Source organism: Propithecus coquereli, unplaced genomic scaffold, assembly GCF_000956105.1.
Source record: "Propithecus coquereli isolate 6110/MARCELLA unplaced genomic scaffold, Pcoq_1.0 Scaffold104, whole genome shotgun sequence".
In the NCBI taxonomy this organism is placed as follows: Eukaryota; Metazoa; Chordata; class Mammalia; order Primates; family Indriidae; genus Propithecus; species Propithecus coquereli.
In genome coordinates this window covers 7,884,894-7,956,982 of record NW_012134303.1, presented here as the reverse complement: position 1 = coordinate 7,956,982, position 72,089 = coordinate 7,884,894, and the positions used below count along the sequence as shown (strand labels likewise).

Sequence of the window (72,089 nt, the reverse complement as noted above, 5' to 3'; positions counted from 1 at the left end):
GCCATTCCAGAGCTCAAGATGTCAAGAAAAGGAAAGTTAACTTTGTCTTTCTCGTCTCACAGGACCTGTACCTGCCTCTGTCCTTGGATGACTCAGACTCACTTGGCGATTCCATGTGAAGGAGGAGAGAGTGTTCAGAGTCCAGAGTACAAATCCAAGCTTACCATTACAGTAGGGTACTTCTGCTCAAGTGTCCAACAGGGCTATTGGTGCTTTCAAATTTTTATTTTGTTGTTGTTGTTGTTTTGAAAAACACACTGTAATATGTTGGGTTTATTTTCCTGTGATTTCTCCTCTGGGCCACTGATCCACAGTTACCAATTCTGAGAGATAGATTGATAACCATCCTTTGGGGTAACCTTCCAGGGATGCAAAATGTGCTAGTCCATGACCTTTCTATGGAAAGCTTAGGCACCTGCATTATTTTTGCCCCGTCTCACTTTGCTCATATGCTCTAGTCTTTCTTCTGTGGAGTGCTGTTTACATACATAGCACTTAAAATGTTTATGTGGGGAAAAAAGCTCATTGGCAGATCCAAGAATGACCAACACAAGTGCCCCATGTCTCCCGATCTCAAGGATGCTGGAGGATCCCAGGAGGACAGCAAGGCAGCTCCCCAGCTTTGCTTTTCCCTCCTGATTGAGCCCTGGTTTGTTGTCCAGCACTAGTTCTGGCTGTCAAGGGGGAGAATCACCAGCAACTTGTAATTGTGACACCAGATGCTTAGGACACCGGTGCAGGGCTAGCTAAAAGAGACTAGGCAGAATTGGTAATTACAGCAGACATTTCAGTAGAGTTTATAAAGCACAGATTCCTGGTCAACCTCTCCACTGGGGCAATTTGGAATCAAGAAGCAATTGATAAGAGTTGGGAGTAAGAGACTTATATGCCTGATTCCTCTAGGAGGCTTTCTAACATACCAAGTTGTTACATGAACTGTATGGTATCCATCTATCTCTGTTCTATTGAATGCCTTGTAAACAGCCAACACTGAAAACACTGTGAGAATTTGTTTTCAGGTCTGACACCTTTCAGTCGCTTTTTATAGCAAGAAACCAATATCGTTTTTATAAAAACTCGTGTCTGTATTCAGGAGCAAACTCTTCAGGCTCCTTTTTTATAAACTGGTGATTTTTCTTTTGTCTAAAAAACACATGCAGAAAATTTACCAAAAAAATGCAGAAGACTAATGTAGTTTAGAAAACATGCTGTCACTGCCAAACAGAAACCTCCAGGAGAAAACAAAATGAATAGCAGAGGCCAATTCAATAGAATCAGTTTTTGATAGCTTTTTAACAGTTATACTTGCATTAATAATTTCAATGTGGACCAGACATTCTAATTATATTTTAAATGAAATGTTATGGCATATTTTAAGCAACTCTTTTTTATCTATAATCCTAATATTTCATACTGAAGACACAGAAACCTTTCACTTGTTTTTAACATTTGAAAGTTCTCTTTACTAAGGACTGATCATTTGAAATAGTTCTCAGTCTTTGAGGTACAGGTTCATAACACGGCTTTTTGTCTGTAATCATAGCCCATAATGGTAGAGACAACTAAATTTAAGCGAAAGCCATGCATGCCAATTCTGTGTTTGCTTTTAGCAGATATGAAGATTTCTTCATTTCCTTATAATTGTTCAGATATTTTGAAAGGCGCAGCATTCAAAGCCAACCTGCCGTTTGGCTACTGAATGACTTGCAGTTGTTTCTCCACTCTAAATGGAATGAGCTTGCTCTGTGTGTGTGTGTGTGCACGCGCGTGCGCGCGTGTGTGTGTATGCATTTGCAGTTGCTTCATAACTAGAAAATACTACAGGACACCCTGACATGGATTGGTGGCAACTTGAGGGCATTGCTGATGTGCACTGTGTAGGGGGAAACCCAACGGTGAAAGGGGTACCTCAGATGCCCCTAGATAAGTTTAAGATGTCCTCAGCTACCAGAAACAGTTTTGGTTCAGGAGAAGTGAGATGATAGTAGCACTGGTTTCTGGTTAAATTGGTCATCGAATAACCCAAATCATGAGAATCTCTTTCTGCCCTCCTCCTTTAATTGTAGACCCATTCGAAACTATTAAGAAGCCCATTTTACTCGGCCCCTATTTCTTTCTGGAAGCTCAGGGTTTTCTTAGTGCCTCTCAGAACAATTTTTAGTTTAGAGGGAAAAGGTGGTACTTGGGATTAGGGGGTGGGACTAGAGATTGGTGAGACACCTGTTTTTAAACTTTAGACGAGACCCCCAAAGACTCCACCCATAAACTCTCTCTAGATCTCATTTAGTCCAATACCTTCATTTAAAGATGAGGAAACAAAGCCTGGTAAAATGTATGACCAGAGGAAGAATCTGGATTTCCTCATGTCAAGGCCCCACATTAGCTCTCTGAGCATTTCCTTGATTGTGGCATATGTACCACTAGAGAATACTAAATGGACATATTTTTTTAGAATGAACTTTGAACAATCTTCTATAATAATAAGTACCCTTTCCATATTTCTTGTAATCAATTATAAGGAAATGTTTCTGTACTGCCACTTCAAGGGGGTTTGGTATAGTTCAAAATTCAAGTCTCCAATAATCACATTTTAAATTGGCCCGTTTTCAAGGCAAAAAATATTTTGTGTATAACTGAGCTCCTTCGCCCTGTCATTCATTTCCAATTTTACCCAATCCAATTCCACCACTCAAGTCCCATTGTGTTAACTTCTGCACAGTCAGCAAACATCAAGTCAGCAAGCACTTGCCACCACTCCCTATGCTTCTCCCTCCCTCTTAAACACACACACACACACACACACACACACACACACACACACACACACACTCCATCTGTTGCTTGTTCCTACCTCCTGATTTTTCTTCCCTACGGAAATAGAAATAGGGACAAAGAAGGGGAAAATGTATATATGGGGGCTGGGCTGAACAACTAACTTCATAAGTAGTGTTAACTAGGGGTAAATTGAGAGAAAAGCTCCTTTTCTCTTCACTGTTTTGGAAAGGATAGCCATTAGCATGACTGCTTTGTGTCCTTATGGACTTTAGTATTAGCCTAGATTGAATCATAGAGTTTTCTAGCTGGAAGGAACCTTAATATCACATCATCTACTCCAAATTCCTCATTTTTCAGGCCAGGAAACGAAGACGCAGAGGTAAAGTAATTTCCGCGAGGTCACACAGCTGGCTAGGGGCAGGGCTGGGATTAGAACCCACATCTCCTGGCTCTTATTCCAGGGCTTTTTCCCACTAAATAGTGTTGCCTTCCACTAGGCTCCTGAGAATTCTTTCCCAGGATCATGTTGCATCTTGGAGCCATATGCTGTTGCCCTGATCTCAGCGGGAAATCCACCCAGCAACCTAAAACAGGCCTTTCTCCCTGCATTCACATGGTTCCCATCCACGTGGGTTGCAGATGTCCCTGAAGAGAGGGAGGCATTGAGGACCAATAGGAATAATTGGGTCCCTAGCCCTGTTCATCCATCTGACTCAGGGGATCACTGCCCCATCTCGAGGAGCCTTCTGAATAGACCCCCAAGCTCCTGCCCTGTCCAAACGGAATGGAGGAAGCTCACCTCATGTCATCTCCATGTCGGCCTGGTTAGTCTTTCCAGGCTGAGGGAAATGTTTCTTCTTTCTAGAGCAGGGAAAAGAATAAAGGAAGAATGGAACAATAACTTTGTTCAGCCTGACTTTTTGAGGTGGCTTTTCAGCATTTTTAAAAAATGAATGTGGCTACTGTTCATTGGCAATGATTTCCTTTAAAATATGAGAGTGAGACAAGCCAGAGGAAACAACCTGGTCTTGCTGTGGTTGCCCTCATCCACAATGTCCCCAAAGCCATCCTACCCTGATGGGGAAAATTTCCAGGTCTAAGCAAGGGGCTTTGAGACTAAAATGTACCCTGGCTGATGTTAAACATTAGATCCTTGTGCTTGCACCAAAATAGCAAGCTATGTGCTCTACACACCACACTCATCTTCTTGTGTACATTGCTTCTGTGGCCTTCCATGGCAGAAACCAGGGAAATAAGTTCTGAACACATAGTTTTCCTTGCAACAAGGCTCTTCCTGGGAACTAAAGGGTATTTATTAATTCAATTCTAAGAGACCTCCTTTTGGGCTTACCCCACTCCTCAGGTACTTCTCTCTCCTTCCTGCTTCCCCTCTCCGATCAGAAGTAACAAAGGAAACTTAAAGTGGATGTGTAGCTATCTGAAGAAGGCGAGAAGAGGGTCTGAGCTCTTAGATTCTTTTTAGAATAACCTAGCTGAAGTCTTAGACCAGCAATCCAGTGCTTGCCTCAGACAATATTGTGTCTGTGTGTTCCTAGTCCCTCCCCTCAAATTTAATTCAAATGGCTCTTATTTTTTAGAAAACACGTATCTCTAGGACAGGAGAATAGTCATGCCCGTGTCCCCAAAATGTGCTCCAGCACACTGGTGGGAATGTTCCCAAAGATCAGCCCACCTCAGAAACATCTGCGCCAAGACAAAAGTACTGGGACAGTGTGGTTTGAATGACCTCCTTCATGGTGGTCCAGTTTGCTATGGAAATAAAAGACACTGGATTTTTCTTTTCTTTCTTCCTTTTTTTTTTTTTTTTTTTTGTAAAGGCGATTGGAACCTGTCCTTGACCACATGGGGCCACTTGGACTCATGGCCAGCCCTTGCTCATATATTGCTGTCACTGAATTAAGGGATTTGGCTTTTAGGCTCAGACTGGTTTCGCAAGTAAACTGTCAGTGTTTTGGAGCTCATCTGGGCTTGGGGAGGGGCTGAAGGCCTGTGTTTTGGGATATGGAACCCAGAGAGGGCAAAGGCTGAGGCCTGGCCCAGCCACTGATAATCAGAAGTGATCTAGGACCCCTTTTATAGCAATGAAGCTTTGCAAATGCTAAGCCTCCTGGGTCTCCTAGTATGGAATTTAAAAGCTGTCACTTCTGCCTCTGCTCTAAGAAGAGGACCTCATATGTAGCGCCATCCACTGTTCTGAGTCCATGAAGGTTTTCCTCTTCCTTGCAGGCATGACTACCAGGAGCAAGGATAGTGCATCTTCATCAGGTTTTCTGGCTGTTGGTGGCCCAGATCCAGTCTAGTGCTATTAACACTCAGTGGATTGCCCTTAGTCAGCCCCTAAAAGCTGTGATTATGGACCAAGACAACACAGGTCATTTCTTAAAAATGAATTCCCAATTTTATTCTTCCTCTGGCTAGCAGACCTCACTTCTCTAGGAGACAAAAGGCTGGAGGTTCTCGTTAAATAGCAGCCAAAACACATATGCAGGGAGGAAAATGCATTTCTAACCCTACAGAACACTGACTCCAGCGGGTGACCTACTGTGGGCTGGGGCTGTTAGCAGTTCTCCTAGCTCCTTCCCTGTTCTCTCCTTGAGACTGGAAAACTCCCTCTTCATCAGCCTGTCTTTCAGTATGCCTGGCTGAAGAATATTGTCCCCCAATCCCTTCATGAAAAGGTGCCTTCCCTCTCTGTCTCCCAAACCCTGGTCCCCAGAGTTTGCTTCCATCCCCAAAGGTCTAGTGTGATCTTTACACCCAGCCTCTTGGTGTTGCTTCCTGCTTGTTTCCTCATTAAGGATCTATGCAGCCCTCCCACTTTGGCCTAGCTAGTGTGATGTTGGTTACCACTTGACAAGGCTAACTTTTTATCCCTTAGTTTGTTCGCTTCAACATCCTCTTAAATCAGAAGCATTTTTTTCTTAACTTGAATGCCTGAGATTAGGGGAGTATAGAATTCCCATTGGGAATTAAGGCATCTTCCTGCTCCTGGTTAGAAGGGCCGATTAGTTGGGAGAAGTCAGATGACACAACAGAAATCACCTTGTAAACTAAGGCAAAGTCTTGAAGAAATTGGAATTTCTCATTTCTGGGTTAATGACCTGAGGGAATCAGTGGCTTTTGGCCACTCTACCTCCTGTGTATCTTTTTTCTTTCTCTCTCTAGTTACCTAGATTCTCAGTTTATACTCTGTGTTATCACTCCCTCTTTCCACAGTGCAAACATCCATCCTTTGTCCTGTGTAATTTTCTCTCTCTCTCTCTCTCTCTTATTCTTCTTTTATTTTTTCCTGCCTCCTGTCTAGGTGTTGGGCATATGCCTCCTCTTAGCCTGTGATTTTGCCTTAGGACTGATGAGAAATTATTTCCTGATTCAACCAGACCTGGTCCTACTCCAGTCCAGTCAGAAGTGTGTTGGTGGGACCCAACCTGATCCTGGCCCTTTCTTCTTCTCCATTTTCAGTCTTAATTCCCCTCAGCAGATCCCCACACGCAGTTTCCTTATAGCTCATGTATCTTTAGGTCTTTGCCTTCCAAGCTCTGTACAGAATGCTTTGTGGTTCTTTTTTTAGTCTGCCATTTTGTGGAGCAGTGAGGCATGCTCAGAGAAATAATCAGCTGAACAGAAAAATCCACCCATGGATTCATATCAGCTAAATACTATTAATTGATTTTGTTTAATTTTCTCATAGTTTTAAAAGCTGCAATATAATATAATGAGAGACCACAGGTAATTTCTGCTGTCATTTGGTTTGTCTGGGTGGGGGTGGGGCAGTAATTGTTTAAAGTTTTACCATCGCACATTAAGCTCTCTGTAATAACCTTGTTTGGGGCTTGCTAACTGTTGAGTTGTTTTAGCTAAACTGGTAGGCAATTGGGGTTGATTTAAATGAAAAGGGTATCTTACAAATCAATACTATGAAAAGAAACATTTACTAAATTGAAATGTATTTTTCCTTCTGTTACTTGATTCACCTAAACATTTACTTTTGACACCAACTGTTCATGATCCTGAAAAGGCAGTTCGTATAAGAGTAATTAGTGGACCTAAAGAACCCAGCTTGTAGGTGCTAATTTATTCAACAGAGTGCACAGCCCTTGGGAATGTCACTGTTCGGCAGTACCACATGAAATGCCAAAATTTCCAATGACTTTCCTTTTCAAGTTCTCTTAAAGGGGTTTGAGCAAGTAAGAGATTATGCCAAAATGTCTCCAATATATGGTCCTATAATATATTGCAGCTTGAAGCCAATGATTTCTTATAACTTGTACACAACTAATGCATGTTTTGATTGAATTTTGCATTTCCCATGTGTGGTAAGTTCTTTAAAATGTTTTAAAGGTCACTTTTTTGTGCCATGAAACTTGTACAGAAAATGCTTTTATAGCCATTTTCAAAGGGAGAAAGTTTAAAATGGAAACAGCCCACCCTTTCTGCCCTATAGCTGTAGTTAGAATTGAGTAACTGTAGCAAAACAGCTGTTAATTGGTGGTCGTAGTGTTAGAGGCGTTAGCTTGCTAGTGACTAGCTTTGGAGAGTAAATGCATGGTATTGTACATCACGTTTCTTAAATAACTCATTTTAACCTCTGAAAAGAATATATTCTTCATTGTGCTCCCTTTTCCCCTGCCCCTGCCTTCTCCTCTCCCTGCTCCCAGGTGTCTTATAGTTGTAAATAACTGATTTGGGGGCCAATAATTCTTGCCAAGTAAAGTCAGCAAAGAACAAACAAACCAAAAAGTGGGAAAAAGGCATTTCTCAACAGTGTCTCAATAGTTATTGACCATTTCTCAAGAAATGGCATTGTGATCACAGATTCAACTCCCCTTTGCATAAAAATCAGTGGCAAATTGGGAGTATCTTTGGCCATTTGATTACATTACACAATTGAATAGTTTTCAGAATCATACATAACCCAAAGAAAATAGACAATGATGTCCCTTGTTCCTGCAGCGGTTTTGAGGTATTTAGAGACCTCAGAAGGCTCTGCTTGACCAATGACCGACCAATAATTATTTGAAAAAAAAGAAAAGAAGAAAACAGAGGAATACAACAGATATTTAGGGAGTTTAGCCACCCTTTTAGAATAGTTATAGCCAAAATAAAAATAAAAAGGACATATATTTATATGCATTGATGTCAGCATCCCAGGCAATGCCTAGCCCACTCTTAGACTGTGATTCAAAAGCGTATTGCAAGAAGGCATTCTCATTTTTGTCTTGCAGTTCCCACTTGAACTGGTAGGTTTGGTGAGGCCCATGTAAACCAGATGGAGCAGACCCTTTTCTTCTCCTGTGCCTGGTAACATCCCTCTCCCCATCCCTCCACAATTTGATGAGGGCTTTCTTGGGTCAGAGGACTTGAAGGCTGTCTAGAGAAGTTCCCTGTGTGTGTAAGGTGTTGTGAACTGTGAATGCTGCAGATTCTCAGCATTCAATACTGGGCAGCCAAAGAGCTGCTCTTGAAATCATTTTGGCTCTCAAGCTCTGTTCTTCATTGCATTCTCATTTCTGTGTACATTTGCAAGATGTGTGTAATGTCATTTTCCAAAAATAAAATTTGATTTCAATATTTCTGGCTGACATTCTTTTTTTTTTTTTAAAAAAAAAAAAAAGCACTGAACCAATAATGATATAACCACAAAATGTCCAAGCTGGCAGGAAACTTAGACATTATTTTGTCCAACTCCTTCATTTTATAGATGAGGAAGCTGAGGATCAATGTATAATGGAACCACCATAATTAACAGCACAGCACATTTGCAACATGTAAGATCTTGGATCTCCCTCCAGAGTTGAACAGGAATAAAATGACCTCTTTTTGTGTATAAGATGCTTTGGCCAAGGTCAGCCTGTGTCATGAGAACAAGTGGTCACTTCTAGTACTGTGTTTTCAGAGACTCCATATTCCTCAAAAATATATCTACCTGCTGCCTGAAATTCCTTTAACAGTGTGGCTGTTCTTCCTCAATAGGCTGATGGTGCAGTTACTCTCTGGGAGAGGGAGTACATAGATAACTTATTCACCCTCAGGCATAAATGACTAATTAAATATTTTTATCAGATCAGGTTTCAGTGGGATTGAGAACATAAAACACTGGGCTTGGGAAGAGGTTGATGGAAAGGGAGGGAGGAAAGGGTACAGAAAGAGGAGGCTAAGATCTCAGGAAACAGTTTGATCAACCTCGCAATTATATGAGGGCCAACCCTGCAGCTCCCACCTGACCTGTGTTTGGAGAAGCAAAGATGCCAGCATCCCTAGGCACTCCCAAGGACTGAGATGATTAGGAATTCTTCTTCTATACAGTATTTTATCAACTGGCCCTGTGACCATCACTCTGGTGGGACAAAGAAAGAAGATGGAAATGGGACTTTTTGGTGTTTCTAATCCAAAGAGAAGTTGGATACAACAATTAGACTGGCTAGGCTTCTGGCTGACAGTCTTCATCCCCACTACCATCAGGTCCTCCTTGTCCCTGATTTCTCATGATGTCACTTTCATCCACCTTGGTCTATCCCGGTCTACTCTGCAAGTAAAATCTTTCTAAAATATCGTTTTGGTCACAACAGGACAAATACAGTATGGTTCCACTCACACGACGTATCTAAAGTAGTCAACATCATAGAAACACAAAGCAGGACGGTGGTTACCAAGGGCCTGGGAAGGGGAGTGGGAGAAATTAGTGTTTAGTGGATACAGAGTTTCTATGTTATGGTATGAAAAATTTCAGAGATCTGTTGCACAACTGAACTGTGTACTTAAAAATGATTAAGGTAGTAAATTTAATGTTATGTGTGTTTTTTGTTTTTTTTTTTTTTGAAACAGAGTCTCACTGTGTTGCCTGGGCTAGAGTGCCGTGTCATCAGCCTAGCTCACAGCAACCTCAAACTCCTGGGCTCAAGCGATACTCCTGCCTCAGCCTCCCGAGTAGCTGGGACTACAGGCATGCACCACCATGCCCGGCTAATTTTTTTCTACATATTTTTAGTTGTTTGGCTAATTTCTTTCTATTTTTTTTAGTAGAGACGGGGTTTCACTCTTGCTCAGGCTGGTGTTGAACTCCTGAGCTCAAACGATCCACCCGCCTTGGCCTCCCAGAGAGCTAGGATTACAGGCGTGAGCCACCGCGCCCAGCCATATGTGGATTTTTTAACCACAATATAAAATCATTTTGATTGTCTTATTTCTCTGACCAAGAACTTATGATAGTCATATACTGCCCATTAGATCAAGTCCAACTCCTTTTCATGGTTTTCATTAAGACATCTCTGGAGCACTAACTACATTCTGGGTACCATGCCAATTGCTAAGTCTGGGACCTAGATGTCTAGAAGTTCCAGCCTAGTGAAGACAGACTTATAAATAAATGAGTCCAGTGTAAAGGAACAAGAGCTGTGGGAACACCAGTGATGGGACAGTTAACGATCCAGGATGATGAAGGTCAGGAAAACTTCATGGAACTGGCAGTATTTGAAAACAGATTCAGAGCTTTCCAGGTGGGCAGGGAGCATTCTAAACAGAGGGAATAGCATGGGAAATGGCAGAAAAAGCAAGACTCTCTCTGAGAACTGATAATTGCCTGAGGTGGCAAGGTTATAGACCCAGAACACAGGGTTCTGGGAGAAAACTACAAGTGATACAAGTGCAGTAGTCTGGAAATTATAGTTTGGATGGTTCCCAAATGCTGGTACAGCAACCAGTGGTGGTTTGTAATAAAATTTTCACCAGACTCTGGTGGAAAGAGAAATCTAAGGACAACACTGTATGTTTTTTTTAAATAGAAGTAAAAGTACTTCATCTAAAGAACTCTTTAGTTTTGAGATGATATCTTTTTTACCTTTTCATTACTTAAAATGTCCTTTCTTTTATGAAAATGTGGTCATGGTAGAAGATATTTAATAGGTATGTATATGTTTTTGAATGTCCTAACAAGGCAAAACTAAAAGTGAATAATCCTAGTGGGGGGGCTCAAATCAAAAAAAATTTTTTTTTGAGACAGAGTTACACTGTGTTGCCCAGGCTAGAGTGCAGTGGTGTCATCATAGCTCACTGCAATCTCAGTTCCTGGGCTCAAGCGATCCTTCTGTCTCAGCCTCCCAAAGTGCTGGGACTACAGGCATGAGCCACTGAGTTGTGGACTCCTTTTTTTTAAATTCTAATGATCTGTGAAGTCTAGAAGTTTAGTAACCACTGGTTTAGACTAAAAGAAATGGGGAAATGGAGAAACCAGTATGGGTTGAGTTGTAACAAAGAAGGTGTTTGGTATTTGAAGGAAGTTCTTACTAAGAGCATTCAATTCTATTGCTTCTCCCTCTCTTCTCTCCCCTCAGCTTCTCGCTCTTCCTTCCTCAGCCTCACTTCCTCTGTCTTCCCCTCCTCCATACTCTGTGAGCAGTGTGTCAGCACCACCTAGGAACTTGCCGGAAATGCATATCCTCAGGCTCACCCCCACATATACTGGATAAGAAACTCTGGCAGGGGCAGGGGTGGGCAGCGATTCCTGTGTTAACAAGCCCTACAAGAGGCTTCTGAGGCCCTCTCTAGTCTGAGAACCCCATGCATCTTGTGAACTCCACTTCCTTTTCCCCAGTACTCAGTGAGAACTTCAGCAGCATATATGATCTCGTGGGCCATCCAGGTTAGAGTTTGCATCTCTTCCAGAAGGACAAAGACTCAAGAGACTGTTAATTCTAGTAAGATCTCTATATATTTCATTGCCTGAGAGAAAGACAGCCTTTTCAAGCTTGAGAAAAAACTTGGATAGATAAAGACACACTGGAATGGGTCTTCACAACTGTTAGAAGAGTCCAGATGGGGACAGGAGGAGATTCTGAATTAAGGCCAGAGCAGTGGTGGTGGAGACGAGGTGTGGAGGTAAGGATCTAGAGGTGTCAGGATTTGGTGGACAGATTGGATGTAGGGAGGAAATGGAAATGAGGGAAAGCTTGAGAGATTCAGCCCGAGCTTCCCCTGTTCCCAGACCTGATCCTCTGTTCCGGACAGCTCGGTAGCCTCTGATACACCTCCTCCCCTGACTTCAGCCCTGTCTATGCAATGTTCATTCACACTTCACTCTTGCTGACAGAGCCTACCCTTCTTTCCCTGCCTAGAAAAATACCCTCTGAATGCCCTTCCACATTCTCTCCACCTGTCTAAATCTCAGATGCAGCCAAAACCTACCAGCAACGGAACTTAAGGCATATTTATAAGAAAAACAAACCCAAACATGGAGAAAAACTGGCAACTTTCTACCCTGAACTTTCCAGGGCAGTCCTGATCTTATGTAGCTTATGTAATTTTTTTTCTTTTTCCAAATAAAGGTGATTTGCTAAGCATATAAGTATATATGTGATTTAGTTTTTATGCCTTTCTAAAAAAGAATTTATATAAATACACTCACAAATTGGAAAACATCCCTTGTCAGGCCACACATCCGTACTGAGGGCTTGGAAAATAGGATTCCTTTCTGGGACAGGCTTTCCCTAGGTTTCTTTGTCAAGTTGTCTGGACCCCTGTCCTGGATAACCATGCCAGCGTGGGAGAGGTGCTATACTCTCCATTTCTAATCCTCCCTTTTCAATACTCTAAGAGGGTTTTTCAAATCATCTGATTATATCAAGCCTGATTGCTTCAAGGAGACAACCTTGAGTAAGCAGGTAATTTCACTTTGAACCCTGGAAGCTGCTGATTTTCTCCAATTAAGAAGACTTGGCTTGAGCCCTCTTCCTTTTCCCCCTGCCTGCACAACCCTCAATAATTCTAAAAATACTTCTCCCAACTAAGAGAGGGATATGTCCTGGAGTTCTGAATTAGGTACCGCTGTTTGCTATCCCCAGTAATGAACCACTGCATATAGAATTGAAGAATGTCAAAGGGGGAAGAGCCTTTATAAACCATTTGTCCAATGTTTCCCAAACTTCTCCAGGGATGTGAGTCACTTGGGGTACTTGTTACAAATACAAGTTCTGGGACTCCATTCCAGTCCCACTTCATTAGTGTGTCCAGGACAGTGGCCTGGGAAGCTGTATGTTTAGCAATAGCTTCGGTGATTCTTCCATCTGGGAAGTTTACACAGCTTCCCAAACTTTGTCGTGGATAGAATCACCTGGGGATCTTGTTAAAGTGTAGAGTCTGATTTTGGAGATTTGTTGTGGGGCCCAGACTCTGTGTTTTTAACAAGCCACCTACGGATGCTCCATGCTTCTGGTCTGTGGGCCACACTTTAAATAGCAAAACACTAAGCTCGAGCCCTTCATTGTTCAGAAAGGGAGGAAACTGAGACCCAGGGAAGGAAAGGAAGTTACCCACATTTGGAGTAGAGGCAGAGATGGACTTGCCCTGGGGACTCCTGACACGTAGGCCAGTGCTCTTTCCATGTGACCAGGCTGCCCATCACCAGCAGGCACTATTAATAAAAGCAATCCAGCTGCAATGGTACTGTTTCCACTCAAAGGCTAATTGGAAAAATGATGCTTCCTGAGAGGGAAGCAGCCCTGGCTTGTCTCAGTAATGAGTGGGCACACTGGCAGGGAAAAGACAAAGGGTGGGGGAGGGGACAGAATTTATGTCTCATTTTAATTGAAGAAATGAGCCTGAGGTCCCCTTACAAGGAGCGGGAGTGGGGGGCACCGGGGGTGGGTGTTAAGGTCATGCATGCAATGTCCTTCTACCTCATCTAGGAAAAAAAAAGCCTAAACTAAACAAACGAAAAACCATCCCTCAAAGCCTTGAGGAAGGGCTGTGATGGAGGTGCTGTAAGGTGCTGAGAGAGCCCAGAGGAGGGGCAGTCGACCCGCTGGGGTGCGGTGATGAAGGCTGCTAGATATTGGAGTTAGTATAATAAAGCATTAATGATGAAGAATGAGCTAAGAATTACCTTGCCTAGAATAAATCTTTATTTTAATGGTCTCCTTCAAGCACAGGCTTCACTGAGGAGGTGAAACTTGAGCTGAGGCTTAAACAACAAGTTGGAGTTTGTTACATGAAGAGAGGAGGGGGAGGAGGGCAAGAGAGGACTACAAGGACATTCCAGCCAGAAAGACCGTAGGAACAAAGACAAAGAGGTATGATCCATGTCCAGTGTGTCTGGAGATCAGAAAAGCCTCCCGTGAGGTAGAGGAGAATAAGGTGTGGAGTGCAGGGGAGTGAGTGGATGAAGATGATGTTGGAAAGGTAAACTAGGATTTATTCGTTCGACAGACATGCAACATGCTATGTGCCAGGTGCTATACTAGGCTCTAAGGGATAAATAGACATGACCCCCCACTTTCCAGAGCTCTAAGTCTAGCTAAGGTAGGCAGTAATTATAACACAGTGTGTCCATTACAGTGACATGAGGAAGCACGGAATGCCAGGGGAATCACATGGGGCACCTAATTCAACCTGAGAGAAGTTAGGAGAGCCTTCCCAGAAGAAGTGACATCTTAGCTGGGACTTAAAGGCAAATAAAAGTTAGCTGGGGGAGGGAGAATGTTCCCTGAGAAAAAGCACCATTCGTCGGAGCAACTGAAAAGAGTCCAATATGGCTGTAGTGTGGAGTGTGATGGAGGAGAGGTGGTGAGAGATGACACCAGAGGGGCAGACAGAGGCCAGACCACATGGGGCCTGTAAGCCACATTAAGGAGTTTGAATTTCTTCCTGAGGAGCAACCAGAGAGTCATTAAAGAGTTTTAAGGAGGAGAGTGAGATGAGCAGATAAAAGTTGCAAACAGATCGCTCTTGTTTCTGCTGTGTGGAGACCGGATCAGAAGGACACAAGAGCAGGAGCTAGAGAGTGCATTGGCGGCTGACGTCATGATCCAGGTGAAAACTGATGGTAGCTTGGTCAAGGGTAGTGGCAGTGTAGCCAGGAAGGAGGGGACAAATTGGAGAGACTTTCAGGAGGTAGAATCAACAGGGTTTGGTGAAGGATTAAATCTGTGGGAGGGTGAGGGAGAAAAATTTTAAGTTCTGGCTGGAGGGAAGTGAGTCAGAGGATGGGAAGAACTCCAGGCCAGGAAGAGCTGAGGGTTACTGAAAGATGTCACCAAGGCATAGACATTTGGAGGCCTCCTGCTGGGCAGTGGCAGGCTGTCACAGAACCTGGGTTGTGAGTACAGGGCTACCAGAGGTGAGGGGCTGATGAGGGATGTCTTAGTCCGTTTTCTGATGCTTACTTATAACAGAATACCCGAAACTGGGTAATTTATAAAGAAAAGGAAATTATTTCTTAGGTTATGGAGGCTGAGAAGTCCAAGATCAAGGGGGAGCACCTGGTGAGGGCCTTCTTGCTGAGTACTCTCTGAAGTGTCCCGAGGTGGTGCATCACATGGCGAGGGGGCTGAGCATGCTAACATGCTAGCTCAGGTCTCTCTTCCTTTTCTTCTAAAGCCACCAGTTCCTTTCCCATGATAACCCATTAATCCATTAACCCATGAGAAGATTAATCCAGCAGTCCCCAACCTTTTTGGCACCAGGGATTGGTTTTATGGAAGACAATTTTTCCATGGATAGGGGTCGGGGGAGGGGGGGCTCAGGTGGTGATGCGAGTGATGGGGAGAGGCTGTAAATACAGATGAAGCTTTGCTTGCTCACCTGCTGCTCACCTCCTGCTGTGCGGTCCAGGGAACAGTTTCTAATTTTCATGGAAGATAATTTTTCCATGGATGGGGTGGGGTAGGGTGGGGTAGGGTGGGGGGAGGCAGAGCTCAGGCAGTGACACAGCCCGGTTCCTAACAGGCCATGGACTGGTACCGGTTTGTGGCCTGGGGGTTGGGGACCACAGTATTAATCCACTGATGAGGGCAGAGCCCTCATGATCCAATCACCTCTTAAAGGCCCCACCTCTCCATACTGCCATATTGGGGATTAAGGTCAAACATGAGTTTTTGGAGGGGACATTCAAACCATAGCAAGAGACTTCTGTTCCTGCCCCTCAGTGCTGCCCTGCCTCTGAGTGGAATGGGCCCTTGGCTGGGCATGCCTTGTTCGGGCTGAAATGTCTAGGCCCAGTGGGAGGAACTACCAGTAGTTGAGCTGGGGTTATTGTCATGTTTGTAGACAGAAAACTGGGGCTCAGAGAGGTGAAGTGATCTATCAACAGTCAAACAGCCAGAAAGTAGTGGTCTGATGGTCTTTACATTAGTACAACTTGTCTTTCTGCAAAATTTTGATGCATCAAATGGCTTCTACATTAAGTCCTGCCATGATGGCTCTCATAAAAACAGAGTTTAGCCTCTTCTCTAGCTGGAATTGTAAAGAGGTTACAAGTGGATTTGAGGCTGCCATCTGAAGATGCTGACATCTGAAAAGGCAGATCACACAGCATGGAGAAAGCAGCAAGAAAGTTGTCGGTGTTAAAGGCTGATGATACTTAGAATAAGGCATGATCTGTAAAAGAGGTGTGCAACTAATAGTGTAAAGACAAAATAGTGCCCCCAAAGCTTGGGAGGGGCTCTGGAAGAACATCATTAGGAGAGCTGGAATTCAAGAACATGGATCTCAAAAAGCTTGGAGAAATCATCTAGTCTGGCCCTTGGGCGTTATTCTTGTTGGGTTCTTTCTCCATTTTAGCACATTTTCCTTGTCTTTAAAAATGTGGGCTGGTGTTCTCACCACACACACACACAAAATAGTAAGTATGAGAGGTAATGCATGTGTTAATTAGTTTGATTTAGCCATTCCATGATGTATACATATTTCAAAACCTATTGTACCTCATAAATATGTATAATTTTTATTTGTCAATGAAAAATTTTAAAATATGGGCTGTAGCATCAAGGAACTCTATCAACACACTAAGCAGGCACCCTATGGAATGGGAACAAATATTTACACAGCACATATCTGATAAGGGATTAATATCCATAATATATAAAGAACTCCTGCAACCCAACAACAAAAAACAAATAACCTGATTAAAAAATGGGCAAATAACTTCAGTAGACATTTCTCCAAAGAAGATATACAAATGGCCAAGAAGCACATGAAAAGATGCTCAACATCACAATCATCAGGGAAATGCAAATTAAAACCACAATAATATATCACCTCACACCCATTGGGAAGGCTACTATCAAAAATACAGAAAATAACAAGTGTTCACAGACATATAGAGAAATTGGAGCCCTTGTGCACTATTGACAGGAATGGAAAATGGTACAGCTACTATGGAAAACAGTATGGCAGTTCCTCAAATAGAATTACCATATGATACAGCAATCCCACACTGGAGATATGCCTCCCCTCAAAAAATTGAAGACAGGGTCTTATGGACATGGTGAGCAATGTAGGGGGGGAAAGGCATGCCTCAAATCATGGTTTGGGTGTGGCAAAGTCATAACGTGTAACCAAAATGTTTGTACCCCCATAATATCCTGAAATAAAAAAAATACATTTGTATACCCATGTTTACTGCAGCATTATTCATGATAGCCAAAAGGTGGAAACAACCCAAGTGTCCATCAACAAATGAATGGATAAACAAAGTGTGATATATACATATAATAGAATATTACTCAGTCTTAAAAAGGAAGGAAATTCTGATACATGCTACAAAATCGATGAACCTTGAGGATATTATGCTAAGTGAAATAAGCTAGTCACGAAACAACAAATACTGTATGATTCCACATATATGAGGTATTTCAAGTAGTGAAATTCATAGAAACAGAAAGTAGAATGGTGGTTACTTGGGATGGAGGGGAGGGGCAAATGTGAAGCTGTTGTTTAATGAATACAGAGTTTTAGTTTTGCAAAATGAAAAAGTTCTGGAGATGTTTCACGACAATGTGAATACACTTAAAATTACTGAACTATACACTTAAAAATAGTTAAGATAGTAAGTTTTATGTTATGTGTATTTTATCGCAATTAAACTTAAAAAATTATTTTTAATTTGAGCTGGGTTCAATGTTTCTGGGAGTCCCTTTTCTCTCCAAACACTTTAGTTCCTCCTCCCTTTAGTTTCCCTGAACTCTCCTCCTAAGCCTCCTCCAGAAAACTTTTTCAGGCAATGGGAAAAGTGGGAAGGATTCTCTAACCAGGCTCCTTCAAACCTCCTCCCTCCGCAAACTCCTCAGCCTGCGGAGCCTCTCCTTCTTTGCTTATACCCAATGGATATTCTTAGTCTATTTTGCGTGCGTTCACGGAATGCGCGTTCTCAGAGGTAGTGGATGAAGGCTGTCGATGAGAAGGAGAGAGGTGTGGACAGCTTGTTCCAGCTCTGTAAGTTATAAGGAGCTCTGTGCTTGTCCAGCAATAGCATAGCTTTGTAGATTTCAGGCAAGCCCGTGCTTCCTCTGAAACGTTCTTTCACTGCAGGTACAAAAACACAGTAAACCGCGATCCAAAAAAAACCTGTCCACCCGTGAATGGCGCTTTTTAAGCCGGTTAATGTATAACACTTTAGAAGGTTGGGCAGGGAGCATGTTTGCTTTTCCAACAGGAACCACATCAGGGGTGTCAGATGCCAATAATCCCAGGATTCTGTGGTCATAGGCTTTGAATCTGCAGCCAAACTTTGGCATCCAGACGTGAAGGCCAGTGATTTCCAACCTTTTCACCACCAAGGATCCCTTTTATTATTTTTCCCCTATGGGCCTCATGTTTGGAAAATTTTTTTAATCTAGTAAAGCTACATTTATTAATGAATAATTCATTTTCCCAATTTTTTACTCCCTTGAAGCTTCTGATCCGCCTGAGATAACCACACCAAAGCTAATATAATTTCAGTTAAAAGCAAAGAAACCTGATATTGTACTTAGCTCTCTGTGACTTTGTCTTGGATGAATGTACAATTTCTATGAAATTTTTTTTTAATATTGGAAAATAGCTTAAGAGCACCAGTTACTACCATAGAGATCCCCCCCCAGACTGAGACCTGCCAGCACAAGGTAGTGAGGCATGGACAGGATGATTATCAGTTTAAGAAGCTCCAAAGCCCATAAAACACAAATGGAACAGAATCTGTTCATCAGGAGGCCTCCCTGCTTCATTTTATTAACACTTCACTAACTTGAGTTTATTTTTCCTATGTAAAAGGAATGATGAAAGAGATTTTTCCCCCCCAAAAAATAGCCAATGTTTACCAAGAACCTACCTAAGTGCCTAGTACTGTAACAGGACAAGTCTCAGACACAAGGATCTGCCTCCCCCACAAGACGTGACCCTCCCCAGATCTAGGGTATACTCCCTCCAGATCGAGGGATCTTAGTTCAGAAGGTGTCTTAGAGGCTCATCTAAGCCACATGTCCCTCACTACGCTGAATACAAATGGACACGTCTACATGTCTTTCTATGCTGCTATACTGTAAACCCCTTGAGGTCAAGGACTTTGTCTGATTTTTCTCTGTATCTCTGCATACCACCAATCGGTGCAATGCAGTGCCTGGCACTCAGCAAGTGCTAGTCGAATGAATGACGGTGAGTTCTAGGCTGGATGAACAGCTGAATTACTGGGAATGGAAACTAGACTGTGAGCTTTTTGAGGGAAGACACTATGTCTTATTCATGTCTGTATTTCCATTGCCTGGAACAGTGGGGCCACTCAACAAATGCCTGAGTGAATGGATGAATGGGTGAATTCCATTATCGAAGAGCTGGTACCCTGAGGCTGGACACCCAATGGTGACCCAGAGATCAGTATTACAAGCACACAGGTCACAGGCCACAGGTAGAATCCCTTCCTCACCATTTATTTTTTAAGTCGTCACCCAGTGCTGCTCTGTCTCTGGCTAATAGCTGGCCACCGCATGCCCTTCTCCAAGGCTCAGTGTAACCCTCTTCTCTCCCCTTACCTCGCCACCCTCCCACCTTGCCATTGTTTGCATACATAAACCCACACGCACTGGTCCGATAAAAGAACATGGGTCAGAACCCTGACACCCCATTTTGGAAAGGTTGCTGACCCATGCTCTAAAAGAAGCCCAGAAAGGACTGAGAATGAATGCAGCCTAGACATGTCTCTCCCTGTGGTGTCACTGGGTGTAATTTAAGCAGAGGCATTCCTGCAGTTGTTACACCCAGGCAAGTGTAGGGAATGAAACAGTTGTCTGTGACTGATTTAAACTGTGGTTTTTGACAACTGTGCCCTGGATTGAAGTGTCCCATCTGTTAATTTTAGTGTCCAAGGGAGCTGTGAACAAGAGCTCCAATCGCAGCAGCTTCAGTTCTGTGGGGTCCTTGACAACTCAGGAAGAGTTTCTATCCCCAAACCAAATTGGGCATTTTCTCTGCATCTAAGTGCTGTTTAATTAATACAGTTATTTCTGGCAGGATCCTGGAATGCAGGAGCAAGGTGGGCAGAACATGGAGGGGGCAGTGAGGGGAATGGGGGAAACCTCCTTTGAAATATTTAAGAAATAAGCAAGACTATCTTTATGCAAAGGTCACCAACAAGACCTATTTTCAAATTCCCTCCCCTACTCCCATCTTTACTCCATCCTCACCCCTCACCCCTTTCTCTAAGCCTGAAGTCCCCTGGCAACCCTTGCTTCTAGCAAAGGCACGGCAGGCTCCCATTTAAATTTAAACATTATTAAAACATTATCAACCATTAACATTTACTGCCAATTTGTATATCGGGTTTGTGCTAGTAACATGACAGAGCCTTGAGAAAAAGCGATATGGTTTGGATGGAGGAAGGAAAGGGGAATAGTGGTGAGAGAAAAAGATGCTTCCGAGGGAACTTGGTCCTGCGTGAGACTCTGCCAATGACAGAAGATGTGCGGAAGGGGAAGATGGAGCTACTGAAATCCAAGGAAAAGGGAGGGTGGAAAATGGAGGTGAAGGGACCCAAGGCACATGATTTTACGATAGGTGGGCCCTTGTCATTATCTCCATTCCAGAGAGTTTGACATGAAAGAAGTTTCAATTATATCACCCACCCCAGTGGCAGCCTTTCCAGCTGCCCCAGTCAACTAATCCATGACTGTCTCTACAGCTATATTTGGCTGGGCAGGCTCCTGAGTCTACACATACCAGATTGCAGAACTCACGCAAGCTCCTCACTCCTACACGTTTAGGCTCTACCCGGTCTGATCTCCTATTATTTGCCAACATGAACTCTGGAGCCCGGCCCAACCAGTCCTCCTCACTGTTCTTCTCTGAAGCCCATCCTCAACGCACAGCACATTTCCACCTCACACAAGACCTTAAACTCTACAAACCTCTCTACCCTACACCCCAAATATCTGCTTTCTCTCAAAGCACTTTTATCCTTCCAGGAAAAGCTCAAGTCTCACCTATTCCACAAAGAAGTTTCCCTGGCAATCCTCCAGAGGAGGATTTGTATTAATATCCTGATAAAATTGTCACACTAATCTTAGAAGTGTTTGTGGATGCCCTATTCTGGAGAGTGTCCATGCTCTTCTGGATGGGGTGTCTCAGGATCAGAAGCCTCCAGAGAGGGAGAAAAGTAATGAAGGAAGGAAGGAAGAAGTTCACTAAGAATATCTTCGCATCCCAAACTTGGCCCAGCTAAGCATGGCAGCATGGCAAAATGGAAGCAGCCAGGCCTGTCACCAGAAAACTTGGGTTTGAGGCCAAATACAGGCTCATGCCTGTAATCTTCGCACTTTGGGAGGAGGAGGCAGGAGGACTGCTTAAGGCCAGGAGTTCTAGACCAGACTGAGCAAGAGTAAGACCTCTGTCTCTACAAAAAATAGAAAAATTAGCTGGGCGTGGTGGTGTGCACCTGTAGTTCCAGCTGCTTGGGAGGCTTAGGCAGGAGGATCACTTGAGCCCAGGGGTTTGAGGTTGCTATAAGCTACGATGACACCACTGCATTCTAGCCTGGGTGACAGAGAGGGACCCTGTCAAAAAAAAAAAAAAGAAAGAAAGAAAGAAAGAAAGAAAGAAAACTTGAGTTTGAATCTCAGTTCTGCCACTGAGACTCCATCTTACTATTATGAAAACTAAGCAGGACAATATACAAGAAGCACATTGCACATGATAAATGCTCAAAGTTAGCTGAATCAGGAGTACTTAAGTAAGAGTTTGCTTCCTGTGCTTAGAATATCAGCTTATTTGGGGGCAATGTACCTGTGTTCACTCTCTGAACCTATCACTCCAAGTGCTTTCCAGCAGTCCAGAACTCCCATCACTCTTGTAACCCTTCCCTACGTTACTGACTTAAAGGAGCCAAGAGTTAGCTAGACCTCAGGGCAGGAGCAGAATTTCCTGTGTACCATGAAGCAGGTGTCAAGCCTGCACTCTCTAGGCTTTGGTTTTCTCATTGTGTGGTAGGTGTACTGTGCTCCTCTACCCTTTCCCATCCTCAGCTAGTCCTCCCTACCATTCCTATTAACCAAGGTGGCCTTATCCTTCAAGGCCCAATTCAATTTTCTCATCTCATGAATCCTCTGCCCAATGCTCTATCTTCTATAATATATCCTGCACGTATTCACACTTAATTCTACTACAAGCTGGATTGTACAAAAATGGGAATATTTTATTTCTGTTTGTCTGGCCTCCCCCTGGCAGAATGGAAGCACTCTGAGAGATAAGGACAGTCACATCTTTTCTCTTTTCCGTATCCTTTCATTCCTTCAAGAAGCAAGCACTCTGCTAGGCATTGAGGACATAGAAATGAACTTGTCACAGTCCCTGCCCCCAAAATGAGGCAAACACGTCAAATAAAGATTTGAATGAGGGCTATGCCATTTGAAGTTGCTAGTCGGGGGAGGGTATTCAAGGCAGAAAAAAGGGCATGTGGAAAGGTCTGGGGAAAGGAAAAGGCATACCATGTTCTGGGGATGATTAGAGTGCAATATAGTGGGGGCTTTGGTCAAACAGCAAGAAATAAGGTTGGACGTGAAGTAAGGCCACCTCTGAAGGGCCTGGAAGCAATGGGGAGGCAAGAGAGGTTTCTCTATCAAAGCAGTTGTTACATCTTATATCAAATATTTGTCTACTTTTCAGTTTACCCTGCAACAATGGTTCTCAACTGGGGTGTTTTTGCCCTCCAGGAGACAATGGCCATGTATGTAGACATTTTCGGTTGTCACACTTGGAGAATGCTACTGCCTTCTAGTGGGTAGAGGCCAGGGATGTTGCTAAGCATAACACAATGCACAGAGAAGCCCCCTGCAACAAAGAATTATCCAGTCCCAAATGTCAGTAGTGCTAAGGTTAAGAAACCCTATCCCTACAAGAACATTATTTGATCCTTAAGGGTAGGAACTATGTATCTCCAAAGCCCAGCAGATTCTTAGGCATTGTGAGTGCTTAATGAATATTGAATGAATGAAAGGGTGGCTGATGTAAGATCCTTTTGTGGGAAAAGTATGTGTCTAAAAAGATACCGCTCTATTTAGTTACTCTCTTTCTCAACACATTCCCTTTATGTTTGTCTTCATTTGTTAGAATGTAACGCCATGAGGGCAGGGCCTCTAGCTTGTCTACTGTTGTCTCCTTAGCAGCAAGGTGAATGACTGCCAAATATTAGGTGCTCATAAATGTCTATTGAAAGAGCAAACAGTAGGCCTGATGGTTGGGCCTGGGGATAGAGGACAGGAGAAGCCAGGGTTTGAAAAGAGATGAGACTCCCTCTTCTTCCTTGTTAAGATGCAGAAAGGGGAGACTGAGAGCCCTGAAGATCTTCCAGACTGAATTCCCCAAAACCCACACTCTCTCTTTTGGACAGTGACTTCTAGTTTTCAGAAGTTTAATTATGGTGTGTCTTGGCACATAGATTTCTTTGGTTTTATTCTGTTTGAGGTCGCTAATCTCCTTCAATTTGTAGGTTTATGTCTTGACACATTTGGAAAATTCACAACCAGTATTTCTTCAAATATATGTTCAGCCTCACACTCTTTACTCTCTCCTTCGAGATCTCCAGTCACACAAATGTTAGCACTTTTGTTATTGTCCCACAGCTCTCCAAGTCCCTGTTCACTTTTTTTTTCAGTCGATTTTCTCTGCTTTTCACATGGGGTAAATTCTATCAACCTAGCTTCAAGTTCACTGACATTATCCTCTGTTATCTCTACTATGGAGCCCGCCCAGTCAGTATTTTTATTTCTGTTATTTTATTTTTCAATTCTATATTTTTTCTTTGATTATTGTTGACATTTTCTATTTCCTTGCTGAGATTTTCCAGTTTTTCAATTGTCCCAAGATAATTAGTAATCGCTTGTTGAAGCCAGCTAGTCCTGCCTCATATCACCTTGTTCAGTCTGTTTGCTGCTAGGTGGGAGTGGAGACTCAGCTCACCGCTGGACTACCTGACACTACTCTGATGGGGGAACTGGAACTCTGACTGTTTCTGCCAGGCAGGGGATAGAATATCCCACTCGGCCCCACTGAAGCCCTCGACAAGTGGTCTGCAGTTGTTCTACCAATATTTAGTTGGAATAGAGTGGGTATTTCCAAAAATGGTTTTCTTTTGTTAGGTTACCTTTTTCCCAGTCCTATAACTACAGTGAAAAGGTTTTCCTTGGAATGTTATTTTTTTTTTTTTTTGTCTGTGCCTGTTAGAAGTTCCAGGTTGGATGCTTAATACAATATCCTGCCTGAGATATACCAGAGGGAAAAAGAAAACCCAGAGAATTCAAGGCCGTGCTGTTTCTTAAAGTCCTGAGGTGCTCAGATTATCTGTCTCCTTCTTCCCACCTTTCAGTCTTCCTATGCTTGTTGGTTGTGTCATATTCAGCATTTTTTAGTTAAGAGAGGGAAGAGTCGGGGTGAGGGTGGGGAACGGGACTACTCTATCTTGGTCAGAACTGGAAGTCTGGGCCATGTATTTTAACCTTCTTGTTTCAGGCATCAGATTAGGCTAGTCCTCACCTGCTAGAAGAGGCTTAGGGATGTGTGTGTGTAGTGATCAGGCCGGTGGCCATTCTGATATGTCTTCCATTTCTACCTACCATGAGAGTTTTCACGGTGCTTTCATATCCGTGATTTCATTTGATCATGACAACCCAATGAGAAAAGTACTGTTGTTATTATCTCCATTTTATAAGTGAGGAAACTGATGCACCCAGAGATTGATTAGCTTGAGAGTGGCAGAGCTGGCATTTGAGCCCAGGCTTCCAGGCTATAGTTTAGTGCTCTATCATGCATCAAACATTTTCAGAATGGCCACCAGCCTGATTTACTTGTTGCCAGCCTTCATTTTGACGGCGGGCACCGGAGTTTTCCAGCCTGCCTTCTGCCTCTGGGTTCCACCCTCTCTTGCTCTATATCTGGTCTATGCAGCAGCAGTCCAGTCAATCAGTCAGCGGGGATTTTTCAATGCCCAGCGCCGTGACTGCACAGTGAATGGGTCCCAAAGGGTCACTTGGACCTCAGTTATCTCAGTCAATTCAAGACCAGCAGGGAGGGGCTGGGAAGGGAGTGATGGTTTGTGTTCTGTAGAGGTTGCAGCTGTGGGGATTTAGCAGATATGTTAACTGGGGCCAAGACCTGTATGGTCACACAGTATTCTGTGCTTAGAGGGGCCCTGTGCCTGGTTTAATGTTCTGAAGTGGCCGTCCTGAAATTCCTAATAAATTTTGAACAAGAGGTTCCACATTTTCATTTTGCACTTGGTCCGGCAAATCATGTAGCTGGTGCTGGCTGGGGCCTATTGTAGCGAGGCCTCTGGGAGCAGAGTTCGTTCTCCCAGCAAAGAGCAGAGGGACCTGCAAAGTTATGGCCTTGAATGAGGGGCCCCCAAGCGTGAAATCTGCTCCTTCGGATTTCACACCACACTCCTATTCCCTTGCACTCACTCAGGCTCAGCGACCTGTGTTATTCCCTGGGGAACAGTCTCCCTGAACCGGGAGTCCCACCACCTCGTCTCCAAGTCTTGGCTGGACTCCTCAAACCTATCAGACCATTGTTACCTCATCTTTCAAAAGACTTTTGTCAGATTAGAGAGAATACATCTGATTTATATATAGACCTTCCCACCACACATCATCTCCTTTTTTATTGAAATTTTTGAGACAATTGTATAGTCACATGCACTTGTAAGAAATATAATAGTACAGAGAGATCCTGTTCACCCTTTTCTCAGCTTTCCCCAATGGTAACACTTTGCAAAACTCTAGTATAATATCACAACTAAGATACTGACATTAATACAATTCACCAATCATATTCACATTTCCCATTTTGTACTCATCTGTGTGTATGTATTTAGTTCTATATAATTTTAACGCATTAGGTTCACGTATCCACCCCCAGAGTCAGGATACTGAACGGTGCCATCACCTCAAGGATCTTTCATGGTATTGTCCTTTTATTATCACACCCACCTCCTCGCTACAACACAGCACCGTCCTAATCCCTGGCAAACAGTAATCTGTTCTCCAGTTCTGCAGCTAGGACATCTGGGCCCTTTCCAGTTTTTTGGTTATTATGAACTTAACTTCTGTTTTTGAACATATGTTCTTCTCATGAATTCACAGTCACTTAAATGTTTAATAAAGCAAGATTTGTCAAGAAAAGTCTTTGAATCCCCTATTAGTCAATAGTTATTTTCAATTTAGAGGCAACATGGTCCAGGAGAATGCAAGGGGGCTTTGGAGTGGGAAGAATTGTTTTTTCAGAAACAGGCTTCGCTATTTCCTTCCTGTGTGGCCTGAGGCTGGTTACTTAACACACAACCCCCAGCAGGTCCCCACTCTCTTGTTAACCAGGAAAAACAATATCTCTGCCACACAGTTGTTTCGTGAAGATTAAATGAGATAGCACAGGAAAGCTCCCAGTACTCTAGGGCTTTCCATACCTGTTTAGTCTCTTTTTTCTTAGTACCAACTGAGGAGGAGGAAGGAGCCCAAGATAGTGAAAAGCTAGAATTGTAGATTTTTTAAATGCACTTTTAATACTCCTAAGTATTTACAGTAAGGGGAAAACAGGATAAAAATGACTATACGACCAGGATTTATAATTAGCTTAATGAGGTTTCTAAAGAGCTCTAGGAGGGAACTGGGAAAATTTCTTTTAACTAAGTTAAACAAGCCCTCCCCGCATCCTCTGCCCCAGTCTCCCAACATGGAGGAGGTTTAATTAGTTTAGCAACTCTTTTCTTTCAAGATCCGGCTATAACAAGCTACAGCCTCCCTTATTCCCTTAGTACAATTTTTCAAAAATCCCAAATTAGTGAAGGCCAGATGAATGACATTTTACTGGGCCTGAAAAAGAGTCCCTTGCCCCCCATGTTGGAAATTTTTCATAGTTCTGTTTGTTTCTAATCCCCTCCTCATCTTTGCTTCACCCTCAGGCTTAATGACAATTCATTAGCTGCCTCCTCCCATTTTGTTCTAATTCTATAAGCTTTCCCAGCTCTCAAAGGGCTATTTATGGATGTGTAGCTCTGACAAAGAGACACTATAACTCCCCCCATCTATTCATTTAAGATGGTTCTGCTTGATTTTTCTAAGCACTTGTGTGTGTGTGTGTGTGTGTGTGTGTGTGTGTGTGTGTGTATGATGGGCCCATTTCAAGTGTCTTGCTAAGTTGCTGCTGAATTCCATTCTGAACGTCTCTGGAATTCATTGCCAAGTATTTATTGTATACTTACTTGGTGCCCGGCCCTGTGCTTCACACTATAGGGAGTACAGAAGTACAGAAGCTAGAGCTGCTGTCCTCAAGCAGTTTGCAGTCTGAGGAAATCCAAGGATATACACGAAACATTGGAGAATGAGTAACTAGAACCCTGTGTCATATGATACTGACTCAAACTGAGATGATTATTCAGAGAGAGTGGAGATAAGTGAGGGAGGAAGAAGGCTTCATTGAGAAAGTAAGGTTGGAGAATCAAAGGCTAAGCAAGACCTGGATAAATGGAAGGGTGAGAAAGGACGGTCACAGTGTTGGGTGGGGTGGGGTGGGGAATATCATGAGTAAAAGTGCACTACCGTGTTGAATCATGCCAAGCAACCAATACCCGTTTAGAATGATTGCCTGATCTGTGGCTTTGTTCTTAACTGTCGCCTTGCATTATTTTTCTCCATCCCACCTTGCACAATGTTTCCTGACCTGTGAGTTCTGGATCACCTCCATTCCTGACTTCTTGCCTTGTCTTCTGTCTGTGGCCTTGCTCACTCTCACTGGTACCCAGTGCTAAGTTCTCTGAGGCTGACCCTTTCTCAGCTACAATTTATGCCTAAGACTTGGATGACATCTCTATCCAAAGCATCATCCCCACCCAACATTTCCCAGCTCTGAGTTCCCTACCCCAGCACCAGCCCAGTGGTGGTTGTGTTCCTGAAAATTTTGTCCAATCCTGAGAAATGGAACACAAAAGTCAGCTAGACCAGGGCCAAATAGGGGTGAATCTAATCCCTTGGTGGAAGAAGGGACTTGATGACCAAGCAGAGGAGTATGGATTTGATATAGTCAGAGATCAGCAACCACTGTAACCATTTATTTCAATTACCAGGGACAGAGGTTTTCTTTGACTAATATTGAGAAACTAGAGCCCTTTTGTTGACAAGGCAAACGAGTTGCTTCTCCTGATTAAAAAAAAAAAGTTCTGCTGATGGCCCAGTGAAGCATATTTTTGTGTTAACCAGGCCAACAGGGAAGACATCCAATACCCCCTCCCAAAGCCTTGGTTGAACTCCACCCACAGTGGCCCAAGGCTATTTGGTTTGGAAGCCGACAGTCCACCCTCTTCAGTGGCTTCTGTTCACACTTTCACTGGCCTTGGGGGATTGTAAACTCAAAAGAGGCAAGGACTGTAGTTAGCCAGCCAAAACCAAATGGCACTGCCCCACACTGCTGAGCCATACTAGACCAATGTACAGCTCTCCCCACCCCCCACTGGCACACTGGGTGCAGTTGGCTTTTTACTCCCCCACAAGGAGCTCAATTTTGCAATCTAGGATGGAAAGTGCCCAAGACAGGGAAAATGACTGGGCTGTGAATGAGACTAGAGGAAGCAAAAGAACAGAACCCAAGGCTTGAGTGAAGGCTGAGATGAAATTAACCAGAATCTATAGCATCTTGGAGAAAGCAGCCACCACAAATCCTGGGCTATTGAATCAAAGGCTCTTTACCACTATCCCCACAAACTTTTAAAGGAGGTCAGTTTAAGATAAGTAAAACATACCACTTTATCCACATAATGGAACAAAATAGTAGTACAGACTGAAAACTCCCACAAAGTAAATGCATGGCTAGTCTTTAACTCATTGAGGGCTGAGATCATGTTTCTTATTGCCACCTTCATATCCCTAGCACCTAGCATAGTATCTGGCACATAGTAGGAACTCAGTATATGCTTGTTGAATGAATAAGTGAATCACAGTAATAATAACAATGACAGCAAGTAACATTTGGTGAGCCTCACTTACAGCCACACACTGTTCTGAGTACTTTATATGTATTAACTAGCTCATTTAATTCTCACAACAACCCTCTAAAATAGGCCTATTTTTATTCCCATTTCATAGAGCAGGAAACGAAGGATCAAAAAGACTGTGCTTTGCCATAGGGTATACAACTAGTGACCAACAGAGCTTGAATGAATAGTTATTAAGGGAAGGCAGGAACACCCTGGCTATCTCTTGATCATTTGTGGTTTCAGTGTTCATAATGATCAACCAAGTACACTATGAGGCAGACCAAAGGGGCAATTATTATGTTTTATTATTTTCCCTGCCTGGGATGCCATCCTCTGTCTCCTTCCTCACATCTACCAACACATGCACACATCACTTCTTTCTTCCTATTGGGATCCTACTCACTCTTCAAGATCTAGTTCAAATTTAACCTCTTTTACAAAGCCTGCTTTGACTAGTCTTGCTAAATGAACTCTCTCCCACTTTGGAACTCGCATAGCACCCATAGGCCACAGCACTCAGTTGGTATTTGAAAGCTACATAGCATTCTGGTTAAAAGCCAGACTTTAGAGTCAAACAGGGCAGGATTTAAATCCCAGCTCTGCCAATTTCCTAGGTGTGTGACTGTGGGCAAGTTACTTAACCTCTCCAATAAGGAGCATGATCTTTGAACTGGAAAGAGAATTAAAGCCCAAGATAGATGAGGAGATAATAAGGGAATGCTTAGCTGCCTTCAATGAGTTCAAGTTTTCAGGTCCAGACAAATTACATCCGAGGCTACTTAGAGAATATGCAGACGTGATCACAGAGCCAGTCTCGGTAACCTTTGAGAACTTACGGCAAAGGGAAGACTTGAGAGGTGCCAAGAGGCAGGCAAATGCCCCAAGATTTAGTGAAAGTTGGTGGTGGTGGTGTGGGGTGCAAAATGTAGATCCTGGAAACTGAAGACCCATGAGCATGGCATTGATCCTTGACAAAAGTATAGAATGCACTATTAAGCAGGTCATTTGCGAGGCTTTAGAAAGGGAGCGGAAATCACTAGGGGTAAGCATGAACTCACTAAAGCAAGTCATGCCTAAATAAGCCCATTTCCTTTTTGGAAAGGGTATCTAAAAGGGTAGATGACAGGAATACCGTAGCATAATGTATCTGGGTTTCAGCAAGACATTTGAAAAAGTCTTATGATAGCCTCAAGGAGAAGATGGAAAAACAGGAGCTGGGTGGTAGCAAAAGTTATATGGATTGCTTCAAGTTTGAACAACCTTATTAAAAGTGATCATTAATAAGGGGATGACTCTATGGTTTCACTGCAGGATTCTGCCTCGGACCTTATCTCATTCAATACTTTTATTAGTCTGACTGATCAGACATGCAGATAAAAAATGTAGTATATAGAGCATGCACTCTCAATGGGGGTGATATTGCCTCACAAGAGGGCAAAAATGGATTCTTGAAGAGTTAAAAAAATATTTCTTTTTTATAGAATACAGATATACATATATACATACACATATACATGGTATATCTACAGTATTAAAATTTCATGAAGAGAGATTAAGGAAAAATGTCTAAAAAGGCTCTTTAGGAGTGATAATGGGAAAAAGGTCCAGAAACATTGGTATAGAGAATATGATATTGTATATGAGACTCAAGATCCAGAAATATTATGAGCAATAGTTGAAATAAACAAGGCAATTGTTTCTGAGGATGAATTCAAAGCCCAGCATCTAGGTGAAATTAAAAGTCAATCGTACAAACATAGAATCAGGCACATAGCAGTAGTTCATGTAAGAAACAACACAGGGTTTTAATTAAGCTACAAGCTATGCAGTAAGCAGGTTTATGCTCAAAAGACAACCACGATAGCAAAAGATCTGGAAACGATGTCCTATGAGGACAGATGACTTGAGGGGACACGATAGATATTTTCAAGGGCTGTCATGTGCAAGAGGAATGCGAAATCGTTTATGTGAAGCTAATTTTTGCTCAACCTAAGGAAGATGCTTTTAACAATTAGGAAATGCCCAAATGTGGAATAAGCTGCTTTACAGAGGGGTGAGTTTTCCAGTTTGTCAGGAAGATATTTCTGCACCGAGTGGAATGGCAGATATGACATCTAAGTTTCCTTCTAATTCTCAGATCCTGTGATTCCCAATTATGGAGGTGGAAAAGGTAGCTGAAGAAGATGAGCCCAGATAAAACATTCTTCTTGGGTTTCAAAGCCACAATCCCATAACGTGGGGGACATGTGTCTGAGAAATCTCTCACTCTCCAGCCAAATTGGGTGCCAATATTTAGAGCCCTAATTCTCCTGGGCTCTGGCATTTGCTATTGTGCCCTGCTTCTAACTTGATTTCCGTCTTGGCATAGAAGGCACAGAGGGAGTTGTAGGGAAATGCCAAAGGGGGGCTTCTCAGAGACCAGAGTTATAGGAATGCTCAGATCTGTTTCATGAAAATATTGATATGGGCCCAGTGAGTGGGGAGAACATACTTCCTTTCCTTGTTGATCTCTACCTCGCTCACTTGTTCTCTCTCTGCTCCCCTCTCCCTGCCCAATCTCTTAGATCTTCAACTAGGCAGAAGGAGGATTGGTGAGGGGTAGGGGCAGAGAGTAATAATTTCAGGTTCAAGGGTTAACAATACACTGCTCAGGAAAGCTGGAGAATGAGATGATGGGAGCCTTGATAGTTTGTGAAAATGAAACAAACTTGAAAATCATGTCCCTGGAAGTGTGTCCCAATGAATGTCTCAGGACAAAAGGAGCAGGACCTTGACTGGGATGCGGCATAGTATTTATAGGGGTCTGAGCACCCCAGTGAAGGCTCTTGGTTGGCCTTTCAGAGCAAACAGTTATTCACTCTGCTTTTCCTCTAGCACTACTTGGCAGAATCTCCATAGCCCCATTGCTAGAAATTAGGTTTCTTATAGCTGCCATGGAGTCAAATTCCATTCACTTCCCTCCTAACACTCCTTTCTTTCTGCCCTTGGCCAAATGTTACCTGTTGTTTCGCAGAGTGACCTTTTTTCTCCTGTACCCCATTAGCTGCTCTTTCACACCCACTCGCTTGCTGAAGTCCTCATCATTATCATAATCCACGTACCAGGGCACAAGAACTTTGCCAATACTTCAACATTTTTCTCTGCATGTCCTCTTTCGAGTAATGTTCCTGTCTGCACTATTAACCCTGGGACAGAAAAGTCAGAAATCTATCAGACCCCTCCCTGAAAGTCCTATTTCTCCTTGGAACCGAAACAGCTTTCACACGTGGCTTCCTGGGTTTTCCAATTTGCTGGCGAGTGGATCTGGAGTGGGCATCCCGTCTGCACATCTGGCAGGGGCGCCTTCCAGATTTTCCTCATGACTCAGGATCAGTTTCTGACTGCTAGGCGGGGCAAAGCCTCCTGAAGTTGCTGTGAGGCACCTCCCCCTGTGAGCAGAGCTTGGTACAGCCCAAATAGTTTTCAGGTTAAGAAAGCCAGAATCTTTGTTCAGCCGCACTGACTGAACAGTCTTAGTGGGGTTACCTGGCTAAGAGCAGCAGCGGCAGCAGCAAGGCTCCTGGGATACTCAGGTGAGTAGAGACGGGATCTTAGAGTTTTATTTGCTGAGTAACTTAGCATGTCAGGGAAGTGAAGAAACTTCATCTTTATAGTTAATCAAACTCCACAGCTGTAATTTTACAGTTTGTCTGGATGGAATATGTACACGTTAATAGAAGTTTGGAAACTTCAAATATAATGAAATTTTTGGTTGGTTATTTTGGGGTGTGCGGGGTGATTGTGGTTGTCTGGCAGAGATTTTTCTGGAGCTATCCCATCAGTTGTGTGTGTGTGTGTGTGTGTGTGTGTGTGTGTGTGTGTGTGCGCGCGCGCGCGTGCGTGCACGCTCGCCTGTGTGTTTGCCTTCTGCTACCTGAAATACCTGGGGTGGGGATGTAAGGGGGAGAAGCCTGGCCACTGTCAAGGCTTCCTTCCTGTTCCCGCTGACCCACAGCTGTGGGCAAATTATTGAAATGCAGGCAAAATTCTGGAGCCACACTGTGTGCAAAAGGCCCTGGCAGTGGGGTGCATAGGCTGTGCACTGGTGCACAGGACACAGTGGCAGCTGAGGCTGTCTTAACTCCCTGTCTACACAGCGGGGGCGGGGGGGCCCTTCTGTCCTGGTGACAGGTTGATCTTGGCTATTCCATTTTCAGCCCCAGGCCTGGTTTTGTTCCCGTCTGATTCTAGCTTTGGTTTACACTTTGGTTTGCAGCTGGGGCTCTGTCTCCCACCCTCATGCCTGACTACACTGCTCTAGGGGCTTCACTGGGCCACTTGACCAGAGTGAGCTGTGGGTGGGGAACAGTAGAAAGAAACATTGCAATTAAATAACTGGTACTGAAGGTTTGGAACTCTAAGTTTGGTGAAAAGCACCAAAAGCATAGGAAAATTCAACAAATTCTGCTGTCCTGACAGTCACTTCTGGCTTCAGGATAAAGCATCTCGGTTTGTATTAATGTTTTATTGAAATTCAGTTAATGCTTCATTTGCTAATTTTTATTATGAAGTTAAGGACAATTTATAGTCTGAAGGAATAAGATAAAAAAAGGTCTTTGGGGACTGCTAATTAACTCTTTCATGCCTCTGGCAGTTTGTGTGTGTGCAAGTGTGTTCATGTGCACGTGTGTGCCCGAGTGTGTGTGAATACTTTGGATTTGAATAGCATTCTTTATTTGTCCTTAGAGTTTCTAGCAGTCTAGGCAAAAGCCAAAATACTTATGCGGTTAGGAATAGGTTAAAAAGCAGGCTTTCCATATCCTTGGGAGTTTTCAGTTCCCAAATTAAAAGCAGAAAAAGCCCTTTTGTGACCCCAAAACAGTGTTTCTTTGATTAGCCTTGATTTGAAATCATCCCACCTTCTGACAGCTTGCAATTCAAAAACAAAATTCCTAAATGCATTCTTAAAAGAAGAGGACAATGAGAATTTTCAAAAGCAATGTCTTGCTTGAGGTTTTGTGTTTTCGTGTTCACCTCCCCCACCCCCAACCTTTAAAAAACTTGTGGTAAAAAAAAATCAGGAGGTCCTAGTTTTAGTGCTGGCTCTGTCACTAACCATGTAACCTTGGGCAAGTCCCTTTACCTTACAGTAAAAGAAAGCGGTTGTACTAAGTGCTTTGTAAGAGTCCTTCCACCATAACATTCTACACAAATCAGAATTAGAGTTTTGAAAGTCTGTAAAAGTAGACTTATAGGATGGGCTTATTCAGCCAAGAGGGTAAGTCAGCCAAAAAGAAGAGGTTAAATAGAGAACGGCAGAGGGGCCATTTTATATTTGTCTTTTAAATGTTGGTGCGTGTCTTATTTAAAGCCTGCGATTGAATTTCCTCAGTTTCCACTAAGGACAGAAATGAGATTTAATTTGCTACAAACAAATGCTTCCTAATACTACTGCCCTATATTAGCCTTATCCTTAACAATTAAAAAGTATGTTCACATACTTAATTTCATTAGATCCTCCCAATAACACCCTGAGGTAAAGAGGACAGCCATCATATTCCCATTGTGCTTATGGGAAAACTGAGGGACAGAGACATTGTCTACACTAAATCGTGGCATTTGATATTTGATATTTTATCCTGGTTCTTCTAACTACCTGTGCTCTTTTTATGATTTGGAATTGTTTTTTCTCTATTTTGATAGAGTTCTTCAACAATGGAATTTAAAAAATTTGTGTGCTCTTTTTTTCTTTGAATTTTTTGAATAATCTTCTCTCTGGGCACAGTCAGCGCGTCCTATATAAGCCAGTGAGCTGAATGAGAGGACCTTTATGGTCCCTTCCAGACCCCAGAATATCTGGCCAACAGTTTGCATCTGAACAGCCATATATAAGTTCTCTGGCAGATGCGTGCCCATAGATGTAAGCTCCGACTCAGCCTGTGTAGATATGGAAAGTTCTATTCTCTGTGTAACATGTGGATGCTGAAGTTTTGTTACTTCTTCCTATCCAAGCCTTGTTTCTCTCACCACACCACCCCAGGTGTGGGGATAAGGGGGGCCGATTGTGACTAAAGTGGCACCTATTTCGTGCCAGGGCGGAGCTGGGTCTTCTGTATTTAATTTGTCTGCAAACTTTTAATTGTTTTCACCCCCAATTTTTTGCCCCACGTACAGAACAAGTGAGAAACCGGGGAAAAGGAGAAACTAGCCAGGGACAATGCCCCTGGAGCCATGCTCTCTCCCCCTCTCTCCCTTGAGAGCCCTCACTTTCTCTCCCATTCACCTAAATCTAAAGTTGTTTGCGAACCACAGACTAGATTTCCTTTGTGAGATATTTAGAGGCAAATCTGGTTTCTACTCTAAGGCTGACCCACAGGTAAAGAAGCAAGATATTTTGCCCTTAGAGTTTGCCTAGTTCCCTCAACCTTTCCAGTCCAATGAGTAGCAAAAGCTCCCTCTCCTAACTGCAGCCTTGCATTCTATGTAGCAGCCTCCCTCAACTTCCCCCGGCAATTCCAAACTTTCCACACTCTGAGACCACTCCCGTTTCTCACCTTGGTAGACTCACTCTTCCTTATATTCTTTCTCTAGGTAGTGAGTCCAAATTAAAATAATACTGCCTAAGAGCATTACCTCAGTGCTAAACCACACTCTGCCTCATCCAACCACTCATTCCACTAACCCTTGGATTATAAGGTCCCTCTTCTTAAATGCCCACATTTCCTTTGTTAGCAAGAGGCTTTCCTTGGTTTATACTCAAAGTCTTAAATTTATACCCAAAGTCTTATCTTTTATTTTGTCTACTGATTTTCCTAATATGTAATCTTTAACTTTAAGGGCTTTCCCCTCCCCAACACCAGTAGGACAGCAAGGAAGGAACATTCCCTTCTCCACACTCCTCCCTTTCGACAGGGCAAGTTGTTTATGACAAACCCAACTTGCAAATTTCTGGATTTTCAAAAGATTTCTGAGGGTTAATGATGAACCCTCAGATGTAAAGTGTGCGGATTCTCCCATGATCATCAAACCATGAAAATAAAGAACCTTTTCAATATCCACCATGGCAATAAATTCTAGGCAGAATGCCTCAAAGTTGGGTATTGTGTTTGCTTTGGAGAGTTTCCTCATTTGAACTAAAAAATCCTTTCTCTAAGAAGGCAGTGACCAAAAGAAGCAGTGTGGTGTGATGGAAAGCTGCGCACCAAAATCTAGCATTGCACAGAACCTGGGTTTGAGTTGGCTCTGCCAGTTTCTAGCTGCTGCTTCTCTGAGCTGCCATTTCTGCATATGAAACGAAGGACACAGATATCTCTACTAAACACAGCTACTATGACAAGAACAGGAACTAAAATGCAAGATGCACATTTCAAACAATAAATTGCCATACAAACGTTAATTCTCTACATAAGACCTTTATCTGTTCAACAAATATTTTCTGAACAATGGTTGTGTGCCCAGCTTTGTGCCAGGCAATGAGAGGGCTTCAGCTTATATCTTGCATTTACAGAGCACTTTTGACTTATTAAAAATTACTTTTACACTAACCATCTCATTAGATACAGCTGTGGTGTAAGGTTGGGGGAGGCAGGGTAGATAAGCTCACTCTCCTGATGAGAAAATTGAGGCACAAAGAGAACAAAGCCACAGAGCAAATGGAACACAGTTCTCCTGTTACCTAGTCAGAAATGGGGATCACTTCTACTCTGCAAGTCCGACAGGACTTGAGGGGACAATTGTACTCCGGTGACAGTTCAGGCTCATAGCCTGCTATTCCTTATTTACTGTGTGACCCCCAAATGCAGACACCCCCACTCAAAAGGGCATTCTGTCGAGCTTTAACCTACCCATACCAGCTGTACTTTCTGCCTCTGAAAGAGTCTCCTGGGATCATGTTGGTTTTTAAAATCAAATCTGATTTTTGTTTCAATTGATGCTGCTCCTGTAGACGGGCCCTCTTTATAACAGGGATTCCCTTTGCAAGCTCTTGTCTGCCTCACCATTTGAGTGGTAAGGGAGACTTATGGGGGCAGAGCAGGAAATACCCATTTATCCAGACTGTTCAGGGACTAGGAGGTTCTGGCAAACTAAATATTCCAATTATCCCAGAATATCCTACATTTACAGTCCCCAGCCTCTGGCAATCCACCAAACCTTCTAGGGAAAGCAAGAGGCACAGTAGTGTTTTTTTTATAAGTTTGAGCACACACAAAAATTGGGGTTCATTTGTAGCAGGCTCCAGAAAGGAGCCTGGGCAAACATGCAGATTGGTTCTGATGCTGCATAACTAAAAATTATTACTGATAACATCCATGCTTTCATATACAATGAAATACACTTTAATATTTAAAACATGAGAGCAGACTTAAATGTGATGATGGAAGGCACTTTGGCACTTTGCAGTGTCCCCGCAGCCCTCAATTTCAAAAGCAATTGTCAATAAATAAGGTGATAAAAAATCGTGGTTATTTTCAGCTTCTTATTCCTTGGATTCAGAGAAAGGGTAAGTTTGTTGTATGTATATTGCAAATAACATTGCAAAAAGTTAAATTAAAAAATCTTATGGTTTTTGAACGGGGAAGCTTCTTCACCAGGGAGGCATTTCAATGTGATACTAAAAGGACGTGAAATGAGCTAGCAGAGAGGTCTGATTAATATTACATTTTTATATAAAATAGCGACAGCCTCACAGATATACCAGACAGATACTCTTTAAAGTGGCAATGTATCCTTTTGGGTTTGTTTTTTTTTTTTTTTCAAATTTCATTCATTTTTTTAGCAGACACTTTGGACCTTGATCAGGTTGCTTTGTTTCAACCATCCTGTGATCATAGAATATAGACAGTTATTCTTAATATATATTTTTGAAACAGTTGATGCCATGTAAATTTCACAACCCTGTTCTTACTTACTATTGAACCTCAGCAGAGGATCATTAAAATCATTACAAATCTATCTTTGTGAATCAAGAAAAGGCATTGAAAACCCTATTATCACCCCCAAAGCTGTTTAAAATCAAATTTGCCTTTCAAATTATCTTCATAAAAACCAGTTGTTAGGGGTATTTGAGTGTGGGACACGCTGACAGACATTGCCTGAAGAGCCACTATATTAGTACTCTGTTTAGCCATGTGAGGTTTTTTTCCCTTTTTTCTTTTCTCTCTTTTTTTTTTTTAAGAAAAGAAAGCAACAGTGTATTGTCATGGGATAAGAATCTATAGTCCACCAAATTAGTGTAATTGAATTTCAGAGTCTGCCTTTTATCACGGGCAAAATGATTGTATATTAGACTTTGAAGAAGAAAGACCATGCAATCTTTCTATCTTTCCTTGTCTTTGGAGGCCATCTGCTGAGATCTGTTTTTTGCAGTAGCCTTCCTGGCCAGTAATAAAAAATGCAAAGCTCTTGAAATGATGAAAGGGAAGGAATTGTGTAAAAGGACTTGTTAGGATGGAGAAAGGCTGCTTCTCCCTCGTGCACAAAGTGGGCGGCTGTCCAGGGCACCAATTTATTCTGAATACAGTAAAGTGATTTTTTCCCCTCTATCTTCAAATTTAGAATTGTACTTTACCTTGAACTACTCCCTACCAGTGTAAATGGAAGATTGCCCTTTAAATTATAACAATTCACATTTAACTAGCAATCTTCACATTTATTTTCTATTTTTCCCAATGAATGAGGAAGCCCCATTTGCCCCATTTGGCAGATAATAAAACTAGTCCCCAAAATGATTAGGTTCCTTACCCAAAGCCCCATACTAATTAGTTGCAGAGCCTGGACTCTTCTTTCCTTAAAAATGCTGACTTCCTTCAAAGCCAAATTTGAAGTGCCTAGGTCTGGGAAGAAGTCACTGGGATGATTGCCGTTTGTCTAATCTCAGGTAATCCTTGAAAGACCTCAGAAGTTCTTCCTCCAAAGACAACAATTCTCCTCATTCTAGGCATAATTTGACACTATGGGTCCTCCTCTGAAGCTCTTCAAAAACCAGAAGTACCAGGAACTGAAGCAGGAATGCATCAAAGACAGTAAACTTTTCTGCGACCCAACTTTTCTGCCTGAGAACGATTCTCTTTTCTACAACCGACTGCTTCCTGGCAAGGTGGTGTGGAAACGTCCCCAGGTAACGTTTTTTTTTCTACTTTCTGTCTCCTTCTTGACCTCCTTCATCATAACTCTACTTGATCCACTATTTCACTTACATGGACTAATGTGTAGAGCAGCCTAGGAGTCAACTTCCTCTTTTTCTTTCTTTATCCAGTTTCATTTTATTTATTTATTTATTTTGAGACAGAGTCTCACTCTGTTGCCGGGGCTAGAGTGCCGTGGCATCAGCCTAGCTCACAGCAACCTCAAACTTCTGGGCTCAAGCGATCCTACTGCCTCAGCCTCCCGGGTAGCTGGGACTATAGGCATGTGCCACCATGCCCGGCTAATTTTTTCTATATATTTTTAGTCGTCCAGCTAATTTCTTTCTATTTTTTAGTAGAGACGGGGTCTTCCTCTTGCTCAGGCTGGTCTCGAACTCCTGACCTCGAGCGATCCTCCCACCTCGGCCTCCCCAAGTGCTAGGATTATAGGCGTGAGCCACCGCACTTGGCCTATCCAGTTTTATTAATGTGTAATTGACAAATAAAATTGTATATATTTACAATGTGCAGCATAATGTTTTGACATGTATACATTGTGAAATGATTACCAAAATCAAGCTTATTAGTATATTCATCACACAAAGGCAACTTTAAAATGGGAAGTTTCATGGATCTGTGCTTCTGGCTCTAGCTTAAGGAGTCCAGAATTTTAGTCAAATTTTGCCAGATTTAGTAATTTTTAAAAAACAGCAAAAAAAAGAGAAGATATGTCATGCTTATTTTCTTTTGGAAGTTCATTTGAGTAAATACAGTAATTCAAAAAGCAATTACACTTTTCCCTCCTCACTGAGTTACTTATCATAGCAACTTAAAGATAATCTCAGACCAGGGAAGAGAAAAGCTGTTTATACAGTGAGCATAAATGACATGAATTCTACAGGGAGAAGTTGGATTTTGCATTGAGGGAGGGAAGCTTCTTTGTTGCTCTTTGGATATCATCACTTGTATCATCCCATAATTGGCCAAGTGGGATCCAGATAGAATTGCAGCTTCTTTTTTTTTTACCACCTATTAGTAGTAGCTATTAATAGTTGTTATGGTTCTCTGTAAAACATCTGTATGTTGTTTCTCTCAAGCAAGTCTCAGAACCCCTTCACAAGTCCTACATGAGCAGGAACTCAATGTATAAAACGATGGGATGATGGAGTCTGGAGAATAAATAGCAACTTTGCTATATCTAAAGGATGTAACTGGATAGAAGGATATTGTACCTGGGTTCCTTCCCAATGTGGGCGATTAGATGTGTAAGCAACAGGGGGCTGCTGTCAAGTGCAGGTTCTTGGACCTTCATAATATCCTGAAGACATTGTGATCCTATTTAATGAGGTACCTTTCTGTGCACTATTATAGTCACTGCCTCAATGTTTGCTTTCTTCAATGAGCAAGCTATCACTTTTTAGTTGCAGTTTCCACAGTTTAAACTCCTAAATGGAGTTCCAGCAAGAGCTACTTCAGTTCATGCAGGTTGCCACCAGGTGGTGCCAAGATACATTGGTTACATGGAGACTTGTTTTTCTATGCAACTCAAAGGACATATTTTGGGTTTTGCCTACAAAGAATGATAGCCATTGAAAGTAAGAGATTGGGAGAAATTCTCCCTGTCTGGAGGAAGATTGCACTCCTCCTGCCTTTCTGTGCTTCCAGTTGTTGACATCCCTGCAGATTACTTTGCTGACCTGCAATAAAAATCTGAGAAACAAGCAGAATCCACTAACCACTAACTGGGTATGCAGACAGGTAAGGCTTTTGTTTTTTCTTTCAAAAATACACGGAGAAACTAGAAACATGTTGTCTGGGAGCCACTCTTATGAATGAATGGTGATAATGAGAGACCACTCTTTTCTGATGCTCGGATATGAAGGAAAGCGTGTCAACAGGGCAGAAGTAGCTGAAAAGGAAGCAGGATATTGAGAGAGGTTTACTGGGTGGGTGTCTTTTTAAAATAGGACAGACTTGAACGTATTTATAGGCTAAGGAGCAGACAGTAAAGAACAGGTTGAAAATGAAGGAGAGAAAAAGAGTGACTGATGAGGGTGAGGTCCAGGAGGAGGTGGGAGGAGATCTGGTGGGCGGCAAAATTGCAAGCCAACATGAAGCCATTCCCCAGATGTGCACCAAGCAGACAGTGTTTCCTGTACTGGCCTGGATTTAGACACATCCTTCCCCCTCTATCTTGGCTCATTCCTTTGTCCTTTGCCTTCATCATCCAAATTCTGTGGATTGAATCCTAGATGGATTAGCAGGGAAGGAAAAAACTTAATAACCATAGCAATAGTTCATTTTGCCTCTGAGGCAAGCAATAACCTCGCTAGGGTAAGGGAATGTCAGAGAGAAAGGGTGAACAATGGGGATGAGAAGAAAAAAGAATCAACATTTAAGACATACTTACTTTTGGCCAGATAACTGTGTTTGGAGTTTTCTATATATTATTTCATTTCACCCTTATTTGCCATGGCTTAGCAAGGTAGGTATGTTAAAAATTACTTTGGTGCAATTCCTTTTTCCTAGTTTAAAAAATAATGGTAGATATTATGCCCATTTTATTGATGAGGAAACTGGATCTCTGAGAGAAGATAAGGATTTGCTCAGGGTCAAACTGCTAGCAAGCTGGGATTTGAATCCAGTTTTCCCTCCAAAGCCCATATAAGTTTTCACTCTACCGTGCTGTCATATCAGGGAAATAGAGTTTGTGTCTCCTCTTTTTACCAAAATAGGTAGCTTCTCTCCAGTCAGTTCTAAGACTCCTCCTCACTGTGTTGATGCCATACTTCCATCCATTGATCCATATTCTCCAGTTTTGAGAGCATAGTATGAGCTTAGTCTTCTTAAACCCAAAGATAGAGTCACTGGAGAAACATTTACTGAGCACCTACTCTATGCCAGCCTCTGTGCAAGATACAGACATGGTCTGTGGCGAGCACTCCCATTTTAGTTGGGGAGACAAATATTGAGCTATCAAAGAGTTAAATAAGAAATTAATGTTAGATATATGAAATGCTATTTTCAAACATATAGGCAGTAAATCATGTAGAATTTGAAGAAAGGAAGATCACTGTAGATTGGAATGGCTGGGAAAGGAGCCTCTTGTGGGGAGTAGGAGAAAAAACAAGGTTCTGGACCACCATCTGAGCCTCCTCAAAAAACTGTGGATTCCTTTCCAACCAGAGTGGAGGCCAAGCCTGTGGTCAAGAACCACGTCAAAGTTCTCTGGCCTCCCATCAGGAAAGCTGAGAGACAGTGCTGGGCCTCTCTGAATTGGCTCAGGAAGACCAGATGGGTCGTTGGCCTCCTCTGCCTCATTGGCAGGGTTGAGATCCTGGTTTGCAGGGAAGCTCACAGACATCTTGTCCCTTGGCATGTCACATAGCCTCACACATAACCAGGGCTATTTTGTGAAGTCTCCAAAATGGAAGGAGCATGATTAACCTGGTATTTTCTGTCTTTTCCCTCTCCTGAGTTGAAAGCTTCTGCCTTCATAAGCCTCCATGCCTGTAAACATGACTGATAGTTTAATAAACTGACTCCAATCAAGCCCTCCCACCATCCAGGGGCAGGATTGAGATTCCCTCCTTTCCACTTGCCACTTCCTTGCTGTGTTTTAAAAAGTCTCTTTAGATAGACAAAGCCTGTGGTCAAGAACCACGTCAAAGTTCTCTGGCCTCCCATCAGGAAAGCTGAGAGACAGTGCTGGGCCTCTCTGAATTGGCTCAGGAAGACCAGATGGTCGTTGGCAGACAACGCCAGATCATCTGTCCATACCTTCCTGAGGAAAGTTCTTCTTAACTCCCCCAGTAGTGCAATGGCCCCAGCTATTGTCCTAGCTTTCTGGGTACACAGGTATATTGCCCGGGACCATATGCTCCTGGACTTTCCTGTCCTCCTGGGGCTCAGCATATACTGAGTTACAGTGAGGATGAGATGAGATAAGACTCCAGGTAGGATTTTTAGGCTGAAATTTGGCTGCCAAATTCCCACAGAAAATCTCTTCTCCAGCTCTCTCCAAATCCCTCCAGCTACTCTCCCCTCATACCCTACTCTGGCTTTTTCCTTACTGACTCATATCCACCTACAATAGAGTCTTCAAGTCAGACACGTCTAATCCCTAAAATGAAGCAAGGCCTTATGGGAATTTGCACAGCCAGCTGTGGGAGAAGAAAGGGCACCTGCACAAGATCTTCTGTCAGCTCTTCTGGCTAGTTTAAGTTCAGCCTCTACTATCATTGCCCTTGCCAGTCTTTCTCTGGGGAATACCCCCTGCTGGGGCCATTTTACTCCCTTGTCTGGGTGTGAAGGAGGGGTGATGAGGTTCTGGATTAAAACTATGGTAGTCGGAATGGAAGGGAAAGGCTGACGAGGGGAGATATTAGAAGCAGAATATACAGGTTTGGGTGATAGCATGTGAAGGGACAGTAAAGGAAGAAATAATTTTCTCTTTGTCTTAATAGAAATTTCCAACTACCAGCTGAATGTGACATCTCTGTACAGTAGTTTTGGTCTAGACTATTAATGAATTTCTTTTTTCTCCCAGAGATCAGGCCTTCCAATGTGAGCTGTTTACACAATTGAAGAAAGTTGAATAGGCCCACACTTTTTTTCTGCAACTGTTCTATTCATTTTAAGTTCTGTGTTTAAAAATCTTTGACAGCTTTATTGAAGTAAAATTTATATACCGTGAAGTTCATCTGTTTTAAGTGTACAAAGCAATGATTTTTAGTAAATTTAGAGTCTTGCAAGCAACCCAGTTTTAGAATAGTTGCATTACGCCAATAAGATCCCTTGTGCACATTTTCAGCAAGTAATCCCTCCACCCCACCTGCCACAGGCAACCACAAATCTGCTTTTGGTTTCTATTCAGATTTGCCTATTCTGTAAATTTAATTTAAAGTAGAATCATAAGAGTAACTGGCTTCTTTTGCTTAGCATAATGTTTTCAAAGGTCATCCATATTGTAGCGTCCAGTATCAGCTTGTTCTTTCTTATTGTTGAACAGTATTCCATTGCATAGATACATAAATTCTTTCCACGAAAGCAGTTTGGGATCTGTATTTTGAGTCTCCTTGCAGAAATCAGAAGGTTAAAGTAAGAAAGTGATTATGTAGTGACTTAGTTGTCTAGGTTGAAAGTGGAAGTTGGGTTTAAGATCTTATTCTCAGGCTCCATATTGAGTTTTCCTTAGAGGGGTTAGGAAGGAAAAGAATGTTTTACTGATGACTAGATCTTCATGCAGAAATAAAACTTCCCAGCAGGTAAAGTGGACTCCTTGAGAGTCTGGAATAACATTGGTCCCTGAACCTAGGTCTACCTGTAAATGCTCCATCTGGATATGGTTCTCAACTTTCTAAGAATAAAATAATGGCTACTTGGACCACCTCACAAAGCCCTCAGTTTTGAATGGCAGTTCTGTGCAAATTAGCCCCTGAGCCTTCTGGGACTACTTAGACCCTGGACTTAGTCATCACGTACCTACTGCAGGGCGGGTCTCACTTGTAGGTGTCCATACCCATATCCCCCAGTACTGCTAGATTGCACACGGCACTTTTGAAAGTGCCTCCACTCTTCTGGCTGTTGGTTTTCTGGGTAGCCTTTCATTTTACTGTGGTTCTTGAGGTTTAGCCTGGACCTCAATATTTATTGTCAGCAAATTTCACCTGTGTAAAAAAAATTGCTAAAGATTTGGATGTGGTAGGTGTAAAGGGAGCCACATAGAATGACTTGTACAGGGCTACAGGCCTAGTAATTGTATGTGCCCTCCCCTGTCAGAGGTCTCTGGTGAGGGGGGATGAGATAAGGACAATGAGAGGTCTCTTAAGGCTTAGCTAAAAGAACATACTTCCTAGAGGAGCATAAGTTGCTTCGCTTAGAGAAGGTTTTGGCTCAGTGTGGGGTCATGTGGGAACCATTCCAGCTTTAGTCTTGATGCTCAACTGCCTAGCTGTGTGCATTTCCCCCTAAGAAATTATTTTGCTGTGACAAACAACCCAGTTCAAGGATCACTTCAACTGTGCCAACACAGCTGGGAGCCATTAGGGGCTCAAAATCTTCCCCAAGCCACCCAAATATTGTGAATATGTGACCTTTCCTCCAACCTCATTCCTACCACTGCAGCACAGCTCAGGCTGAAACATCCCATCTGCACTCTGCATCTCAGTTTTGAGTTACAGAAAAATTTCTCCAATCGTACTTCCTTGACCCCACCAGGAAGATATCCAGTGTGTCCAAAACCAGGGGGAAAGTCAATAAATAGCCATTTCATTGTATTCAAATTTGTTACCAAAAACTCTAGTTGGCTGTTAGACTTCTTTTTTTTTTTTCATTGGTTCATTACCCTTTCCCCTTTCTAACTCTTGCTATTTTCCAGTCTTTTAATGCCTTATTTCCTTAAAGAAGTAAAAGATATGGCTTAATAAAGATTGGTCTCCCATGTTTCACATCATGGTGCTTACATTTAATAAGAGATCGATTCATATTTAGGGGATTCAATTGAAGATATTAATGCCTATTGGTGACATTTAGCCTGGAACCAAAAGCTAAGAGATAACTTAAGCAAGTCTTCCAAAAGAATGAAGAGTTTTTAGGTGAGTGTCAAGCAGAGGCGTAAAACACTGGAATGGATGACTGAGAGAGGTAATATCTCTGTCCTTGGGGACCTGCACAATATTATCCTTTATGTGGTGGCCATTGATAAACCTAAAGGCACAGGGATGAACAGCTGAGGTCTTGAGGTTCCTTCCCTAATTATATGTGGTTCTGAAGAATCAAAACTTTTCGCCTAGGTTTCCTACTAACTAGCTAAATGATTAGAGAGCAAGTCACTTCCCCTCTCTGAGCCTGTGTCTTCATCTGCAAAATAAAGAGCTTGACTACATAGTTTTTAAAATTCCTTCTGGTTTGGATATTCTATGACTGTACTTACATTTTAAATCCATTGTTACATAGCCATCGTGAATGAAGAGTGGTGAAGTAAAACTAATGAATGGGCCAGTTTATAAGAGGAAATGGAAAATCAGAAGGTTTTTTGCCCAAATCTATCTTCTCCCATGATTGTACAAAGCTATGAATATATATAAATATTATATATACATACATATATGTAACACATATAATATATAATGACCACATCCAGCTTAAGTCTGCAGGAGAATAATTACCCTTTTCCTCAATTTGAATTCTGTTTATATGTCTTTTTGCTCATATATGTGACCTTTATGTCTTCAATAGGTGTTGACATGACAAAAATGTTGGCTAAGCCTAGATCCCTGCTGTGGAATGAAAGTCTTATGGAAATTCAAGACAGTGTAATGTAACTGCAACCACTAATAACTCTACATAAAACCAGGAAATAATTTGCCTTAGTAATCAAAAGGCACACTTTTTCACATATCAGTGCTCACTTGATTGTTTTTCCATGCTAGGAAACTATACTACGTATCATCTCGGTCCAAGAAATCATTCTATAACTTTACATTTTGCTCCAAATAAAATGATAACACCTGACCTAGGGAAGAAATACTGAAATGCTTAGTTTTATCTTAGAAAAGGCAAAGAAATAATGAGAAGGGAAAGAACACCAAGTTCTAATTAACTCAACACACCTGCTCTATGTTCAATAAGAAAAAAAAAAAAACAGGCAGCTCACAACCCATAAAAATATTTATTAAGATAGAAGACTTCTCCCAAGACAAAAAGTAGTGGTGAGACACCAGACATGCATCTAAAAAAGAAGACCAGAAAATCCAAAGCTGACGACCCATCTAACCATCTCCTTTTGGCAGAGGGATGCCCAATTAATCTTCAGTTTGGACTTGTCCCTGCCCAGAATGCCTATTTTTTTCCAGAGTTATTTTGGCTTTTAAAGAATATATGGAATGTTTCATTGCATAGACCAGACCCTTCATCAAGGAGAATTATGTCCATGAAAAAAAAAGAAGTTTGAGGACTAGAAAAATATAGTTGTCTCTAATGCTCTTTAAAAGGATATATGTCTAGATTTTCTTTCCACTTGCGACTAGGATTTATTTCTGCTGGGTAAGCAGAATGTCAAGGTACTGGCCACCGGCCTCCTTCATGAACTTTTCTCCATCTACTCAAGACATCACTGGTATTTCCTGCCTTTGAACTCTGCAAGTGCTGATACTCTGAGTCACACAATTATGTCTTCAACTCTATGGTGTCATGTATGCTGCTATGCCTTCACCCATGCCTGGCTCTCTACCTATTATGCTTCCATATCCCTCCCTTGTCCAACTGCCTAACTCTAGTCAACTCAAATGTTACCACCACTGTGCAACTTACTCTATGATCAGGAGAACTATGTGGATCTTTCCTCTAGGCACTGATTATGCTTTGAAAATGGCTCTACTGTGCCATCATCACATTGCGCTGTAATGGTATTATTTGGGTGTCATTTTCCCACTCACAGTGGGAATGGTACAGCTAATGATATGTTGGAGGGAAGACACACCCCCCCCAAACAAATACTGCCTCTGCTCCTTGCCCAGATGCCCTCAGAACATCCACTGGGGAGAGTGTCTGTTGAAGTGCTCCTGTGAGTCGTCTATTACCACTTGCTATTAATGCTGCTGCCATCTGTGTTAATCCAATTATGTGTAAAAATCTGGTTGCCATGGAGACCACTGTTGCCTTTGCTTTATGTTAGAAAAGGGCTTCCTATAAGGTTTCCTAACTCATTTTCTTAGAGAGGGAGATGCATTAATGTTCACCTCCATCACACCTTGACTCCTAAATGCAATCTCCCTTCCAAACATAGGGGCTTCAGAAAATCTCATCCTGACAAAGTAGGATCAGAATCTAATGTGCTAATCCCTGGTTCTCCTCTTTCAAAGTTCATTGCTGTGGTTAAAATTCTTCCAAACCCCAACGATAGCTTTGTCCAAGGGCCCTTTACCAGCACATGTCATCCTATCTCATTACATCCCCTTTCACATTTCCTGCCACTTTCCCACATGTGGCTAGATGATCTACTGCTTTGTGGTTTTTCTCTTAATTCCCTCAACCTTCCCTCTATCCCATCTATGAAAATCCTAGTCATCTTTCAACCCTAACCCTATCTCGTCTATGAAAACTGTCCTGCATAGCTCAGCTCACAGTGACTCTTGGGAAACTCTTCTCAGACCTTTATATAATTATTGTATCCACAGGACATCTGTGACGACCCCCGTCTGATTGTGGGCAACATCAGTAACCACCGGCTGATCCAGGGGAGACTGGGGCACAAGCCAATCATCTCTGCATTTTCCTGTTTGGCTGTTCAGGAGTCTCACTGGACAAAGGTATTCACCCTCTTGTGGGACCTCATTCAGTTTCTATCTTCTTGTCTTCTTTAATAACTTTAGGAAAAATCAGCTTATAACTTTCTTAGATTTCCTGAAGGCAGCAGTATTAACTAGGTGACTTCCCTCCATTTCATTATAAGAATTTTCACAAACACAGAACAGTTGAAAGAATCTTACAGTGGACACACATCTACCTAGCTAGATTATACAACTAGCATTTTACTCTACTTGCTTTGTCACATATACTAGTTGATTTTTTATTGTCATTTGCCTTGCTTTGACTTAGTATCTTTGCATACTTGTATTCTCTGTACTTACTGGGGTATAAAGCCAGTAAGGGCAAGGAAGTCACTAACATATATGCATAACAGAAAAGATGAGAAAGATGGAAATAGATCCTTGAGAAGTTTCTAATAAATTATCAATAGTACAAAAACTCCTTTAGCATTCATATAGAGTTCAAGGTAATGAGGTGCTAACTTGATTTGGGACAAAGAGCACTCTCCTCAGAAAAATAATTTTAGAATATTAATGTGTAATAGTTATATAAAAAAGATAATTTCCTAAACATGATTTTTTTCAAAATACAAATAAAATCTATATTCCATAGAATCTATATGAAATCTCTAGAATGGACACTTAAAAACAAACCACAGTGGGCCTTATATTTTGATTGGTTTTCTTTTTTAAAATGCCTTGTTTATGTGTTAAAACATGCAATCATGAATGTGTTTGTATAGTCCATTTCTCAACATCTAGTTTATAGATAATCTGTAGGAAATATTTAACCCCTGACCAGCTAACCTAGCCACCCTGTGTACTCCTGTGTGCACTTAGGGCAGGCATCGTGATTATTCTCAGCAGAACCGAACTGGGAAAGCAGAAGTTGTGGGCAAAATGCTATACCTAGGACTTTCCTATCCAGACCCAAACCAAGTGTATTTTGCTTCCTATCACCATATGGATTTATCAGGAGTTAACTGCAATCTCAATATCTGGATGTGATGTGGTCAATAACACTTGGTTAAATGTTCTTACCTTTCCAGACAATTCCCAATCATAAGGAACAGGAATGGGACCCTCGAAAACCAGATAAATATGCCGGGATATTTCGCTTTCGTTTCTGGCATTTTGGAGAATGGACCGAGGTGGTGATTGATGACTTGCTGCCCACCATCAATGGAGATCTGGTCTTCTCCTTCTCCACCTCCATGAATGAGTTTTGGAATGCTCTGCTGGAGAAAGCTTATGCAAAGTAAGGAGGGGGTTGACTAGTCTGCGGTCAGGGTACCTGAGGAAAGGAAAGCCACGTTGGGAGCTCATTCTCTCCCAGCCCAACCCTGGAGCTTAAATTGGATAGCATCTCAGTCCCATCCAAGGTATTCCTTTGGGCCTGGGTCTGGCTCTTAGAAATCCTAGATGAGAGAGTAATCCGCTGTTCTGGTTTCCATTTGAACCTTTACTTGCTTCTAGGTACCCGTTCCTGCTGCTAATCAGCAGATCACGTGGCAGTATCACCTCATTTTTTTCTTGTCTAATATCTACCTGTGGGAAGAAGTCTCTGCACTGACTGTCCTTGATCAATAGAGCCTAAGGCTAGATATGTCTGACTATAATCTCAACTTTTCTCTCATTTCATACCTAGAGAAAAGCCAGCTGGTAAAACCTAGGGAGGGACTGTTCTAATTCTTGGGAACATGAGGTCCTTGACCTGGAAAAATAATTTTGCTAAGATTAACCTTGCATATTTGCCCCCAGGCTGCTAGGCTGTTATGAGGCCCTGGATGGTTTGACCATCACTGATATCATCGTGGACTTCACGGGCACATTGGCTGAAACTGTTGACATGCAGAAAGGAAGATACACTGAGCTTGTTGAGGAAAAGTACAAGCTGTTCGGAGAACTGTACAAAACATTCACCAAAGGAGGTCTGATTTGCTGCTCCATTGAGGTTTGTATTTGCCAAAAACAACCACTCTATTCTCACTTCTGGCAGAAGAGATTACAAAATTTAGTAGAGAATATCACCCTTAACCCGGAGATCCATGAAAAGTCATTAATGGAACATGCAAAGCTAACATACACATTGAACCCTGGTGTGGAGGCTAGGAGCTTGAATTTTTCATCCTTTCATAAAAATCATTTGACCAGAGACCAAAGCTGGTGTAAATAGCCTCCACTAAATTATTCCTCCTGTCTCTGCTCCTGGATCTTGAGGTTACAGCTGCGTGCTCAAAGAATGAACCTGCCCCACCAAATTTTATCACAGTTCCTATCAATGTACTACAGTGGCTAGTTTGAATCTGAATTGTTTGAGTTGTTATATTACATTCTTTATTTCTTTTCCTTTACTTTTTTTGTGTCACGTTAGGTGTCAGGATCAAATTTCCACGTGCATGGGGAGTACTAGCTTCAATCATACTGGGGTAAACCAATCGAGGAAGAAGGAGAGCCAGAACTTTGGTCTCCCAATTCTTGTGTCCTTAAGTATCTTTTTTTGCTCTCAGTCTCCCAATCAGGAGGAACAAGAAGTTGAAACTGACTGGGGTCTACTGAAGGGCCATACCTATACCATGACTGATATTTGCAAGATCCGTCTTGGAGAAAGACTGGTGGAAGTTTTCAGTGCTGAGAAGCTGTATATGGTTCGCCTGAGGAACCCCTTGGGAAGACAGGAATGGAGTGGCCCCTGGAGTGAAATGTGAGTGGCATTCCACTTTCACCACTACATCCAAAGCCCTGTAGTTCTCCCAAGCCCATCCCTGCAGACTGCTAGTGGGCCATCAATGCTCAGGGACAACTGTGGGCTCTTGGCAGGCATAAGGTCAGTGACCTAGCCAGAGGTGACATAAAGCAAGCTCAATCCTCATGTATTCTCTTCCTTTGACATCCTGCTTACTATAGGAAATCAATGGCAAACATAACAGCTTATCGTTTCATTCTCTATTTGCCTTTAGTTCTGAAGAGTGGCAGCAACTCACAGCAGCAGATCGCAAGAACCTGGGGCTTATTATGTCTGATGATGGAGAGTTTTGGTGAGAAGAAGTTTTCTGCACTAAATGAATTGGGGCTTCTACATGAAAATACAGGGGTAAGTATTCAGTACCATCATCATTTCTTTCCTGCACTCCCTTCATTCAGGATGAGCCTGGAGGACTTTTGCCGTAACTTTCACAAACTGAATGTTTGCCGCAATGTGAACAACCCTATTTTTGGCCGAAAGGAGCTTGAGTCGGTGCTGGGATGCTGGACCGTGGATGATGATCCCCTGATGAACCGCTCAGGAGGCTGTTATAACAACCGTGATACCTTCCTGCAGAATCCCCAGGTTTGAGTTAATTATTTTCTTTGCCTCCAAGTTACCCAGTCGATAGGAACCCAGGTCTCACTTTGGTCCTCTCTGGAGTAGTTCTTTAGCATCAAGTCTTCCATTTGCAGCTGTTGTGTAATATTCATCAACTGGGATCCCTGAGGATTCACTTGGATGCTTATAAAACACAGCAGACTGTGTCTCTTTGCAGAGACGTACCTTGGCAACATTATCAAATCTGAGTCACCTCCTCCGGCTGCCTCTCTCCTGGCCCTATTGCTTGGTATGGCTCTTTGATAGCCCCCTTTTTCTTGTGATGGTCCCACATTGGAAAGAGAAGATCTGATCCCAGATGCTGTCTCAATTTTTCCTCATTTTTCTTTACTGCCCAACGGTTCTCTTGGGTGCACATTTACTATATTCATCCTCTTTCTCATGCAAGTGACTCTTCTGAACCCTGTTCTTATGCCTCCCTTTTCTCATCTAGAACCAGGTCATTTTCCCCAGGATTTCAATCACTGCCCTGTCAATGACTCCATCCCCTCTATCTCTTATTACTGTGCTATTCCAGGTAACATATCAGTGTCAAGTTAAAAAGTAGAAAATCCCCAGGCACACCCCAAAGTAAAAAACCCAAATAGCTAAAGCCTCAATCTACAATAACCTGGGTGGTTTTATCCCCAAATGTGCTGACGAGCTAACCCATAGGAGACAAGAATTCTGACTGTATTGCTGCCTCACTGCCCATGGGTCTGTCTTTTCTTTCCATGGACCTCATTGCCAGGCATTTTGGAGGACACCAAGGCCAATGGGATGATTTACCTAACTCGTATTTGTCTTCCATTCCTTCCATCTTAGTTGTTGCTAAAGAAAAGAGAGCTCCTATTACCACTCGCCACCCCCCGGACCTCTTCTCCATTTACAACCCTGGAAATATTTCAAGTATCATGCACATACACCAAGCTGGGGAAATAGCTTCACTGTATGTGTATGCATAGAATTGACCTTTGGGGGGCTTGGTTCTGCATCTGTTTTCTGCTTTTTTATAAAGGGAGGGAGAGAGAGACAAAGACACAGAAAAAAGTCTGATGCCTTTTAGTTTTATCTCCCAACAGCACCATGATTCCCCAGATAATGTTTGGAAAGTCTCAGGCACAAGCCTGTAGTTTCCCTAAAGCGATGGCAGCAGAGCATCAATTCTCTAAGGAAGTGGATCTAGCCCTTCCACAGGCCGTATATCGGGCTAGCAATAGGAGACTAGCCCAGCGTGATGCTGCAGTATCAGCATGAGTCAAATAAGAACGCTTTCTGTCTATAGTTTCTGGACTTTTTCTGTATACAGAATTTAAAAACAAGGTGATAACAATAATAATAAAATAACTTACCAAGAACTTAATAAAGCAAAGCATACCCTCTTTGTCATCAAGGGCATAAGAATGAAGCTGTCCCTCAACAAATACTGAATGCCATAGGGAGAAGCAAGTGTTATGATCTACACTTAGCAAGTCAATGAGTTATCCAAGTTCTCATTGTCTGATCAATAGCAAAGTCCAGGAAATAACCCAAGGTTTTGCTTCCCAATGCAGAGTTTTCGTCTCTGAAATTTGAGCTGGCTTACTTGAAATGGGAGTGCTAACTCAGCTCTTTGGTGGCCTCTTTCCCTTAGTACATCTTCACCGTGCCTGAGGATGGGCACAAGGTCATCATGTCACTGCAGCAGAAGGACCTGCGCACTTACCGCCGAATGGGAAGACCTGACAATTACATCATTGGCTTTGAGCTTTTCAAGGTATGAATGGGCATTTGGAACAGAGAGAATGAACGCAGAGTCAAAATTATGATGGTTTAGTGTTGGGGCATTATGAAAGGACCAAGGATAAACAAGACCAAAGGACCTACGATCTTCCAAGACAAAAACCATGATTTGAGCAGAATGGGATATTTTATCTTATTTCATTTTCAGGTGGAGATGAACCGCAAATTCCGCCTCCACCACCTCTACATCCAGGAGCGTGCTGGGACTTCCACCTATATTGACACCCGCACTGTGTTTCTGAGCAAGTACCTGAAGAAGGGCAACTATGTGCTTGTCCCAACCATGTTCCAGCATGGCCGTACCAGCGAGTTTCTCCTAAGAATCTTCTCCGAAGTGCCTGTCCAGCTCAGGTTCAGTTTCTTTGGAAAGACTTCTAAACTCCTATTCTCTGCTCTGCCTCCAATCATAAACCACTTGACTCATCTCCCCTTTGCAGACACTCAACGGGACAACTTTTTCAAATCAGACTTAACTAACTGAAATCATGATGGCAGAAATGTTCAAAGTGGGCTTATGAGAAATTCGCCAGTGAAGAAGGTCTGAGCTTCAGAGCCCTGAGCTGTCAGTTAAGGGGAACAGGCCTATAACCTAACTTATATTTTATCCTCTGTTCTCTGGCTGACTCCCTCTTTTCTTAAGCAGCTGCCACTCCTCACTGCTCCTCTATTATATTCTGGGTGCTGGGTCACCAAAACTACCTTCCTGCCTAGCCCTGCCTACTCTGATCTTTATCTACTGGTCCTTAAAGCAGGGGAAAGGAAAACATACTCAAAATATAAGCCATATCTGAGAAGGAATGGACTAGGTCATCCAGTGTCTCATGCTTTTGAACAACAATGTCTGCTTTGGCAGGTGTCTTAATTTGTTTGTTACTATAAAAAATACCTGATTCTGGGTATTTTATAAAGAAAAGAGGTCTATTTGGTTCATGGTTCTTCAAGCTGTACAAGAAGCATGGTACCAGCATCTGCTTCTGGTGAGAGCCTCAGGCTGCTTCCTCAGGGCAGAAGATGAAGAAAAGTTGGCATGTGCAGAGATCACATGGTGAGAGAGCAAGCAAGAGAGAGGGAGGAGGTGCCAGGTTCTTTTTAACAACCAGCTCTCTAGGGACTAAAAGAGTGTGAATTCACTGATACTGCAAGGATGGCCCCAAGCCATATGAGAGATCTGCCCCCATGACCAAAACACCTCCCATTAGACCCCACCTCTAACATTGGGGATCAAATTTCAACATGAGGTTTGGGGGACAGACATTCAAATTATAGGAGCAGGCTCATCTCATCAAAAGGTGTTCATCATTCAATGACATATCTTCTTTTTGATGTTCTAGGGAACTGACTCTGGACATGCCCAAGATGTCTTGTTGGAACCTGGCTCGTGGCTACCCAAAGGTAGTCACCCAAATCACCGTTCACAGTGCTGAGGGCCTGGAGAAGAAGTATGCCAATGAAAGTAAGAAATGCAGGAGTGTCTGGAAAAGATAAATTCAGTTGCATTTATGGCACATACCGTTAGAAAAGATGGTCACGAATTATTTTATCCAGTGATATTTTCAGTCTAGAAAAGTCAGGATGGATGGCAAACGTGGCAGAAAATGGGATGTCAACTTCTTTGAGCCAGGCCTACATAAGATTAATTTTTATGTTCCTATATAAAATATGGAAAAGGACAAGGTAGTAGGAACAAAAGTGTTGAGTTATAGGTCATTCTGGTGCTTGAGTGTTATGCTGAAAATCCTAGAATTGACTTAGTGAGATAGCTTGCCTATCTAGAAAGGGAACTTTAATCACTGTGTTAAAAACAAATGTTATTTAATGACATTGTATCTTAGATGTGTAATTTATAAACTGTTACTAGACATAAAAAAAAATGTCACTTCGTTCCAGCTGTGAACCCATATTTGGTCATCAAGTGTGGAAAGGAGGAAGTCCGTTCTCCTGTTCAGAAGAATACTGTTCATGCCATTTTTGACACCCAGGCCATTTTCTACAGAAGGACCACTGACATTCCTATTATAGTACAGGTAAGAATGTGTACAGGGCTCCCCAGGGTGGCTCATATTCTGCATCAGTTACTAGATTATCCTAAGTACCTCACATATGTTTAGGATGCAGAGCAAGAGTTATCGTGTTGGCATTTTTTGGTTTTGGTTATACTCAAAAACACCTCCCACCAAGCATGGACACTGACTTTCTTACTAATCTCCACTCCTCCATTTATTTCATTGTGGGAAAAAGCCCACATGCTTACAGGTATGCATGTTAACACATGTACCATAAAATCCCATGAGGGAAAGCATATGCCAGTTCAGATGAACCTTACATTGCTAAGTCGGGGTGAATCACTACAGTCTGGCGGTTTTTCTGACTTAATATGTCTGACCCAGCTGCCTTTAGGTAACCATTCTACAGGTCAAGCATAATCCTGAGCTCCACTTTCAGATTTTTCCATCTTTAGTCTTTAGGATATCATCACCTCAGCCAAAGGGCTATCTGGAAAGGACAGAATAGTCTCTTGGTTTTGAAACAGATCATTCCAAGCTCAGTGTTAGGTTCTAGATGTCACTGGGAAAAGGCTAATCTCAAAGAGGTTTGCTCATCTTCATGCCTTTGATTTGTCTCTCCAGGTCTGGAACAGTCGAAAATTCTGTGATCAGTTCTTGGGGCAGGTTACTCTGGATGCTGACCCCAGTGACTGCCGTGATCTGAAGTCTCTGTACCTGCGTAAGAAGGGTGGTCCAACTGCCAAAGTTAAGCAAGGCCACATCAGTTTCAAGGTTATTTCCAGCGATGATCTCACTGAGCTCTAAATCTCCCATCCCCGAGAATCCTGACAGAGCTTTCCATCCTATTATTTTCTGTCAGATGCCAGGTCTTAGCTAAGATTCACAATCTTTTGAAAGAAATTCACAATAATTAACTTTTCCTTTCTTCTGATAAGTTCCCCATACCTCCCGATCCAAGTAGCATCAGTAGCTACATAACCTATATACCTCCAGCAGCTGGACAGGGGGAGGTGACAGTCCCATCTGGAGATCATATATGTTTACCAAGAAAAGATCTCTGGGGCTTCCGGGGGTGAGATTCAAGCAGGACAATAACAAGAGCCTGGACACCCTGCAGATGTCTTTGATATTTTCAGTTCAATATATTTCACCTGTAGGGCACGTTGAGGAAGGAAAAGGGATAATCAAGGCCAAGCTGGTCTAGCCTGACATCCTAGCTCCTGACTGAACACTACAGACTTCCCAGCAGCATCTCACCCAGCAGCCAGAGCCGGCTTTAAGTCCCTAACCCTTACTGCCACCACTGCCACCACCACCAACCACCACCACCACCACCACCGCCATCACCACCATCATCACCTCCGGAAAGTGTAGTCCTGCCTTAACCCAAGTCACCCCCCACAGTAAGTTTTGCCTTCATGTTGAGGAAGCTTCCTAGGTGCTCAATCTAGAGCTGGAGTTCAATGAGGCCTAGGCAGTGAGAAGGGCCTGAGCTTCAGTTCAGTGGAAGCCAGCTGTGTGCCACGAGAGGGAAAAGTGGAAGAAGCTGCAGTGGGAGACAAAACTTCGGTCCCCCACCCATCCACACACACCTACACTCACACACGCGCACATGGGCGCACACGACCTACCGTTCAGGCAGTCAGTGGGCAAGAGGAAGGACGAATAATTGCCACATACACCAAAAAGATGAGAGAATCCATCCAGGCATGGTACAGCCAATTTGGGGCCCCTGACTGCAATGTGAAACCTCTTGCTGCTGCTAGGTTTACAAATAAGCCTGTTGTCCTGTGCCTCCTAATATCATTGGTACTGAAGACCCCATCTGGGGGCTTGAGACTTGGTTCCGGCCCAGGCTTCTCAGGCTTTTCCCTCAGTTGGGAAGCTTCACTCCCCAAGGGTGTTTGTTCACCCTCTTGTTTTTCAGTACTTCTACAGAATTTTCTCTAGACTCAGTCATTATGAGATGTTCTTCCCTCCATCTTCATCTATCGATATTCTACCCCTCCTTCAAGGCCCAGCATAAATGCCACCTCCTCCATGAAGCCTTCCCTAATTCCACCCAAAGCCCCACCTTCAACAATATTTCAACGCTTCTGCAATGATGAAAAAGAAACATAGTTGTAGTACTTAGTCTAGTCCAGCACGCATTCATTAAAAAAATATATTTTGTAGTTTTATTTTAGCTCGCTCATTTCCTACCACGTTTTCCAGTCTGTGTAACTTCTGCAGTGCCTTCACCACACTGCCTTACATACACCAAATCACAATAAAGTTCATATTCAATAAATTGATCAGTCTGGCTTTGAATTGATAGCACGGGAGAGATGGCAAGAGTGGTCATCTGGTGAGACTTGTTTGGGAGCTTCTGGAGGTGGGGATTGGAGGTATTTCATGAAACCTGAGCCCAGGTAAAAGTCTGATGGATTCAGAGGCCTTAGCTGCACTCTGACAGTTCAGTTCTTTGTCCGGGTGGTGAAGTAGTTAGGAGAATGGAAAGGGGCCTTCTTTTATTTCATATTTAGGGACAGTTGGGTGCTATTTGGGGTTACCCAATTTTGAAAGGCCTCAATTGGGTTTGGATTCAAGGCCAAAGTTGCAGTAAGTAGCCAGATCTTTCAAGAGCAGACACCGCCAAACAAGAGAAAATACAAACTCCCCTCTCCCAGCATCTCCCTTAGAGTCAAATGGATGTGAGGACTGGACTCATTCGCTTACACACTCAATCTGCCATCTGCTCATCCTAGGGTAGGTTAAGGGGGAAGTTCCTCTCATTTTTCCTCCTGACATGAAAGGATGCCTCGCCAAAGGAGGGGTCTCCAGTAGCTCAGCAGAACAGTCCTCAAGTACAGCCCTCAATCTCTGTCCCTGCAACACCAGCCCAGAACACACGAGAGATTTACATATTGTAGAATTTTGTCAGAAATGAAGTATCCCATACATATAATGTAATCGTTCCATATGGTCACCAGATGGCACTATGATATTACAATTAAGCTCAAAGACACTACCACTTTTTTTTTTTTTAAAGAATGAGAATTTTTCCCCAAATAAAAAAGGGTGGAAAAGAAAAGTAGCTAACACTTTTAATTATCTGCTGTGTGTCAGACTCCATGCTCAATGCTTTATATATGTGGTCTCTCTTTAATGCCCACAACAACTGTATGTCGTGCTGTCATTATCCCTGTTTTTCGAAGATAAGGAAGTTAAGGAATAGAGAGACAAAATAACTTGCTCATGGTTGTTCAGCCAGTAAGTGATGGATTTAGTATAATTCTGTGCATTTGACCCCAGAACCTGGCCTTTTTCCATGAAAATATACTGTCCCCCCAAAAGTGGTGGCATCTCTCCTACAGCTGTGTATGCACAATACGGTACCAAGAACTGTACAGATAGCATTCCAAAAGTTTTCTCCCAGAATCTTTACCTCTAACTTACACTTCATGAATGTATATTATGTGTAGGTAGACTTGGTCTTCCCAAAGGAACCAATGCACTAATATATACCAGCATGTTTTGATACACACAACAGTAATGAATCTCAAAATAATTACACTGAGTGAAACAAGCCAGACCAAAAAGGATACATACTGCTGGATTCCATTCACATAAAATCTAGAAAATGCAAACCACTCTATAGTGACAGAAAACATATTGTTGGTTGCCTGAGGAGGTAGCAAAGGAAGGGAGGAAAAGAATACAAAGGGGCTCAAGGAAACTTTTGGAGGTGATGATTATGTTCATTATCTTGGAGCTGCTTGGTATCTTGATTGTTGTGTTGCTTACAGGGCTGGATTTTTCAAAATTCAACTGAGCTTTATTGTGAAGCCTTATGACCACTTCACCCTCTTTTACAATTTGCATTGGTATACCTAAATACGTGTTTAAAATTCCATCAGAAAATGTTATAATTTGTGCTTTCAACAGTCATACATATTTTAAAGAACTTAAGAGGAGGAAAATATTTATTATTGATATTAATTATTATTTATTATTAATATTTATTATTTCTGCTTCTCTTTCTTCATTCCCGAAGTTCCAAGATTCTCTCTGGTATCATTTTTGTTCAGCCTGAAAAACTTCTTTTAGTATTACTTTTAGAGCTGTTAATGAATTCTCTCAGTTTTAAGAATGACTTTATTTTGCCTTCCTTCCTGAAAGATATTTTTGCTGGATGTGGAATTCTGGTTCGGCAGTTTTTTTCTTTCAGCAATTTAAAGACATTGTTTTGTTCTCACTTACAAGTGGAAGCTAAATAATGGGTACGCATTGACATACAGAGTGGAATAATAGAAGTTGGAGACTCGGAAGTGTTGAGAGAGTGGGAGGGGGAAATGGGATGAAAAATTACCTAATGGGTACTACGTACATTAATTGGGTGAGGGTTACACAAAAAGCCCAGACTTCACTGCTATACAGAATATCTATACAACAAATCTGCGTGTTCCCCACAAATCTATAAAAATAATAATCAAAAGAAAAGAAAAACTATTAATAAAATTTAACTTTCTGTTAAAATAATACATTAACCTTAGAATTTTAATAAGTTATATAAAATGTTATTCTGAACCTTTCGTGAAATATATTCAGATAGCAGAGACTCCATATCTCACCAGAATCATTTTCTCTGCTCCTTGTTGACTTTCATAATGTCCTTAATTATTTTTTGAAAAAGTGAAAATAAAGAACAAAAGTTCTCATAAAAAGTAAAGACACTGTTCCACTGTCTTCTGGTCTCCATGGTTTCTGATGAGAAATCTACAGTGCTCCAAATTATTGTTACCATATATATCATGTCATTCAAGATTTTTCTTTATCTTTGGTATTCAGCAATTTTATTATTTTTCCGGATGTAATTTTCTTTAAGTTTATCCGATTTGGTGTTCACTGAGTTCTTGAATCTGTAAATGTACGCCTTTGATCAAATTTTGTTATGTTTTCAACAATTATTGACTCAAAAATTATTTTCTGCACCAATCTATATTTCTACTTCTTCTGAGACTTTAAGAACATAATGTTAGACCTTTTGATATAGTTCCGGAGATCTCTGAGGTCCTGTGCAATTTTTTTTCATTTTCTAAGTTGACATAATTTTTTTAAATTCTAAATTTTAATTTTTAAAATTTATGTACAGTGAATGATTTGATAGAAATATGCATGGGGAACTGCTGGATACCAAAGAGGTATACCTAGTCCCAGTGGTCAGGGAAAGCTTTCTGGAGGAAGTGGTACCTAAGCTGAATCCTGATGGATGAGTACAGTTAATCAAATGAGGAAGAGAGGGACCAACAGTTACAAGCAGTGAGAATAATGTTTTCAAGTGCATAGATTTGCAAGACAACATGAAATGTTTGTTAAAAAACAAGTTTGTTATGGTTGGAACATATGCTGTCAATGTGGAAGTGATGAAAAATGATGTTGGAGAAGTAAATGGGATGAATCATGAGAGGCCTTTTATTTCAGGATAAGGATTTTTCACTTATTCAATCTTGAAGACAATTGGGTAACATGGGAAAAATTCTAAATGTGAATGGAGTTTCCTTTTCTTCTTGTTGCTTTTCTGAATTTTGTTGTGGTTCGACAATGGACATGTATCACTTTTGATTATAACAGCTTTATTAAAATATAATTTACATACCATATAATTCACCAATTTAAAGTGTAAAATTCAATGGTTTTTAGTGTATTAATAATTGTGCAACCAACACCACAATAAATTTTAGACAATTAAATCACCCCAAAAAGAAATCCTGTACCCTTTGGCAGTCACTCTTTACTTCCTCCCAATTCTCCTTCCCTCACTCTAGGAAAACACTAATCTACTTTCTTCTCTATTCTGGACATTTCTTATAAATGGAATCATACAATATGTGGCCTTTGGTGTCTAGCTTCTTTCATTTAGCACAGTTTTTTAAAGCTCATCCATATTGTAGCATGAATCAGTGCTTCATTTTTTTTATTTCACGAAGACTTAGATTATTTTTTTCATTGTGGAAAAATATACATAACATAAACTTTTAACTTTTTTTAAGTGTACAGTTCAGTGTTATGAAATACATTCACACTGTTGCACTACCATCACCCCCATTCATGTTCAGAACTTTTTCATTATTTCAAACTGAATCTCTGTATCCATTAAACAAGAACTCCCTATTTCCCCTTCCCCCCAACCCCTGGCAACCACCATCCTACTTTCTGTCTCTGTTTAGGTACCTTATATAAGCGAAATCATATAGCACCTGTCTTTTCGTGATTGGCTTAAAGATATAGTAATCAAGTTTGTGTGGTTTAGTAGTTCCAGGCACAAGAAATAGAATAGATCAACTCAGACCCACACATGTAGAAATTTTGTATGTGACAAAAGAGGCACAGAAGAGCAGTAGGGAGAAGAAACTCATCTCAGTAAATGGCATGGGGTCAACTGGTTATCCACGTGGGAAAGAAATGAATCTTGATTCCTACCCAACACTATCAACAAAAATAAATTCCAGGTGGAATTTAAATCTAAATTTGAAAGTTTAAGAAATATTTTTCTGGTAGATAACATAGAATATTTTCATGACTTTGGGACAGGAAAAGATTTTTCAGGTTAGATACAATGTACACTAACTATAATAGCAAAAATGATAAATTGTACCTTATTAAAATTAAGACCTCCTATTCATCAAAAGAGAACTTTAAGAAAGTGTAATAAAAAGGTAAGAACAAAGTGAGGAAAAACATTTGCCTTATACTTGTGTGACAAAAGCCTCGTATCTCGGATATGTAATTCACTCTCATAAATTGATAAGAAAAAGACAGACAATATGCTGGAAAAATGGGCAAAATGTTTGATGAGGCATTTCACAAAAATATAGCCAAATGGCTAAGCATATGAAAAGGTGCCCCACATTCTTACTCATCAGGAAAACGCAAATTAAAACCACAATATGGTTTCACTATGCAATGGCCCAAATAAAAAAAAAGCCAATATTAAGTGTTGGTGAGGATACAGAGTAACTGGAACTGTCATATTTTGCTTTATAATGACATTCTTTTTTTGCCGGATAATATTCCATTGTATGGATGTACCACAATTTATTTACTCATTCACCAATTGATAGAAAGGTGGGCTGTTTCCACCTTTGGGTTGTTATGAATAATGGTTCTGTGAATATTTGTGTACAAGTTTTTACTTGTGCACAAGTAAAGTTTTTACTCATACAGGTGTTTTCGATTATCTTGGGTACACACCTAGGAGTGGAGTTGCCAGATCACATGGTAACTCTGTGTTTAACTGTTTAAGTAACTGGAAGATTGTTTTCCAAAGCAGTTGCACATTTTTTCATTCCTATCTGCAGTTTATGAGGGCTCAAATTTCTCCACATCCTTGTCAACATTTGTTATTATCTGTCTTTCTGATTATTCCATCCTAGTGGGAATTAAGTGATATCTCATTGTGTTTTTGTTTTTTAAAGTCAAAAATTATATGTATTTATACATGATATTTCACAACATGATGTTTTCCTATACACATACATGGTGAAATGATTGCTATAGTCAAGCAAATTAACATATCCATCTCCTCTCAGTTATTATTATTTTTTTTGGTTCAAGCACATGAAATCTACTCTCTTAGCAAATTTCCAATATATAATACAGTATTATTAACTATAGTCATCATATTATACATTCATTCTCTAGTCTTATTCATTATGTTAAGTGAAATAAACTGGACACAGAAAGAAAAATATTGCATGATCTCACTTATATGTGGAATCTAAAAAAGTCAAATACATAAAAACAGAAAGTAGACTGGTGGTTACCAGGGGTGAGGAGGTGAGAGAAATGGGGAGATGTTGGTCAATGGGTACAAAGTTACAGTTATGAAGGATGAATATATATCATTGTGTTTTTGTTTTGCATTTCCTTGATGGCTAATGATATTAAGCATCTTTTTATGTGCTTACTGAGAATTTATACATCTTCTTCAGAAAAATATGTATTCAGATCCTCTGCTAATTTTTGAAAATTGGGTTATTTGTCTTTTATTATTGAGTTGTAGGTGTTATTTATATATTGTGGACCCACGTCATTTGGCAGATACATGATTTGCAATTATTTGCTCCTGTTTTCTGTGTTGTTGTCTTTTCTATTTTTAGATGGTGTCCTGTGAAGCACAAAAGTTTTTAATTTTGATGATGTCCAATTTTCCTATTTTTTCTTTTGCTGCTTGTTGTTTTGGTGTGATAGCTTAGAAACCATTGCTGAATCCAATGTCACAAAGATATATGCCTATGCATTCTTCTAAGAATTTTATAGTTTATGCTTCTGGGTTTAGGTCTTTGATCCATTTTGAGTTAATTTTTGTATATGATATGTAGCAAGAATTCAGATTCATCCTTTTGCATGTGGATATCCATGTGCAACTGATGTTGTACCAGCATCATTTGTAGAAAATAATCTTTTCCCATTGAATAGTGTTGGCACTCTTGTTGAAAACCAATGGACCACAAATGTGTGGGTTTATTTCTGGATTCTCAATTTTATTCCATTGATAGACTTAGGTCTATCCTTATGCCAATATCATGTTGTTTTGATTGACATAGCTTTGTAGTAAGTTTTGAAATCAGGAAGTGTGATACCTCCAACTTTGTTCTTCTCTTTCAAGATTTTATTGTTGTTATTCTGGATCAACTTGTCAATTTTTGTCAATTTCTGCAAAGAAGCCAGCTAAGATTTTGATAGGGATTACATTGAATCTATAGAGCAATTTGGGGAATATTGTCAATATTAAATAGCATTTAACTTATCAACATTAAAATGAATATGGGACATGTATCACTTTTTAGATAAAAGTAAAACAAATATTTATTTTAAAAATGGTACACTAGTCCCTTTTTAAGGCCCCCATCTTAACAAGTGTTCCATCTCTCTCCTGCATTGTTTCTAATTGGTCCTTTAGAGACAGGAACAAAGACTTTGCTATGAGAACTAGGCCAGTTCAAAAAAGGGTAGCTCTGATCCTTAGGATTCTTGGTTTTGCAGGCTTACCCTTCATATAGTCTGTGGCTGGGTAAGAGAAGAAGAAAATTATCATTTACCAAGAGAATATTGTTTACCAAGCCCTATACCTTGCATTAACTGACAACACGGTCTCACTCTATCTTTACAACAACCTTTTACATGAATATAACTATTTCAGTTCAATAGATGAGGGAGGAAAAGCTTATGATATTTAAGGAATTAGATTAAATTCACAGGGCTCGTAGGTGGCAGAGGCAGGATTTGAATTAAGGTTGGTCTAACTCCAGAGCCCCTGATACTACCACTGCTTCCATGCTGTGAGACCACTGAGAATATAAAAACATCTGTTCAAACCCCTTCGTTACTCTGCTGCTCAGATCTGACAGAGGGGTCTCATCTCCTTTCTTTGGACCCCATCAGGCTGTTGAGTTGTTCCCAGATGATGAGGGTCACAAGGAAAGTCCATAGTCTGTGCCAGAGTGTTTATCCAAGCTGACTTGGACCCCAGCACAGTCCATCTCTCCAGAGGAGGTCTGCCCAGAAAAAGGCATTGCCTTTTATCCCAGGGCTGGACTTATAGCCAGACCAACAAAACTCATACCTTTTACTTCAATGTAGATCTTCTCTCCTGGTAAACCAGTTGGAATGAAGCTCTGAATGACAATTGCATAAGAATCCATTTTACTGTAAAATAAAAGATCTCTGTGTGTCTAGCTCTAGACCACTATAGAATCATTTCCAAGAATGCAAAATATATCAGATCCATTCAGATTGTTGGGCAAGGACCATGCCTTCCTAAACATCAAGTTGAGAGGAGAATTAGTTTACTTTCCAGGATGGAGCTTGACCTGCAACAACTGGAAGGACAAATCCAAACCCCACGGAATGGGGAGTATTATGTGATTCTTCTGTATGGTGGCCAGTGCAAAAATTCTTCCTCCTCCTCCTCTTCATCTGTCTGCAAGTTCTTGGCCTCAGAACTAACTACATCATTGGGCTTATATGCTTTTCTACAGGATTATCATACAGGAAGAGTTTGCAGTCACAAACTACAGCCAGTGTTCTTTACTATATTTTTTCACTCCACATTGGCTTTCAGATCATCAATTTTGATTTCTTGGTGTGACTTTCATATGTGGTTTCCAAATCTCTCTATGGATTTATAAGCAAGGGTCCTGTTTTACGTTCAGGAAGTATTAGACAAGCTCTTGAACTTGAGCAGAGGATCCACATGAAAGGATGCACTGAAAAGCCAGAGGCCCATCCTGATATATCCAGGGAGTCCATGGAAGGTATTTAAGAAGTGGCATGACCTAGTTGGTTATGATTTTTAGAAAAAACATTCCAGCAGTAATGTGAAATAGAAGGGTGCCAAAAGTGAAAGCTAAGAGACCAGTTCCTTCAGGCCTTCATTATTTATTTTCCTAGATTACTGAAATATTTCCCAGTAGTAGTGGGGATAAAAAGCAAGGGATAGTTTAAGAGATATTTAATGGGAATAATCAATCATCAAAAGAACTTGGTAACTGAGGAAATAGTAGGGGTAAATAAGATGAGGGGAAATTGAAGGATGATGCCTAGATTTCTGACTTGGGTGCTGCTGAGAGACAGAACACAAGGATAGGCTCTGATACAACAAATATGAGATAATGCATTCATTTTTGGACAAGTTGAGTATCAAGTGCCTTTGGGACACATTAGTGGAGATTTTGAGTAGGTGGATTTATAATGTGTCTAGAGCTTAGAGGAGACACATAGGCTAGAGGTATTAATTTGGGAGTTATGATGTAGGTGGGAGCTAGAGACATGGGTGTCAACAAACCAGACTATGAAAGAATCCTGGGGGACACCCACATGTAAGGGATAGCTAGAAACAGGAATATGAAAAACAAACTGGAGAAGTGACAACCAGAAAGGTAGGAGAATGATCAAGAGAGACTGGTCACAGAACAAAAAGAAGACAGAGTTCAAAGAAGAAAGAAACAGTCAACATTCACTCAGTCAACTAAGGTTTGTTGAGTGACTATTACATGCCTCAGGATGCCTTCAGGTAATTAAAAAGGAGGATACCTGTCCTGGTGGAGTTTATGTTCAAATGGGAGGAGTCAGACAGGAGACATAATAAACAAATAAGCAGTACAGTGTGAAAGAAGTTGATAAAGGTTATGAGAAAGAAGATCAGGGAAAGCAGATGGGGAGTCTGGCCAGGGAAGTGCAGTCTAAATGGGGTGATCATGATAGGCCTCATTAAAAAAGAAAAACTTGAACAAAGACTTGAAATGAGAGATAAGGATGTGGATATCTGAGAGAAAGGTGTTCCATCAGAAGGAACACCCCCCACAGGGGCTCTGAGGCAAACGCATGTCTAAAATGCTTGTGGTATAGGAAAGAACCAGTGGGCCTAGGGAAGAATGAGCGAGAGGGAGAATATAAGAAAGTGAGGTGAGAAGGCAAGAGGTGGTACACACAGTGGAGGGCATTATATGATGTAACCATAAGGACTTTATCTTTCTTTTTTTTTTTTTTTTGAGACAGAGTCTCACTGTGTTGCCCTGGCTAGAGTGCTGTGGCGTCAGCCTAGCTCACAGCAACCTCAGACTCCTGGGCTCAAGCAATCCTTCTGCCTCAGCCTCCCGGGTAGCTGGGACTACAGGCATGTGCCACCATGCCCGGCTAATTTTTTCTATATATTTTTAATTGTCCGATTAATTTCTTTCCATTTTTAGTAGAGACGGGGTCTCGCTCTTGCTCAGGCTGGTTTCGAACTCCTGAGCTCAAACAATCCGCCCGCCTCGGCCTCCCAGAGTGCTAGGATTACAGGTGTGAGCCACCGCGCCCAGCCTCATAAGGAATTTATCTTTACTCTGAGAGGAATACGGAACCATTGGAGAGTTTTCATTTATGTCAAATGCTGTGTTGAGACTATAGTTAGTGTGCAAGTGTAGAAGCAAGGAGAACAGTTAAGAGGCTGTTGTAATAACAATCCAATCAGAGATGAAGATGGCTTGGATCAGATTGATTGCAGTGAAGGTGGTGGGTGAGAAGTGATCAAATTATACATATATACATTCGCACACACACACACACATTGCTTCTTTTTAAATTTCAGCTTCGTTGAAGTATAAATACAATAAAATTGCCTGATTTTAATTGTACAGTTCAATTATGGGTTCACCAGATTTTGTATGGATGCTGTAATGCCCACTGCTAAAATAAATGGAAATAGATGGATTTTCCCCCAAGAGTATTGTCTTATGGTTTTAAGGGTATTACACAATGGCTTATGGCAATATAAGAAGGGGAAAAACTTGAGGAGTGTTAAATAACTTATTATTCCTGTCTAACATGGATGAGGGCTTGATACACAAACGTGAGGCATGGGCTTGCTTTGCACAGGACAAGGCCCGGTCAATACAAAGAGCATAGCGAGATGCTATCCTCCACAAGCAAGATGCTGCTGTTCGTGAGCAAAGATTTCTTGCCCTTGGTTATAGATGGGGAAAGTTGGTGTGCGTACTAACACTGTCTGCACATTTCACCTACTAGGGCCCACCCAGACTTGTCCTACTCAGGACCAAAAGTCTCTAATAATGGCTACGGTATTATGTAAGAAACACTTCTCTGTATTTGGATCGCTGGCCAAAATTCACTCAGAGAAGTGGCTGCTATTGGAGGTGTTCCAATTGGCCAGGATTTGAAAAAAGGCTAATAAAAATAATGATAGATATCATTTATTAGGTACTTACTATGTGGCAAAATAAGCATTTGGATATGTTGCCTTTTTTTTAATTCTTTACAACTCCTGATGTATTTTACCCTCTTTTTTAAAACTGAGCAAACTAATGCTTAGAGAGAAATAAAATTCAGTTCTGACTCTGAAATCTAAACTCTTAATCCCATATTCGTCTAAGGGGGATACATAATTTCAGATATTTAATTGACTTGATAGCATGTGATCGAGTCAAATTGAGGCAAGAGCGAAAGAGGCAGGGGAAGCCAGGATGGAGCTTTTTGGTACTGGGCTACTCCACTGCAAATGACGATTTTACCTTCATAATTTCATTTTTGGTGGGAAACCCAATTGCCCAGAGACTTTCTCGATGGGGGAGAAAGTGGGAGGTGTGGAGATTCAGGAAGCTGATATAATATGTACCTAGATTAAAGTGAAAACTACTAGAAGCATACAGGTTGGTCTCCAAGGCATTTTGTAAAAACCCTGAATGGAACAAACACTAGTACATTGTTCGAGCATGATTACAGAAGCTGCATGAAGGGGTGCTGAGTTCTGTTGAGGAATCGGTTACCTCCCTGGGGAGCCTAGAATGGTTGCCTTGTCTACGGACAGGAAGAAAAATGGGGTGAACTTCTCACAGTGGGCCACAGTGTATACTCCAGTCAATAGGAAATTAAAGAAATGTCACTGGGCCACCTTCCATATGTTGGCCAGCAAAGTAAGTTTTCTTCCAGAGTTCATTCCTTTATTTCTCCCTTAGAGACTGAGGAGCCAAACTTGTACTTGACCTTGCTCCTGTAGCAGCAGGTGCCACTTCAGCTGTAGCCAGGAACCATGACAATGATGAAGGACAATGTGCTTGGAAATTATACATTACAGAATTGGGGGTGGGACTTGCAACTGTGACGCCAAGATGGTGGGAGAAAAGCTGGCAGAAAATCTGAAGATCTGAGAAATTGAGGTGAACTCAGTTGGGTATATGGCATCTTATCAATCATTAAGCCTGCAATGTTCCAGGAGCCACTGTTTCCCATCAGTGGAACGGTGGCTCCTGGAAGGTCATATAGATTGCACAGGTCTAGCACAACTAATAGTGCATCCTTTACGGTACAGATGTTAGTGCAAATGACATCAAGGCTTTAGCTTCTTTAATAACGCATAAAGCGAGACGTTGGTATACCATTTGAAGGAGGGTTGATGTTAATAATGCTCAAAATTATACAGATAATGAGTTAGAAAAGATCACAAGAGTTTGCCATGGAGCTAACTAAAAAGAGTTTCATTGATCCTGGAATTGATGCCTTTGCTCCTGATATGAGCACGAATGAAAGGAAATGTTCTGGATTACAAATACTTATCCTCGTACCATAGGCTACTCTGATATTAATACATACATCTATGTCATTGGATAATAGATCAGTCCAAGTGGCACTCATGCAACTTTGCCATAGGAGAGGCAACTTGCATGGAATCAAAAAATTCATCAATGTTGCTTCTTGCATGAACCTTTTGGTATTGTCTCCCAATGTGGTCAATGTGGGGGATAAAACCTTTATTTTTTGGGATTTGGTAATATGGACCTTCCCACAATGAAGTATTTATATCATTTTGATGCTACATGTGTTGGTGTTGGTGAGACTGATTATAAAGGATGGAATCCAGGTAGTGTTTACCCAAAGGAATTAGAAGAATCTAAATTGTTTAATACAAACTGGGACAATTATTGTCTTTTCCATAGTTAAGTTTTATGATAGAAATATCCTGAAAGCAGATTATGATACATATACTTCTGCTTCAGGTGAAAAACAGTTTAACAAACATTAATATATCCAAAATCAAAACAAAAAATCATTGCTGAAGGTGGTAACGAACCAGTAACACCAGGAATTGAGATCTTCCTTAAAGGAAATAGTTTGGTAATCTTTGCTCTCTACTTGAATGCTAGAGGAATAACTATTTTATTTAAATAATTTAAAAATATCATTATGTCAGCTACATCTATCTAAGTATGAAAAGGATTTTAACTCCATTTGCTGGTCTGTTCAAGAGTTTTGAAAGAAAAGGTGGAAATGTGGAAAACATGGTGGGGCTATTCATTTGGGCCTACTGCAGGGTTTCAGGATGCAATGTCAAGAGTCTTATTTTGTAGTAAACAATGTTAGAACATGGCACTGCTCTCCTGTCTTTTAAAGCAAAGCCACTCAGTATTACGTGTTGTAAAATTAAAAGTTGTTTCTCACTATAAATTTTATTCTCATGTGACACCATAGGCTGAGAAGCCAATCAATCCATGCCCACCGGGAAGAACTCATAAGCAACTATATTTGAGTTCCCTGCTTCCCTAGTGAGGCCTTAGAAGTGCCTGAAGAGAAAGTGGGAAGTCCTACTACCTAAGGTGGGTGGGAGTGGTGACAGGTGGAATTAAGTTAGTGAGGAACTTCTTGATACCGAGGTAATTGGTAGTTGGTCGTGGAAGTGGGTTGGGGCAAGATATCCACCCTATCTCATTACAGTGACCTCTGAAATGTCACCAAAAGGCTCCATCAAGTCCATTGCTTTTCTTGGACTTCCACGAAGTCCATTGCAAATTTTGTTGAGATAATCGTAGATCACATGGAGTTGTAAAAACTAAGACAGAAAAATCCTTTTCACCTTTTACTCATTTCCCCTCAATGGTGACATAGTCTTGCTTCTTACTTTGTGGGAATGTAATTCTCTAGGAAATAGAACCAGATACTCTAGGTAAAACATCAAAGTACATGTAAAATGGCGCCAAACTGCCAATTTCTTTTTTACATCAATGTTGGCTGCTTGGGAGAACATGGAGCATGTATAAATCAACGGCTATAGCAAAAGCTGCAGATTAACCTCTATGGTAAGTGTCGGGCCTGGAATATACAAAAGTTGACCTGACAAGTCCCAAGAAGAGGGAGGGTAAAAAACCAAGACCAAACTTGCTCCCTGGTTCAGTGAGGTGGCAAGAACTGAAAAAGAACCACCCAAATGGATCCAAAGATGTATCATAATGGTGTGATTCCATGGGAGGCGTTTCTGCAGTCGGGTATAGAAAACAAAAAATAATCTGCTATAAAACTGGAAAGTGGATGAGTCACTGAGGTGCCCTGCTCAGAGCTCTGCTTGTACCAGGGACTGATGTGAATGATGCAGATATAGATAAGCAGAGTGGCAAGCGCAGGAGCAATTGGACAGTGGCACTGCTACAGGATTAGCAGAGGGGTGGTCGTAGCAGTGGTGCTTGACACAGATGTGTAGGAAGCCAGAAGCTCCCACCCAAGTGCCTGGGGGCCAAGGCCTCACGGATGTGAAGAACAACCATAATTTAGGGAACATTTCGGGTATTAGCCCCTCCCCACTTCCGTAGGAGGTGAGGGACTTGGATTAGGCTAGAGTTCCAGTAATTACACTTATAGGGCTGAGCTGTGGAATAATATATGTGTCATTGTTTGGACTCTGTTCTTCCAAGTCACTGTGGCAAAGGGAAATATCTTTAAAATTTTTTTGATGGAAGGTATTGATAATTTGCTGACATATAAATGTATTTACACTTCATTTAATAGGTATAGAAAAAAGTTGGAGCAAGTCTGGCAACAAAGGTTTGAAGAATGTGAGGCTAACAGTAGGACTGGCAATGTGGTTATTTGTGCACATGGGCAATAGAGAACTTGGCTAAAGGCTAGCTCCTGGGATCCTCATTTACTTGCCCACTCATGTTTATAGAAAATGTCTTTTTG

The 72,089-nt window shown here is 41.6% G+C and overlaps 2 protein-coding genes across 3 annotated transcripts in view; both read left to right on the top strand.

Annotated features, from left to right (window-relative positions):
* Window positions 1–1,177, top strand: part of DCX (doublecortin) — a 99,271-nt gene extending 98,094 nt beyond the window's left edge. The window contains exon 7 of one of the 2 annotated variants that reach the window (XM_012644710.1): window positions 63–1,177. In XM_012644710.1, the coding sequence (XP_012500164.1) occupies window positions 63–119 (57 nt within the window). In that variant the 3' untranslated portion in view covers window positions 120–1,177. The remainder of the gene's footprint in view (window positions 1–62) is intronic. The other variant, XM_012644704.1, reaches the window with a different exon arrangement.
* Window positions 1,178–32,370: 31,193 nt separating this feature from the next.
* Window positions 32,371–57,892, top strand: CAPN6 (calpain 6). The gene is made up of 13 exons (XM_012645306.1): window positions 32,371–32,622; window positions 38,967–39,146; window positions 48,333–48,464; window positions 49,514–49,722; window positions 50,226–50,418; window positions 50,975–51,168; window positions 51,425–51,502; window positions 51,609–51,795; window positions 53,444–53,566; window positions 53,741–53,943; window positions 54,924–55,045; window positions 55,480–55,616; window positions 56,220–57,892. The coding sequence occupies exons 2-13, from the start codon at window positions 38,982–38,984 to the stop codon at window positions 56,400–56,402; spliced, it is 1,926 nt and encodes a 641-aa protein (XP_012500760.1). The 5' UTR covers window positions 32,371–32,622; window positions 38,967–38,981; the 3' UTR covers window positions 56,403–57,892.
* Window positions 57,893–72,089: the final 14,197 nt, after the last annotated feature.

What these genes read in the sequence shown, in the direction of transcription:
- CAPN6 (XM_012645306.1), top strand. Translation starts at nt 38,982, where the DNA reads ATGGGTCCTCCTCTGAAGCTCTTCAAAAACCAGAAGTACCAGGAACTG. An exon ending in TGATTTGCTGCTCCATTGAG is followed by an intron (nt 50,419 to 50,974) that starts GTTTGTATTTGC and finishes TTTTGCTCTCAG; the next exon opens with TCTCCCAATCAGGAGGAACA. An exon ending in AGTGGCCCCTGGAGTGAAAT is followed by an intron (nt 51,169 to 51,424) that starts GTGAGTGGCATT and finishes ATTTGCCTTTAG; the next exon opens with TTCTGAAGAGTGGCAGCAAC.